This window comes from Lolium perenne, chromosome 2, assembly GCF_019359855.2.
Source record: "Lolium perenne isolate Kyuss_39 chromosome 2, Kyuss_2.0, whole genome shotgun sequence".
Taxonomy (NCBI): domain Eukaryota; kingdom Viridiplantae; phylum Streptophyta; class Magnoliopsida; order Poales; family Poaceae; genus Lolium; species Lolium perenne.
Genome location: NC_067245.2, coordinates 320,061,265 through 320,132,344, shown reverse-complemented (window position 1 = coordinate 320,132,344; position 71,080 = coordinate 320,061,265). Strand labels below are relative to the sequence as shown.

At 47.5% G+C, this 71,080-nt stretch overlaps 6 protein-coding genes and 1 long non-coding RNA gene across 7 annotated transcripts; 2 read left to right on the top strand and 5 right to left on the bottom strand.

Moving 5' to 3' along the window:
* Positions 1-1,022: 1,022 nt before the first annotated feature.
* LOC127336659 (uncharacterized) lies at positions 1,023-2,896 on the top strand. Its single transcript, XM_051363495.2, has one exon. The coding sequence runs from the start codon at positions 1,105-1,107 to the stop codon at positions 2,719-2,721; it is 1,617 nt and encodes a 538-aa protein (XP_051219455.1). The 5' UTR covers positions 1,023-1,104; the 3' UTR covers positions 2,722-2,896.
* Positions 2,897-3,116: 220 nt separating this feature from the next.
* On the bottom strand, positions 3,117-6,506 carry LOC127336660 (uncharacterized protein At5g50100, chloroplastic). Its single transcript, XM_051363496.2, has 8 exons — positions 6,310-6,506; positions 6,076-6,206; positions 5,111-5,218; positions 4,559-4,615; positions 3,961-4,026; positions 3,680-3,740; positions 3,500-3,543; positions 3,117-3,413 (listed from the first exon to the last, which is right to left on the bottom strand). Exons 1-8 carry the CDS (start codon positions 6,446-6,448, stop codon positions 3,378-3,380), a joined length of 642 nt encoding a protein of 213 aa, XP_051219456.1. The 5' UTR covers positions 6,449-6,506; the 3' UTR covers positions 3,117-3,377.
* Positions 6,507-8,851: 2,345 nt separating this feature from the next.
* Positions 8,852-9,451, bottom strand: LOC139835900 (uncharacterized mitochondrial protein AtMg00810-like). The gene has a single exon (XM_071825797.1). It carries the CDS (start codon positions 9,449-9,451, stop codon positions 8,852-8,854), a length of 600 nt encoding a protein of 199 aa, XP_071681898.1.
* Positions 9,452-37,157: 27,706 nt separating this feature from the next.
* LOC139835899 (exocyst complex component EXO70A1-like) lies at positions 37,158-38,537 on the bottom strand. The gene has a single exon (XM_071825796.1). The coding sequence runs from the start codon at positions 38,535-38,537 to the stop codon at positions 37,158-37,160; it is 1,380 nt and encodes a 459-aa protein (XP_071681897.1).
* Positions 38,538-39,638: 1,101 nt separating this feature from the next.
* LOC127336662 (uncharacterized) lies at positions 39,639-40,910 on the bottom strand. The gene is made up of 3 exons (XR_007873437.2): positions 40,798-40,910; positions 40,508-40,568; positions 39,639-40,360 (listed from the first exon to the last, which is right to left on the bottom strand). It is a non-coding gene; the product is annotated as an uncharacterized lncRNA (long non-coding RNA).
* Positions 40,911-47,506: 6,596 nt separating this feature from the next.
* LOC127329527 (phosphatidylinositol 4-kinase gamma 7-like) lies at positions 47,507-49,633 on the top strand. Its single transcript, XM_051356032.1, has one exon. The coding sequence runs from the start codon at positions 47,507-47,509 to the stop codon at positions 49,277-49,279; it is 1,773 nt and encodes a 590-aa protein (XP_051211992.1). The 3' UTR covers positions 49,280-49,633.
* A 3,005-nt stretch (positions 49,634-52,638) lies between these two features.
* On the bottom strand, positions 52,639-54,290 carry LOC127336663 (F-box/kelch-repeat protein At5g15710). Its single transcript, XM_051363498.2, has one exon. The coding sequence runs from the start codon at positions 54,221-54,223 to the stop codon at positions 53,006-53,008; it is 1,218 nt and encodes a 405-aa protein (XP_051219458.1). The 5' UTR covers positions 54,224-54,290; the 3' UTR covers positions 52,639-53,005.
* Positions 54,291-71,080: the final 16,790 nt, after the last annotated feature.

The window sequence follows — 71,080 nt, the reverse complement described above, 5'->3', positions numbered from 1 at the left end:
AATCGGTAAAGGGCCATAAGCCATTGAATTCGGATGTAGCTTTTTCTATAGATGCTTTTCATTTTTAAAAACTTTTTATCCGACATTGTATGCGAAATTCAGAACTGTTTTACCGAAACATGGTGTCATTTTGCAAAATATGTTAAAATTCATTTTTGTCATTTTTTCTAACAACCAAATGACGTAACATAACTACATCTCAAAGGATTTAAAATTTGAAATTTCTATCATTTTTTCTTTCAGAACTAAAAAGGCGATCCACTATGGGGGGATGAGGTGAGCATTTTGTTCCCCACTTACCGTCGGCGCACCAATATAATGGTACGCCGGCGGTAGAAATATACCACCGGTGTACCACTATAATGGTGCGTTGGCGGTAAGTGGGGGCACGGCTCTGACCTAACCTGGAACTGGGTGATCCTTACCCCCGGCGCACCAAATTTTGGGTGCGTCGGCGGTATTTGAGCAACATCGACGCATCGAGGAAGTGGTACGCCGTTGGTAAATAGAACTGGCATACCCAAAATTTAGCACACCGGTGGCCTATAGACCTTTTCCTAGTAGTGCTAGTGTGACTACTGGCAACCCGAGGTTGTCCGAGGACTCCTTCCCCGACGATGACTTCTTTTCCGGACGTCAACAACCTCTTTAAGAACATGGATGACAACATCAAAGTGAACGCTGCTTCTCTAGTTGCACCGTATGTGATCATGGCTTTTCTCTTTAAGATCTTGCTAGAGTTTCCAATTCCAGCAATCGCAGTACATGTGACATGTTTCTCTACTGTATTAGTTGGCATGTTTAGTTTCTTTCTGTTTTTATGATCATGCGAATATTACTGCTTATCTGAATGAAATTATATGATAATTTGCTTATATTCAACACTATACACGCTATATTTCGTGCGCGGTATATTCAGTGCATGTTAGAAAACGTCGATCTCTGTGTTGACCTGGCACCCGGGTCGTGCACCGTTTAAGTTGTCGTCACGCGGTTCCGGCAAACAAATGTTGCGTCCAGCCACAAGATAGCAGCTCATCCACAAGATAGCAGCTTTCCGGCAAACCAGTGTTGTGTCCACTCCATCCTCCACAAGGTCGCGGCATGGCGGGGCGGCTTGCTTTGATGCCGGAGTTGGGAGAATGGGACAACCGAGACCCTGATCAGTCCCCGCCGCGCAACTTCTACCTCGACTTGATCCGGAACGTCGGCGTGGCCCGACGGCGGTGCAACAGACAGCCCGTTCATACAGGATCTACATCTACCTATTCGTCGTACTCGACCGCATCAGGTGCTTCGAATCCGTACTTTTACCAGCCCAATAACTCCTACTGCTCCTCCCTCTCCTGTTCGCGCTCCGGCGCCATAGCAGACTTCGGCGCCCACGACCACGAGCTCACGAAGATCGCTCGCCGAATGGTCAGCGACGGGTACGCCCAGCGCATGGTCACCGCGTTCGGTGGTGGTCCGGACCGTGCTCGTCTGGAGACTTGGTTCATGGAGCTCGACGTCCACTGGGTTCTCCAACTCCACGAGGAGCATGGCTTACCACCAGACCTACAAGACAAGACGTCGGCCGCGTCGCACCAAGAATTGATCGAGAGGTGGATCCGAGCTCTCACCGTAATCGCTGCCAGTATAGTAGAGCTGGTCCTGATCGTCACCGTCGATGAGATGCCGGCGGTCGCACGGTTCGGCAAAGCAAGCATGGCCAAGATGCTTGTCTTTGTCGGTGCCATTATCCCTGCTCTTGAGGCGGATATGATAGGAACCCTAGTAGATATGTATGTCTGGGTCTCCAGTGCATCATACAGGTTCACGCCGCTGCTAATCTCTCGAGAAGCCCAAACCATACTCGACGAGATAGGTCGCTCATTGTCTCGCCTAAGAGAAGCCATATCTAGCACAACGGAGGCGGCGAGGACATTCATCGAGGATGAAGACTCGAACTGGGCTATCGCGATTCAGCGAGGAAGAGGCGAGGTTCACGAGTGCACTCGGTTGATGGTGGATTTCATCAGGTACCTGGTTAAGGCAGAGGGTTCGATGCGAAACACCGCACACAGCCATGATACCGCCTACCTTCGTGGCCTCATACATGATTATGTGCATTATCTAAAGGACCTTCTCTTGAGGAAATCAGATCTGTGCTTAGACCTAAGCCTCAGGTATCTGTTCCTGCTCAACAATTTCTATTTAGTAACGAATCGGTTTGAGCCATTGCCTGGAGGCCATTGGGGACTAACACCTGAATGTAAAAAGTTCATGGATAGCTATCTCGATGTTTCTTGGGGACATGTGCTCTCTCACGTACAGAAAAAAGTTTTCGTGGACACTGCTCTTGATGTTTCTTGCGGACCTGTGCTGTTCGGCATACCGAGAAAAGGTTTACATGGTTCAGGCCAACATCGTAAGAATACCTCTTCACTGGCTAAGTTCAACTCAGCATTTCATCAAATGTACCAGGCTCAAAAGTTTTGGAAGGTTCCATTTCCTCGGCTCAGACATGTGTTGCGGGAATCTATCACGGAGAAAGTTATATCAGTTTACGGCTACTACCTGGAAAAGCATCCGGACCTAGAGAAACACATTAGCTGCCATAGAGTTATCTCAGCCCCAAGTTACTGGTACTTCATGAAGAAGAATCGGGAGCTGGAGAACCTCATTAGCAGCAGTCCCGACGTGTTGAAGGAGATGCTTGCTGAGCTATTCGAAAGATGAAAACTGCTCTAGACATCAAATAGCTAGTCACCCTACTGTATATGATACCTAAATTCATGATTGTCGTTGTATTTAGAGTTTTTTTGTTTGAACTTTGAAGTGAAGTTGTATTTTAAGTTCAAGTTGTTGCTTAAGCGCCAGGAACTTTATCAAGTGGCCACAACCTCTGCATGCATGTCTGAGTTTTGATTTGGTTTCGCAATTCCATTTTCAAGTGTCTGTCCCTTTGTGCTTCTACATCAGTTTCATTTGCCATGTTTAGTTCAGATTGTACCAGACTCCGCAGGTGTTTGTTTTCATCTAGTTCAGTGAAACGGTTAAATATTTATCAAATATACAAACTTTACTTTCCAATATAGACGGTCAGACATGGACAAGATCACCATGGAAGGGTATGCAGGAACCAACAAGCTCACTGCAGAACCAAACACATCCTGGACACAACTAAAGTTGCTTAAAGTTGTTTGTCTTTCCAATAGAATCAGTGTAGAGACCATGGAATTATTTACTACCCACTACCCTCAAACACAGAACAGCATCATACCATCAATCTTGGAATCATTTGGACGTAAGACTAGCTACTTATGTATGTGTCCCTATCTAAACATATGCTGAAGTAAGAATACGTAGAGTGGACAAGATGGGCGATTTGCTGCTCACATCTTGCATGATTTATCATCTTTACATTCGCCCTGAAGAAGGAAAAAGCAGCCGGTAAGCTCAAGTAATTTATGGTCACAATTGGAAGTTCCAGGAAGAAGAGATAGGGCTGACTAACCGCTTGTCTCCGTGCTGCAAAAACTTCCTCCAGTGGAGGACGACCTGTCACGGAGAAAAACGGGCAGATTATTCCAACCCATCCACTAATACTTCATTTACAGGTGCATATCGCTACAAAAATAGACAGAGCAATGACACTGTTGAAGCGAACTATATGACAAACTCTTAGTGGCCAAACCTGTAACTTCCATGCGGTATTTGGCCCATACGCCATATACTGCATTTGCTATGGTAGCCACCTGCCAAATATCAGACTAAGATTAATGAATAGACCAAAAGTTAAATAAGCATTTGAAATTTTAGTTTAATCACATCAGAACAACAATTTGATTCCACAGTTCTTCAGTTTGATATATACAAATGTTCCCTTGTGTAGAAACTGTGCGGCTGAACAGTAACTCTCTGAAATGAATGAAACAAGCTGATCCTTGGATTTACACTCTAGAAATGTGCACTTACAGGTTCATACTTAGTAACTGCATAAACCCATCCAAGTCCCACTTCCTCGTAAAGCCGTCTAAATGCCTGCAATCATAACTTCAGTTACTAATTTCAAAAACATAAAATTACCCATTGCATTGACAAAATGTACTCTGTATCAGGTTTGTAAGAACAACTTCTTTTTTTGGTATTACACTCTTTGCCAGTTTGATAACCCATACTAATATGGACTGCTATTCAGCAGGGTCAAACTAACTCCGAGACACTTCTTTCATATATGGCTCTCATAAGGTTAAAGAAATTATTGTAACAATGTGATAATCAGCCTGTATACTACTACTTGCACGTCATCAATTAAAGGAACATTGCTATGTGTGCATACTAATCTCTCCTTTAACTTCTCCTCATTACCATTGGATGCGTGTGGTGAAACATTAGCTTATTTAATATCTTGTCTGAATGTCTAATCATGCCTTTAATTAGGTCCCAAATTATCTTCAAATTATTATCTTCTAATAACCAATAAATAACCTGCAGTAACTTCTGCATTCTGGAGAGGAAATACTAAAATTTCAGTACGAGAGGATGTGAATGACTGAATGTCACACGGTCATACCTCAACATCTGTGACGATAGTTCCATCTGAAACAATGGCATGTATCCTCCCCATGGCCTGAAAACACAGGAAGTCGGTTTATTTAGAAAAAAGATAAATGCAGGTATAATGTTCAGAAGCACCTTGATATTTAGCGAATTGGCCACAGAATATAACATCAACTTGGAGTTTAGTTGCAAAAACTACAACTAATGCAGCACCATCACCAAAGTACAAAAAAAGTTCGTTGGCAAACGGTGAATAGTCAAAACGCAGCCATGGAAGGTTCAAAATCATGTTCTTCAGGATAATAGAAAAAAAAAATATCATTTCTCCGGAGTAACTGAAATGAAGCAATCCATTAGAGCCTTGGTGCATACCAAAAATTGTTTTAGAGATGGTCTATATCGGTACCAATGGTTTGCTACTTTTGCCAAGTATCTTTTGTATGACTAGCCTCCAAGGAATCAAACAAATGATGGATATTGAGTTAATAAATTTCATGCCTTCCAGATAACCGAGTATGACACTCCATAAACAAAATGAGAATATGTACTAAAAGGTCATACGCACAGTTTCATAATCGAGACCCTGGTTGTCCTCCGGGGAGTAATCTTTCGAGCTGATGTCAACAAAATTTATAGTTCCATAGGATTTGTTCCTTTCCCTCAGCATGTTTACCTGTCAAAACACTAGAGTTAGTACAAGCAAATATAGCTGTTGCAGGATCACTACAATCAGGCCCTATTGGTTTATTCACCAAAACATTTAGTGAAGAAAATAAATTCAAGTTTAAATGGTTGCGAATCAATGAATCCACTATTCGTAAGATGAGGATGCACATAGATTTTCTAGCACGTCGAAGCCATGTGAAAGGCTCCTAAAGTGTTACGAACTTAAGGTTCACGGTGGAGAACTTTGGAGTTAAAACCGAGCGCTTCCCGAAGACAAAGTTTTTATGCTGATAGCAAATTCCGATTAAAACCAAGATGGGAGAAGTCTAAGATGACAGCAGTAAAGTTCTAGTAATGAAAACAAATTCATAGAAAACCACACATGTTTTTGAGACAGAAAATTCAAATCAACAAAGTTCATCCACATGCCAACCATTCTCAGCAGTTGATTGAGCGTCAAATAATTGAAGCCGCAAAAGGGATCATAGAATGGTATGAAAAAATATATCACTACATTACCATTGTTTTTGGATACACACTTGAGCAGTGCACAGAAATATGAAATAGATGAAGGAATTTTGTAAATGAGCCTAGGCAAAATAAGCTTGGAGAGTAAGCATCATTTAGAAATTTACCAATTAGCAGCATCAACGAACATTGCTTCATTTTCATGCATTCATATGGCCTATCATACAATCAGCCATCACTCAGTTATAGAACTAGTTGAACATGCTCGGGTAATTGTCAGCAAACAAATGTGTGTCTGTCCTTATAAAGCTGCTACATAGGATCTAGCGCACTCTAATTACGCAATTGCTGATCAATATGACAGGTCTCACCGACCAAAAGGATTGTGCAACGCACCTCACGCATACAGAGCGGGCATTCACCATCGTAGAGCATCTTGATCCTCCAGTTCTGGGACGAATTTCCCCCATCTTTCGGCTCCGCTGCAGGGGACGCCTTCACGTCCGAGTGAACCTGGCATCTCCAGGCTGAATTCCAATCCAATGTTAGCATTTGGAGCTAGTTCCGACCTAGGAAATGCGAATCGACCACTACTGCTGCAGGTGCCATGAAATCGATAGGGACGCTCACCGTATAGCGAAGCGGGGCGGGAGGCGGCGGAATCCCATCGGCCTCCCCGGGGCGGGATCCGCGCCGCAGCGACCGCCGCTGCGGCGAGCGGGCGCGCGCGGGGCAGCGCCGCTCCCAGGCGGGCCAGCGAGCTCGCCATCGATCGATCGATGCCTTTCCTTCTCCCTTCCGACGCTGCCTTTGCGTGCGGTGCGGTGCGGTGGCCTCCGTCTCCGGTTCAAATGGGGCTGGTTTACTGGTCGGATTTTGCTCCACGAGGGCAGTTTCTCTCCCTCCCTCTCCACCTCTTGTTTCCCGACATTTCAATTTTGTTCTCTGCTTCTTCTATACCTAATAATAAAGGGAGAAGCGTTTCCGTGGTTTGATCTGTCGGTTTGGTCGTCCATCATATGTTTCGTCCGTTCGTGGAAGCAGCAGTGTCCAACTCCAATCAAACACGAGCCTCTCCTCAATGCAATGCAGAGTCCTGCTCGGACAACTAATCAAGTCAAGCGTGTCCTCGATGCAGATTGCAGAGTCCGGCTCTCGCACGCAATGACTTGATTATAGGAAGCCAAGAGCTCCAGTCGGGCTCTCACGGGCGGGAGTTTTTCGTCAGGGCGAGGGCTACGCCGGCGAGATGTGGTACAAACAGCAGAAACTGCGGCCACATGTAGTGGTGCAAGACAGGACACAAGGACTGCGGTGTTGAGGGACGGAACGACGGCCAGATGTGTAGTGCATTGAGCAGCACGCAGGGACGGCGGCCAGATGCAGTGCTGACGGACAGGTTGCCGATGAGATGCGGTGCAGACGTGCAGTGGGGTGGCGTGAGACTCCGGCGTCAGCAAGGTGGCATCAGATACCGGGGATTGCAGCGAGGTGAGCTTCGTGTGCCTTTTCACGAAGACAGAGAAAGTGATTTAACTTCTCCATGTTAATGGCTTGCAATGGGCCAATGGGAGATACAGCCATGGTGCATGTGGTGTGAGCGAATCAATTAAAGGAGGAATTACATGCTGCATGACTATGGAACGGACTCTAGATTTCAGATTTTGCGTCTTCACAAACAAGCTTCTACGTAATGTAAGCACATGCATTATGCATATAGACTTGAGTAAGTAATCCCTTCTCGTTCATTGCAGCAGAAGTACGATTTTCAAATATTAAATTCTCCATGCCCTAAAAATATTAAATAAAAATCAAATTTAAACTAAAACCCTTACATTTGTATGGATCGTAGGGTTTGTTTTTTAAAGAAAAATATAGATCGATGAAATATGGTGTGAGAATTAAAGAGTCCATCAAAATCACGTAACAATTAACAAATGCATATTCTCAAATATGCAATTTAGGTGACTTGAGATTTATCTGTTAGACACCAGAAAATTAACAAAAAGATATTCTCAAATATTCTCTATGGTATTTGCATTCCCCGTAAAATGATGTATTCGCTAAAAATCAATCCGCCGCAACGCGCGGGCATATTTCCTAGTCTTATATAAGAAAAAAAGCTCCAACTTAAACGGAAATGCACATCTGATCGCGGGCACATATGCTCCCGTATTCTCTGCCGTATTTTTCGTTTTCAATTCGCAGCTCGGAGAGGAGGGTCAACACGTGCGTCCTAGGCAGTAATGGTTTGCCAGCTGACAGCCTTTACTACTGTGCAGACAAGGTCCAGACGGTGCAACACCATCCTTCTCATCTGATCATTACCTCGATGGAAAAGAACTCTCTGCATTGGTTCGTATGGCCTTTGCTGTTTTGCATGTACTGAGTTGGAGACACGTCTGACTCTGCTACTAAGCTGCACCATGCATAGGCCAACAGTACGGCATGGGACCTATCATTAATGCCATCGAGTCCGCTGAGAGGTATGATGTACTGTGTCTTGGTAGAAAATACGTTCAGCACAAATCTCCATGCCCACTCTAGCGCTACGGATAACGTGTGCATATGTGCTCGGGAGCAAAAACGCCCTCCCCCAACTTAAAAGCAGGTAAAAGTGCATAGCATTAGCGGGAAAGCTTTAAATCTGCTATAGCAACTGTATATATTGGTTAGGACATCAGTTGGTGCTGGACAAAACTAGGGTTTGTACCCAATAAGATTGGGTCGGCTGTTATACTTTTATATATCATACAGCGCTATAATACATAGTCTAACACCCTCCCTCAATTTTAACTATATGTCCTAAAACACTCAAGAGGTTAACATTGCGCCGACATCCTTCAAAAGAAGGCAAGGGCACGGGCTTAGTGAAAATGTCAGCCAGCTGATCCTTACAAGAAACAAACTTAATCCGAAGAAGTTTCTTTGCAACACGTTCCCTCACAAAGTGATAATCCACTTCAATATGTTCTGTTCGAGCGTGAAACACTGGATTTGCTGAAAGATATGTAGCACCAATGTTATCACACCAAAGGACCGACGGCTGAGCTTGAGAGATCTTCAACTCTCTAAGTAAAGACTGGATCCAGATGATCTCAGCTGTAGCATTGGCAACTGCTTTGTACTCAGCTTCAGTACTGCTCCGAGACACTGTAGCTTGCTTACGAGCTTACCATGCTATCGAGTTAGGACCAAAGAACGCTGCATATCCCCCCGTGGATCGGCGATCATCAGGACTACCAGCCCAATCTGCATCAGAAAAGGCAGAGAGCAAGCCAGAAGACGCTGGTTGTAGATGCAGACCATAAGAAGCAGTGTGACAGACATAGCGCAGAATTATTTTAACAGCTGACCAATGAGGATCACGTGGCGCATGAAGATACTGGCACACTCGATTGACAGCAAATGAGATGTATGGTCGAGTAATAAGCAAACACTGTAGACCACCAACAATGCTATGGTACTCAGTGGCATCATCAGAGGAGAGAAGATCTCCATCAAGAGCTGACAGTTTGTGTGTAACAAACATAGGAGTAGAAGCAGACTTGCATTGCAGCATGCCTGCACGACGGAAGAGGTCATGAGAATACTTCTGCTGGGTAAGAGTTAAACCACTGTCAGAATGAGTAACCTCAAGTTCCAGAAAATAATGCAGTTTACCGAGATCCTTAACAGCGAAGTCAACACCCAAGCCAGAGACCAGCCTATCAACAGCAACAACTGAAGAACTGACAAGAATGATATCATCAACATAGACCAGAATATACATGGTCACCTTAGATCGCTGAAGGATAAATAGAGACGTGTCAGCAGTAGAGGGTGCAAAACCATGCGCACGAAGAGTAGCACCAAGTCTAGCATGCCATGCACGAGGAGCCTGCTTCAGACCATAGAGTGCTTTGACAAGACGACATAGATGATGTGGCTGAGAAGGATCAAAAAAAACCTGGTGGCTGACGCATATATACCTCCTCGTCCAGAATTCCATGAAGGAAAGCATTCTGAACATCCAGCTGACGAAGCGACCAACCTCTAGTAACAGCCAATGATAAGAGAAGGCGGATAGTAGTGGGCTTCACAACCGGACTGAACGTATCTTCGTAGTCAAGACCATAACGTTGTTTGAAGCCTTTAGCAACCAATCACGTCTTGTACCTTTCAATCGAACCATCAGCATGCTTCTTGACTTTGAACACCCATTTAGAGTCAATGATATTGACATCTGCTGGTGGTGACACTAAACGCCATGTATCATTCTTCTTGAGTGCCTAAATCTCCTGCTCCATGGCTGCACGCCAGTGTGGAATACCCAAAGCAGCCTGGAAGTGTCGCGGTTCAGCAGTCGGATCAGCCTGGATATGAGCAACACACGCCGCAAGCCATGCCACAGTACCATCGGTGCGTTCTTTGGGGCGAAAGATTCCACTCTTGCTGCGAGTATGAGGACGCAGCAGAACTTGTACAGGTGTCGGAGGAGCCTGCGACACAGGAGAGGCTGTGCTAGGTGATGAGGCGGATGACAGTGACACAACCACAGGTGAGGCCATGGGCGAAGCAGCCACGGGCGAAGCAGGTACTGGCGACGGCATTGCATCTGGTGGTGTGGAGGTTGCTGGGCCAGGAGTGGAGGACGGGCCGGGCGAAGACGGTCCATGCGGGGCAGAGCATGGAGCAGGCGACACGATGGGCGCCAGGGTCACGCACTCATCCACTACAGGCGAGACCGGCACCCCCGACCGACGTGCATGGGGCATGCATGGGCGATCGACATCGACGGCGAGCGGATCCAGGAGAGCGGGAGCAGCGGGCGAGGTGAGCGGAGCCATGCCCGGAACAGCTGGTTCATCAAGAAGCTCAAGACGAGCACCTCTTCCAGTCCCTGCACCATGGTTAGGCAACAATGTAGGAGAATATGCAACATCTACAAATTGAGCAGGCAAAACAGGAAAGGAGTGTAAGGAAGTAGTGGTGGTGTCAATGGGCGGTGGTAGTGTGGAGAATGGGAAAACAGTCTCATCAAACACGACATCACGGGATATATAAACATGGTTAGATGGAATATGGAGACACTTGTATCCCTTGTGGAGAGGACTATACCCAAGAAACACACACTTTTTGGATCGATATTCAAGCTTATGATGATTGTACGGACGAAGGTGAGGCCAACATGCACAACCAAAAACTTTGAAGAAAGAGTAATCATGAGTTTCATGGAGTAAAATTTCTAGTGGAGTCTTCATATGAAGGAGTCATGTTGGAAGCCTGTTTATAAGAAAGCACGAGGTGACAAAGGCATCACTCCAGAACCGAAAAAGGTACATAGGCATGAGCAAGCAAAGTAAGCCCAGTTTCAATAATGTGACGATGCTTGCGTTCAACAACACCGTTTTGCTGATGTGTGTGAGGACAAGACACATGATGTGATATCCCAAGTTTCTGAAAGAAGGTATTAAGATTCCGATATTCACCCCCCCCCCCCCAATCAGATTGAACATGAATAATTTTGTGATTCAACAAACGCTCAACATGTGCTTGAAATTGCATGAAGACATGAAACACATCAGATTTGCGCTTAATCAAGTAAAGCCAGGTAAAGCGACTAAAAGCATCAATGAAACTGACATAATAATTGTGACCACTAACAGAAGTTTGGGCAGGCCCCCATACATCGGAAAACACAAGTTCAAGAGGAGCTTTGACAACACGACTCGAAACAGGAAAAGGTAACTGATGACTATTGCCTTGCTGACATGCATCACACACTAAGAACTCCTTATTACTCGATTCTACGGGCAGCTCATGACGATGGAGCACATGGTGCACAATAGGAGTGGCCGGGTGGCCCAAACGAGAGTGCCATTGGGATGACGAGACTCGCACACTGAAAGCTTGAGAGGTGGATGGAACATCAAGAGCATATAGACCATGATGAACTCGCCCTCTAAGAAGAACGTCCCACGTTTCCCGATCCTTAACAAAAAATGAAAAGGGTGAAACTCACAAAACACATTATTGTCGCGAGTAAATTTAGGAACGGAGAGCAAACTACGGTAACGGATGGAACACGTAGAATATCAAGGAGATGATGACTTTTAGAGGTGTGTGAAAGAAGAGATGCCTAACCAACATGCGAGATGTGCATACCTGACCCATTGGCGGTGCGAACCTGATCCAGACCAGAGTATGGCTGATGTGTGGCAAGCTTATCAAGTTGGCTCGTCAGATGGTATGTGGCGCCTGTGTCCATATACCAGGCGGGATGAACCGAATAAGAAGGAGTATACCCTGAGTCCTGCGATACCAGAGCAGCATGTTTCTCGTTTCCTTTCCCATTGTTGCCAATGCCGAGAAAATCCTGCTTGAAGCGGCGGTGGCAGCGAGACGCCAGATGTCCTTCTAGGCCACAAAGCTGACACTCAACCCCACCACCACAGGCTTGACAGGAGAGCCGCTTGCGCCCAGTTATTGGAGGAGCAGGAGCAGACAGACGGGATTGCTGGTTTGACGGTGGTGGCGGTGCAGGTTTAGAGCCACAAGGACCACCACGATGAGCCGCATTGGCAGAGGAGCCCTCAGAGTAGGATCCCACAGATTGACGAGCAGATAGACGTTGCTCCGTGTTTAGTAGACGATCATAGAGATCACGAGCACGCATTGGTGTGTCTCGCCCACTGATGTTTTGCACCAGAGAGTCATGGTCCTCATCAAGGCCATTGACAATGAATGTCTGAAACTCTTCAGCGCGGAGAGGCTGTCCAATGGAAGAGAGTGTGTCAGCCAATGCTTTAACCTTGTTGAAGAAATTCGTGACAGAGAGGTCATTCTTCTTGATATCGCCCAGCTAAGTACGAATAGCAGAAGAACGCGTCAGAGATTGCGAGGAGAAGCTAGACTCGATGGTAGCCCAAGCATCCCTCGATGTAGCGGCAAAGATAACCATGTCGGCCACAGAGGGGGTGAGAGAAGACTGAATAGCACCCAGAATTGCTTGATCTTGAGCAACCCATCGTCGGTGAGCTGGATTGGGCACCATAATCTCACCACTGGAGGCCGAAAGCATCGGAACCATGGCCGACGGACACAACAGCGTACCATCAAAATAACCTTCCAAGTAATGACTACGCATCAAGGGTAACACCTGAGCGCGCCACAACAAGTAATTATCCGCAGAGAGTTTCACCGTCACCAGATGGGCAAAGAGGAACGGTCCTTGATCAGCAGGTGGTGCGGCCGGCGCTGCTTCATACTGTGGAGGAGCACCATACGGCATCGGCACCTCGCTAGGAGGCGGGCCACGATACTGTTGCAGTTGATGATGGCCGTAGTTTGCCGGTGAGGACGCACCATATGGAGCCGATGAATACGGCGCCGTCGGAGGAGGATGCATCATATTGGACACACCATAGGGTGCATCGCAGGAGGCGCCAAGATAGGCGCCATAAGACGATGCCGAAGCTGCAACGTAGGGCGCGACCTGGGGTGCAACGTAGGGCGCAGCCGTAGGCGCGACGTAGGGCGCGGGCGCAGCCGCAGGTGCGACGTAGGGTGCGGCCGAGGGCGCGGCGTAGGGCGCGGAGCGGGGCGCGACATAGGCCGCTGGATACGGCCCGCCACGGGGCACCTGAGCCGGAGAGCTGTCGTGGGGCGGAGACAGGCAATTGGCCGCAGTTGAGGAGGACGGCACCTCCCCCTGGTGCTGACCAGATGGCGCAGGTGCAAGGTCGACAGCCGCGGCAGCGACAGGAGATCGAGCGGCAGTGTAGGCCCAAGCCAGTGGCGCGGACGGCATGAAGGGTGACGCCGTCGCAAGGGACGAGGGCGGCGGCGCAGCAGCTGTGGAGGCCGACGAGGCAGCAGCAAAGGAGGCGGAAGCGGGGCGGCGCGGATCGAACGCGTCGTCTGATACCATGTTGGACAAAACTAGGGTTTGGGGAACAGTTCTCGATACCCAATAGGGTTCAGCTGTTATGCTTTTATATATCATACAGATACAGGTACAGGAGTTTGTATACAATAAGTATAGCCTATAATACATAGTCTAACAATTGGGATCCCACACCTAAGTCTAACTTGTAGTGCATTTTGTTTTTTCTAGTGTAAATTTTAACACCAAAATTTAAACTAGAAATGGCAAAATATACTAAAAGTGAGATCCCGGTGGGATCCCACCTTGACACCATAATGTTGACGCAATAGCACGCTATTTAAAATTTTGATGTAAATCGGAATGTAGTACTTTTTTTCAAAATGTGTAACCATCTTGACTAATTAAGAATAAAGTTTTTTGGTAATTAAAAACATTTTTAAGTTGGATAAAGAAGATGATTCATTATTCCTTATGAGTCGTCCAAGCCAAAAAGGGAAATAATAACACATGAACTACTCTCTTTCTCAAAAAAAAACATGAACTACTCTCTCTTTTTTTGACCTGGACTACGGCGGGATTACGCCAGCATGAACAACTTTATAACCAAAATCAAGAGCAGACAGGGTTCATTACACAGCTTGAGAGGAGCAGAGGGGCAGAAGCTAACCTAACCTAGGCAGGGGAGGAGAGTTCAGGGGGATCATAACCATTACACCAGGAATTAAGAAAGGAGGTGGAGTAGGGAGAAGTGCATCTATAGGCCCAGAGCCTACTATCTTCAATACATCGGCGAGACACAAGAGAGACTCTCCAAAACACCATTGAAGGTCATGGCGTTCCTTCGCTTCTAGATGTTCCAGGCGATGGCAGTGTTGATGGTGGATTCCTCATAGGTGCAGTTACATCTGAGGCAGAAATTAGAGAACCCGGTATAAACGCCGGGGTCAAAGTCGCGGAGGAAGAAATCCCAGATTTCCACCGCTTTAGGGCAGAAGAGCAGGAGGTGGTCAATGTCTTCATCAAGGTTGCAGGAGAGGCATGCAGCAGAAGTAGAAAGGTGGTGTCGAAACCGCCGCTCGTTCGTGGGCAGACGCTTTTTCCGGGCAAGCCAGCAGAAAATCTTGCACTTTAAGGGGGCAACACTCCTCCAAACCGTTGGCGCCACGTCATCCATCAGCAAATGACTGAAAAATTGACATAGAAACACTTGTTTGAGAGTTTTTTGTTAGAGAGGCGAGCATCACGTAGGTCCGGAACATCGAGGCGGAGCTCCACAAGGTTCAGCTCGATAGACAAGGCTTTCGCAAGTTGAAACTAAGGTCTTTCGCACGTTGGTCGTCCATCCCGATGCCAGCGGTAGTGCCGCCCTAACATAGGGTTGAGCAATTTCCCTAGCAAGGTTGGCGGCAGTGCCGCCCTGAAGTCAGCAGCAGTGCCGCCCCAACGCCAGCGGAAGTACGTGCCGCCCTGACTTAGAGCTGAGCAACTTCCCTGGGCTAGCAGCAATGCCACTCAGGCCTAGCGGCGGCGCCGCCTGAGGGCTGCACTGCTTGAAACTTTGGCACTCTTTTTCTCCTTTTGGGGGGTTAGAAACCGACGACCGTACATGAAGGTTATATGTGCATCACTCATCACATCGTTAAATGTTCACCGGTGTTGTCGTCAAACACACAAAACTATGAAGATCATGAAATGTCCTCTCAATCTCCCCCCCCCCCCTTTTGATAATACCGGGATTTCACATAAATGATCAAAAAATCACAAAGCAACATCTTTTTGTAAGATAGAGAGGCTCCCCCCTAAATGTGTGCATATAAGTAATTTGCATTTAAATACAAATGCACACGTTAGGTTCAAATTAAGCTCCCCCAACACATAGATATAGGAAACATTTGCATACATATCAATTTGCATAACATGAGACACAATAAAATACAAGTTGAGATATAGATATCATACAAAACATAATAATAATCCCAACCATATAGAATTCCGAAATCCATGTCTCACAACCACATATAGCACAAGTAAAACATAGTTCTCGAACGGAAAGAGAAAATAGTTGTTCAAGCCAAATGACAAACGAATGGACACAAGCTCTCAAAGAATGGTACAGGCATATGCTTGTGCCCTACCCAATCAATACAAATCCCGTGACAAGTCCTAATTGACCTTCTTATCCACCTTTCACATCGAAACGCCAAAAAGAGAAAAAGAAGCAATGCTACTACGCCCCATGGAGACTCAGTCATCATCAGTCTCCTCTTCCTCTGACGACTCCTCCTCATCATCATCATCAAACTTGGAGGGCTCAACATTACTCATCTCTTCATCACTATCAGTTGGTGAGAAGGTCCATGAATCCCTAGCTGCTCAAATTCCTGCAAGTTCCCATGCTTGGAGACCCATTCTTCCTCAGGAGTGATATCCATCGCAGACCCATCTGGAGCAGGAATGTCCAACTTATGCATGATGAGCTTGGTGTTTCTCCTCTCCATCTTCCTTGCCGTATGAGCCTCATACTGGCACTTGTTCGTGTCAACCTTGAGGCAGAACATCTTAGCAACCGGTTGCAGCGTGTCAACCACGGTTGTGAATCTCTTGCCCCATCAAAGAGGGTGACGTGGGCATTACCCTTCGCGTAACTGTTATTGCCCTATCATGTACGGCCCAACTGGAGGCCCATGAAGACACCCGATGGCAAGGTGGGCCACTACGTCGGTGCCGAAGAAGGTTCCTTGAAGAACAAGACGAAGAAACGAAGAATACAAGGAAAGTCTAGAACTAGGGGCCTTTGTAACCTAGTCGTACCCGGACAGATCTCTCGAGACCTGGCTCCCTATATAAGGGTCAGGAGAGGGGCTGCCGAGGGACACACGCAATCTTAGTAACTTTAGCCACCATAAATCCAGAGCTAGGTATTCGTAGCACTTAGCCTCTCGACGAGATCACAGCCGAAACCTTCGGTACCCCATTGTAACCCAATATTTTCATAATCAAGATCAGACAGGCAGGACGTAAGGGTTTTACCTCATCGAGGGCCCCGAACCTGGGTAAATCGCTTTCCCAGCTTGTTTGATAACCGATGTCTCTTGTTAGCCTACAGGATTCCATCTACCCTAAGCCCCAAACGGAGGGCATTGCCGAGGAATACCCTCGACAATTGGCGCCGTCTGTGGGAAGCCTGTTGGCACAAGATCCGTCATCGGCAGCTCCAGCCATGTCATCGGCAGCTTCGTCGACGCCGTCAGCATCACCAAGCTTGGGGAGTTAGATCCGATTTGGCTCCAATGAGTTCACCCCGCACAGCGACTCTTCTCCCTCGACTTTTTCGGGTCTACAAGGAAACATGGATATGACATTCGGAAGCGTCCACTGCAACGTCAACGCGGAGGGAGTCCTTCATCTACTGGAACCATTCGTCCCCAGATTGGCAAGGAAATTGCCCCCACCGGCCGTGGTATCAACCGTGTCATCGCGAGTCGATCTTTCGGCTGGCCTGACAGACTCGACGAATTCGTCTCCACCATCGACTCCCCGATCGACATCTTCAATGTCGGTTGGATCCGATAACCCTGCATCATCAGAGATGACCTCGTACTACTGCCTGAATTGCGACACCAGGCATGGGTTGGGATCGAGTGACACACCGTTCATCTGCAGTGTTAGGTATTCATCGGGAGAGGAGAGTGTCGGTAGCGTTGTCAAGGAGGTCAACTGGAAAGCAGCGCGTCATCAACTCTATGCTGCCAATAACGTCGAAAACGCGGGAAACTGAGGAGGAGGAGATCACACCCCTCGCTCCAGCAGACGATACAATGGCGAAAACAGCGCCGGCAACAACAACAGCGATTACACCATCGCGAAGGAAGAATGGGCGGCAGCCCGGGCAGCAGTACTTAATAACACACCGCTTCCCGCCGGAACTTCGATTGGAACCCTCAATGCCTATCGATCTATCTTGGAGAAAAATAGGGAGCGACTATCGAACGAGCAGGCCACCCTCGAAAGACGTCTGTTAGCAGTGGATCAATCCAGTGAACGACAGAGGGGTTCACGAGGAAGCGCATCTCGAAGCAGCCAAGGTGTAGGGAGGCATCGATCAAGGCTATCCTGACTTTCGGAGGACGACGCTAGAGAAATAGCATCAAACCTATCCAAGTCCTTCATGACTACGGACACTGCGGGTATGTTAAGACCAAAAAATGTTGAAGGAGCAACCGCCAACCTTGCAGCGTACCTCATCAACCAACGACCCGAAGGTTCTATGGCTCAAGCTCATCGGAGCGCCCTGGAAAGCCTCGCAGTCTTGGGAGACAATCAGGTTCCACGAAAGGAAAAGCCCACGCTCCAAGTCAGCGGCTCGAAGCACCGTTCAAGGGACGCCCGAGACGAAATCACCCAGAGTAGAATCGACAAAGCTAGGCGACGGCGAGCCGCAAGGGAGGAGTACGATAGCGACACCTCAGAAGAAAGCCAGGAGTACGACGGCGAGATGAGGGGAGCTGATTGCTTAAGCTACAAGATTCGTGAGACAATGCCACCCAAAAGGTTCAAACCCACTCCCAGTGATGCCGCTAAGTATGATGGACAACAGGAGCCGAGATCTTGGATAGATGATTACTTACAGACTGTGATCCTACACAAAGGAAATCAGATAGCAGCAATGCAGTGCTTGCAGCTTTACCTGAAAGATTCGGCACGGGCCTGGTTGAGAGGCCTGCCGAAGGGTTCCATCAAGTCGTGGGATGACCTGCTGGACGCTTTCGTCACAAACTTCCAATCAACATACAAGAGGCCTGTTGGGATTGATGAATTACGGCACTGCCAGCAGAAGCCGAAGGAGTCAATGCGTGCGTACATCGGGAGGTTCACTAAACTCCTGAACGCCGTTGAAGATGTTTCCGTCGACAGAGCAATCGATGCCTTTAGCGACGGCATTCGACGTGAAACCTACATAGAGGACCTTGGGCGCAAGAATCTGAAGACTATAACAAAGTTAATGGAGATCGCCAACAGCTGGGCTGATGGCGAAGACAACGTACGAAGGCCTCGACAGCGTAGCGACGACGAAGACGACGATCAGCCGAGGCATGATTCGGGTGGTCGAAGGGATCGTCGTAAGAAAAGGAAAGACCGCAGTTATGATGACAGCAACTTGGTAGCCGCGGGATATTCCGATCGACGAGATGATCGGTATGATGACAGGCGAGACGATCGACAGGAAGGCAATCGGAGTAACTCTGGGAGCCGTGGCAACTACAAACCACGACCTCAGAGGACCCCCGAGTTACCTTTCGCTGAGCAGATAAACGCTCCTTGCTACTTGCACGCCTACATCGATCAAAAAGATAACAAGAAAAAGTCAAGCCACCTGCTCAGAGACTGTCGACAGTTCATCGAGATGCAGAAGCTCATCCAGCAGCAGCAGCAGCCAATCCCACCTCCACCTCCACCTCCACCTCAGCACCAGATCCAGCAAGTCCAGCCTCACAACTCTAACGAGTCCTTTCCGCCACCGCGTGGACAAATGAGTATGATTCATAGGACCGGTGTTTCGAGAAGGGAGATGAAGAAGCTCACCCAAGAAATCAACCTGGCAGAAAGCATCATGGCTAATATTCCCGAATATATCGACTGGTCATCTCAGAGTATTATGTTCAGCAGAGCGCATCACCCGATGACAAGGGCACGCTGCCTTAGTAGTTGAGGCGCAAATCGGAGGGTTTAAGATGAGCAAAGTTTTCATGGATGGTGGAAACGGATTAAACCTGATATTCCTCGACACGATCAAAAGCATGGGAATCACGATGAGGATGCTAGAAGAAACGGAGACCTGTTTCCACGGAATTCTCCCCACCTTACCGGCGTACTCTCTTGGCAAAGTTTACCTGAACGTTGTCTTTGGAAAACCCGACAACTTCAGGAAGGAAAAGATCGAGTTCGAAGTAGTAAACTGGGAATCACAGTACCACGCTATACTCGGAAGATCAGCTTATGCCAAGTTCATGGCTGTGCCGCATTACGCATACCTCAAGCTGAAAATGCCTGGGAACAATGGAACAAACATCACAGTCTATGGAAGTTTTTCACGCTCGGATAACCGTGATTGCGAGTTTCAGAGGATTGCTGCGAAGTTCGGGCTCAAATAGGAACCTGTCGACTTCCCTTCAAAATCATCAACAATCGATAGTAAGGAAGATGAACGCGTCAAGAAGACGAAGAAGAAGCCAGCCGACCCTGCCCTGGAAGCTTCGACAGTGAAAACCTCGGCAGGTGACGGCAATATCATTCTGGAAGAAAACAAAACTCCGGCAATCGCCGCAATAACTCCTGATGAAACTAGTGACGCTTCCAAAGCCACTGGCACGGCGGACAAGCTTGAAGATAAGAAGAACCCTCCTCTTGCTTCAAAGGATGGATAGCATTATATTTAGTTTTTCGCTTACTTTATCCCCCTAGTTTTTCGCTTACTTTATTAATGAAGACTCAAGTTTTGTTTCTTTGAAGAATTGCAGTAATTCGGGACACCCGAGCTACATTGTCAGGAACTTTGTTCGTATATTACAACGAACATCAGTTCGATGGAAAATACGCCCGGAGGTTGCACTCCAAAAAAGCCTCTGAAATTACGAGTGCTATGATGCAAAACCGATGGGGACCTCGCTCTTTTCCTTCGCTATAGATGCCTCAAAGAGTGCCGTAGATAGCAAGGATCATGAAACACGTACGAAAACGACCCACGCTCGATACTTTAAACTACAGAAGTATCAAAGAGCGACGGAGTCATCGGCAGATCTAGTGCCACCGATCTATTCGGGAGCTGCTGTCAAGACACGCATCGGTTGAAATAAAAGTTGCACATACAACGGGTTTAGCAAGACCCGTAACACGAGATGATCACTCAAATAATTTGCTACCGATAAACATACGTATACATCATAACATAGATGTAAAAACGAGTAATTAAGATTTACTCCTTCAAAATTTGACAACGGCATTAACATGGTAGAGGTACATGTATATACACCTGCTGATAAAATAGTTTAACCATAACCATCCGAACATTCGGATGCGGCAAGTATCGAGGCCCCCTACTTACAATAGGGGCGTATCTTTGGATTACTCCTGTGGAGACGTTTTTTCTTCGGCTGTCACTGAGGTTCCTTCAAGCCTTTCAATAACAATTGCGGCGGGAAGGTCCACCTTCGGGTAAAGCGGCCCTAATTCACCTACCGCACTGGCAATTGCCAGCAGGTCTGCTGAAGGATGACATACAATGACAAGGGTGAGCACAGCTTTAGCTCCTGCAAGAAGTTGTGCTTGAACCAAGCTTCGGATCTTCTTGGCGTCACCAAATTCTGACATTAAAGTCAACAGCGTGGGAGGGACCGCGTTCAAAGGGAACATCGTCTTCCAGATCACTCTCAATCCTTTATAGCACTTGTCGAAGAAACGGTGGACCTGCTGGACCCGATCTTGGAACTTCGCGACAGTGGACGCTTTCGAATGATCTTTCCAGAAAACCTCATCTAAAGATGATAGTTGAGCCAATGCACTTACGCGCTCATGAATCCGCTTGTTCTCCTCAGCTGGGTTCAGAGTTATAACTAGAAAAAGAAACAAAGGAAGATAAGAAGATGTCTTTCATGAAAAACAAGGAGCAAGAGGATAAAGGTGCTTACAGTTCAAACTTTATGTGGCTCTATGCAATTCAGCAAGAGCATAGCGTTCTGCGTCAACCGCAAGTTCGTTCTTCTTCCTGATAATAGCGGCCAAGGCGTAAGTACTGCGCATATCTTTTTCCATCTGAGCGATTCGATCCTTCATACGTTGGAGTCGATCACTCTCAGAGCAAGCACCCGAAGAATCATCGGTAAATGAAGGCACAGGAAAAACTTGCAAAAATTGTTAAAAGGCATGATGGATTATATGGATTCAACACTGGAATTTACTCCCATCGGGAGCGTGCAAATAAAAGTGTTACAGCAAGAAGACACTGGCAACATTGCCAGCATGGAATTTGTTACAATCATAGAAGTCTTATGACAGGACATTGTTTCAACCAAGCAAGATTACAACAATAGAATCAAGGGGCCTGGGTCTGGTTTGACAAACTTGGTCCAATGGACGATTTCTTCGCTGAGACCAGCTCAAGGAGCTGGCGAGCACACTTAAGTGCCGAGGTCTTAAAGGCACCCAAGTCAACAAATCGCCCATCTTGCTCTTATGGCAGCTCTTTGGACATCTCTTCAATATTGGCTTTGAAGCCATGACCTCATAAGCTGAAAGGCTAGGAGGGCACCATAGGTACGCGAAGTACGTGTGAATACCTCGAGGACCTCCCTCGTGTTTATGGCAAAAGCGTAGATCGGCTGCCCCAAGGTTTTGTTTTGATCAATCTTGGGGAAGATCATCGAATGCATCCTCGCCATGGCTCCCTTACCCTTCTGAAGGAGGTCCTGAACAAGCTAGTGAGACTCGAGGGTCATCGACAAAGCATTTGCCGGAGAATTGTTCGGAAGTTTATCCAGAACCTCAGCAGGGATGTCGGCAGCCTCTGTATAAAGTGAAAGAGGAGGAGCTCACTAACTAAAAATTGAATCAATAAAGCAAAAATCAGAAAGGAAGCGAAAAGGGAATTACTGAGCAAGGCCAAAGAAGACTGGCGAAGAAGATCATCCTTTTCAATCATCCGAGCTTCAGCAGCAAGCCTGGATGCCTCTTCATCCTTCAGCCTCTTCTTTAGCCCCTCGAGTTCATCCTTTAAGGAATCAACCTGCTGGCGGGCCTCGGCAGCTATTTTTATTGCACCCTCCAACTTCGAGGAAGAAGACTCGACCTCCTTTTGCAGCCGTGCCTTGTCAACTTCCAGAGAAGTATATTGGGAGGCGAAGGCCTCCAGAAAAGAGATAACAGCTCGCAAATCCTTAAGAGATAAGGAAAAAATGATTTTCAGACGAAGAACTAGTTATCAACGAACTTATAATTTGATCAAGGAAGTTGTCGCACATGAGTATATCGTTAAAACAGGAAAAGCTTACAGGTTTCCCTGGAGGAGAAGCTGTAATCGCGGCAGTCAAAGAAATCCCCTTCCCTTTGGAAAGGGAAGAAGCTGTCGATATTTGAGCCATGGGGGCTGCAGCAGGAGTCGAAGCCTCGGAGGCTGCTGGGTTCGGCATGTTGGCACCAGACTTGGCCTTCTTGGCCGGAGGCTCGATGAAGCCCTCTTCACTGCAAGAGCAAGAAACTGGCAAAGTCAAAATCGAATACAAATGGCGAAGTCAGAACCCAATCCTGGAAAAAGAAGCAAGGACTTACAAATCGTAAATATCATCTTCGTCAGCAAAGCCGTCGGATGATCTCTTTGAGGGCAGTGCCTCGGCCTTCTCCGCAGCTGCATCAACAAAGGAAACACGATCAGCGTCGTCATCATGCATTGACCCCGCTGTATCACTTATATCATCGGCAGAGAATTGAGGATTGATGGAAAAAATCTTCAGGATTCATCGGATCGTCATGTTCATCTTTCGGGCTTGCATTTCCTTCAGTATGGGACCCTACAAGGACTGAGGAATCCCTTTTCTCGGAAGAATTGTTCGACAGGTCTTGCAAACATTCAGGAGCTATAGGGATCTGTCGAAGTTGACAAGTGAGAATAATGGCAGTTAAAATAATCAAAGGAAACAGGACAATAAGTGCATGAAGGGAAAAATTTACCTCGGTTGGCGGATGATCAGCGTCAAATGGCGGTTCGGGAGATATCAGTGGGATTGAATCTTCCTGGCTAAAGAGGGTAAGTCGCCGGACTTCATCAAGCAGTTCCTTTTTGGATAACTCGGCGATGTTTACTCTAGTCTCGTCCTTGGGACCCGAATACAACCACATCGGATGGGCCCTAGACATGATCGGCTGAACTCGACGTTTTAAGAACACAGCGGCTACCTCGGTACCTATCATGGTTTGACCATCGGATTCCTTGATCCGAAGGAATCTATCAAATAACTTATCGACTGTTGGTTTCTCATCGGGTGAGAGGATATTGTTCCAAGACTTCTTGGGCTTGGCTTCTAGAACATCGGAGAATTGGGGGAGCTGGGAGCCGGCTGCTGATGAGTCTCTGATGTAAAACCACTTCAGCCTCCATCCTTGCACAGACTCTTTCATTGGGAAGTTGAAGTAGTTGACTTCTTTACGAGCAACAAAACCAACTCCACCAATGACGGAGGACCCACCGCTGCAGTTGTATCTTTTCACGAAGAAAATCTTCTTCCACAAACCAAAGTGGGGCTCAATGCCCAAAAATGCTTCGCAGAGGGTGATAAAGATGGCAAGGTGAAGGATTGAGTTGGGAGTTAACTGCCATAATTGAATCTCATACACTCGAAGGAGGTGATGAAGAAATTTGTGAGCGGGGAGCGAAAGACCTCGATACAAGAAGGATAAGAACATCACAATAAAACCGGCAGGAGGATTGGGCCATGAAATCGCACCTAGGAGAATAACGTTCCCCTTGTCAAAAGAAATTATTCCGAGGCTTTGGGCCTTCTTTTCATCACGCTTTGTGGTGGTAGAAGATGGCCAATCGCCGGGGATAGGTCCGGCCGTGGAGCTTGATGGCGCTGGCGACGCCGGAGCTGGGGGAGGATCATCTGACGCGCTTCTCCTCGGCGGGTTTGGAGGAGTCCTGGCGGCGGCACCACTGCTCACAGCGCTGGTGGCGAGAGTGGGGTTCTTCTTCTTCACCATTGTGAGATCTGAGGAAGATCTGGAAGCGGCGGCGCAGTAGTTGCGAACGAAAAGGATGAAGGAGGAAGAAAGGACGCAAGGATGAAGTGTGGGAAGCGGAGAGTTTACCCCGAGAGATTATAAAGTAAAACGAATCCTGAGGATTGAGCGGGCATGTGTTGTTGTTTCCAATTTGTTAAGGAGATTTCTTCTCATCATCGATCGCAGAAATCGAGGAGTCACCTTGGTAACTGCACGCAAGTAGTGGTCATTTCTTAAACAGAACCGCGCAGAAGTAGGATGGGCCCGTCAGGTCACGTCATGTCAGTCAGAACTACAACAGTAATTACGTCATTGTTGGAGATATGCCCAAGAGGCAATAATAAAAGTGGTTATTATATATCTTTATGTTTATGATAAATGTTTATATACCATGCTATAATTGTATTAACTGAAACATTGATACATGTGTGATATGTAAACAACAAAGAGTCCCTAGTATGCCTCTTAACTAGCTTGTTGATTAATGGATGATTAGTTTCATAATCATGAACATTGGATGTTATTAATAACAAGGTTATATCATTGTATGAATGATGTAATGGACACACCCAATTAAGTGTAGCATAAGATCTCGTCATTAAGTTATTTGCTATAAGCTTTCGATACATAGTTACCTAGTCCTTATGACCATGAGATCATGTAAATCACTTATACCGGAAAGGTACTTTGATTACATCAAACGCCACTGCGTAAATGGGTGGCTATAAAGGTGGGATTAAGTATCCGGAAAGTATGAGTTGAGGCATATGGATCAACAGTGGGATTTGTCCATCCCGATGACGGATAGATATACTCTGGGCCCTCTCGGTGAAATGTCGTCTAATGTCTTGCAAGCATATGAATGAGTTCATAAGAGACCACATACCACGGTACGAGTAAAGAGTACTTGTCAGGAGACGAGGTTGAACAAGGTATAGAGTGATACCGAAGATCAAACCTCGGACAAGTAAAATATCGCGAGACAAAGGGAATTGGTAATGTATGTGAATGGTTCATTCGATCACTAAAGTCATCGTTGAATATGTGGGAGCCATTATGGATCTCCAGATCCCGCTATTGGTTATTGGTCGGAGTGAACACTCAACCATGTCCGCATAGTTCGCGAACCGTAGGGTGACACACTTAAAGTTGGATGTTGAAATGGTAGTACTTGAATGTGGAATGAAGTTGGAATATTTGTTCGGAGTCCCGGATGAGATCCCGGACGTCACGAGGAGTTCCGGAATGGTCCGGAGAATAAGATTCATATATAGGATGTCATTTTATGTGAAATAGAATGTCGCGGAAGGTTCTATGGAAGGTTCTAGAAGGTTCTAGAAAAGTCCGGAAGAAACCACCAAGGAAGGTGGAGTCCACATGGGACTCCACCTCCATGGCCGGCCAGCCCTAGTGGGGGAGGAGTCCCAAGTGGACTCCCCCTAAGGGGGCCGGCCAACCCCCCACATGGGAGGTGGAAATCCCACCCTTTGGGTGGGAGTCCTAGTTGGGCTAGGTTTCATCTCTTTTGGAAGTTTTTGGGTTCGGGTCTTATTCGAAGACTTGGACACCAACACTTGGGATCCACCTATATAATGAGGGGCCAAGGGAGGGGGCCGGCCACCCCAAGACCACAAGTTGGCCGCCCCCCATAGAGTGGCCGGCCACCCCCTCCCAAACCCTAGCCGCCCCCTTTTCCTCCATATTGCCCGCGTAGCTTAGCGAAGCTCCGCCGGACTACTTCACTGCCACCGACACCACGCCGTCGTGCTGTCGGATTCAAGAGGAGCTACTACTTCCGCTGCCCGCTGGAACGGGGAGGTGGACGTCGTCTTCATCAACAACCGAACGTGTGACCGAGTACGGAGGTGCTGCCCGTTCGTGGCGCCGGAACCGATCGTGATCAAGATCTTCTACGCGCTTTTGCAAGCGGCAAGTGTACATCTACCGCAGCAACAAGAGCCTCATCTTGTAGGCTTTGGAATCTCTTCAAGGGTGAGACTCGATAATCCCCTCGTTGCTACCGTCTTCTAGATTGCATCTTGGCTTGGATTTCGTGTTTGCGGTAGGAAAATTTTTGTTTTCTATGCAACGTTTTCCTACAGTGGTATCAGAGCCGTGTCTATGCATAGATGGTTGCACGAGTAGAACACAATGATTTGTGGGCGTTGATGCTTTTGTTATCTTTAGTTGAGTACTTTGCATCTTTGTGGCATAGTGGGATGAAGCGGCTCGGGCTAACTTTACATGACCGCGTTCATGAGATTTGCTCCACGCTCGACATGCAACTTGTATTGCATAAGTGGCTTTGCGGGTGTCTGTCTCTCCTACTATAGTAAAGATTCAATTTACTCTTCTATCGACAACACTAGTATCACCGTTGTGGTTCATGTTCGTAGGTTGATTAGATCTCTCTCGAAAACCCTAAACCACGTAAAATATGCAAACCAAATTAGAGACGTCTAACTTGTTTTTGCAGGGTTTGGTGATGTGATATGGCCATGATATGATGATGAATATGTATGAGATGATCATTATTGTATTGTGGCAACCGGCAGGAGCCTTATGGTTGTCTTTAAAATTCATGTTGAGTAGTATTTCAAAGTAGTTGTAATAGTTGCTACATGGAGAACAATCATGAAGACGGCGCCATTGACCTTGACGCTACGCCGACGATGATGGAGATCATACCCGAAGATGATGAAGATCATGTCCGTGCTTTGGAGATAAAGATCAAAGGCGCAAAGACAAAAGGGCCATATCATATCACATATGAACTGCATGTGATGTTAATCTTTTTATGCATCTTATTTTGCTTAGATCGCGACGGTAGCATTATAAGATGATCCCTCACTAAAATCTCAAGATAATAAAGTGTTCATCCTTAGTAGCACCGTTATCAAGTCTTGTCGTTTCGAAGCATCTCGTGATGATCGGGTGTGATAGATTCTATAAGTACATAGAACGGGTGCAAGACAGTTTTGCACATGCGGATACTAAGGTGGCCTTGACGAGTCTAGCATGTACAGACATGGTCTCGGAACACGTTATACCGAAAGGTAGAGCATGAATCATATGGTTGATATGATGAACACTTTGAGTGTTCGCCATTGAAATCACACCTTTTCTCGTGATGATCGGGTTTGGGTGCGGTGGATTTGGTTCGTGTGATCACTAAGACAATACGAGGGATATTGTTTTGAGTGGGAGTTCACTTAGATTTTTAATTATGTTGAATTAAAATTTGAACTCATTTTGTCATAAACTTAGTCTAAACTATTGCAAATATATGTTGTAGAGATGGCGTCCTCAATCAATTTTAATCAGTTCCTAGAGAAAGAGAAACTTAAGAGCAACGGTAGCAACTTCACCGACTGGTTCCGTCATGTGAGGATTTTCCTCTCTGGCGGAAATCTGCAATATGTGCTTGATGCACCGCTAGGTGACCCTCCAGCAGAAACAGAAACCGATGAAGTAAAGAATGTTTACGCGACTCGGAAAACTCGGTACTCTCAAGTTCGAGTGTGCCATCCTATGCGATGCAGAATCCGATCTTCAAAAACGTTTTGAGCACCACGATCCTCATGAGTTGATAAAAGAGTTGAAGACTATTTTTGAAACTCATGCGGCTGTGGAATGCTATGAAGCATCGAAACAATTTTTCAGCTGCATGATGGAAGAAGGTAGCTCCGTTAGTGAGCACATGCTCGCCATGACCGGGCATGCGAAGAAACTCAGTGACTTGGAAATAGTTATTCCTAACGATCGGGGATTAATCGTATCCTTCAATCACTGCCACCTAGTTACAAGAACTTTGTGATGAACTACAATATGCAGAACATGAACAAAGAGTTACCTGAACTCTTCGCCATGCTTAAAGCTGCTGAGATTGAGATCAAGAAAGAGCACCAAGTGTTGATGGTCAACAAGACCACCAGTTTCAAGAAACAGGGCAAGTCTAAGGGAAAATTCAAGAAGGGTGGCAAGAAAGCTGCCACGCCTCCTATGAAACCTAAGAACGGCCCTAAGCCTGATGCTGAGTGCTATTCTTTGCAAGGAGAAGGGACACTGGAAGCGTAATTGCTCCAAGTATCTGGCTGATCTGAAGAGCGGCCTTGTCAAGAAGAAGAAAGAAGGTATATCTGATATACATGTTATAGATGTTCATTTCACTGGTTCTCGTTCTAATACCTGGGTATTTGATACTGGTTCGGTTGCTCATATTTGTAACTCGAAACAGGAACTAAAGAATAAACGACAACTGCTGAAAGATGAAGTGACGATGCGCGTTGGAAACGGATCCAAGGTCAATGTGATCGCAGTCGGCACACTTCCTCTACATCTACCTTCGGGATTAGTTTTAAGCCTAAATAATTGCTATTATGTACCTGCGTTGAGCATGAACATTATATCTGGATCTTGTTTAATGCAAGACGGTTATTCATTCAAGTCTGAGAATAATGGTTGTTCTATTTTTATGAATAATATCTTTTATGGTCAAGCACCACAAAAGAATGGCTTATTTCTATTAGATCTCGATAGTAGTGATACGCATATACATAACATTGATGCTAAGCGAATTAAATTGAATGATAATTCTACTTATATGTGGCAATCGCTGCCTTGGTCATATTGGAGTGAAACGCATGAAGAAACTCCATACTGATGGATTACTTGAATCACTTGACTTTGAGTCACTTGATAGATGCGAAGCATGTCTAATGGGAAAAATGACTAAGACTCCATTTTCTGGTATGATGGAGCGAGCTACTGACTTATTAGAAATCATACATACCGATGTGTGTGGACCAATGAGCGTAGCATCGCGCGGTGGTTATCGTTATGTTCTAACCTTCACAGATGATCTGAGTAGATATGGGTATATCTATTTCATGAAACATAAATCCGAAACTTTCGAGAAGTTTAAGGAATTCCAAAGTGAAGTAGAAAATCAACGTAACAAGAAGATCAAATTTCTACGATCTGATCGCGGAGGTGAATATCTGAGTTATGAGTTTGGCATGCATTTAAAGAAATGCGGAATACTTTCACAATTGACTCCGCCGGGAACACCTCAACGAAACGGTGTGTCCGAACGTCGTAATCGAACTCTCTTAGATATGGTTCGTTCTATGATGTCTCTTACTGATTCGCCGTTATCATTTTGGAGTTATGCATTAGAGACAGCCGCATTCACTTTAAATAGAGCACCATCAAAATCCGTTGAAACGACACCGTATGAATTATGGTTTAATAAGAAACCTAAGCTGTCGTTCCTAAAAGTTTGGGGTTGCGAAGCCTATGTAAAGAAGTTACAACCGGACAAGCTAGAACCCAAAGCGGAGAAATGCGTCTTCATAGGATACCCTAAGGAAACTATAGGGTACACTTTCTATCACAGATCCGAAGGCAAAATCTTTGTTGCTAAGAACGGAACCTTTCTTGAGAAAGAATTTCTCACTAAAGAAGTGACTGGAAGAAAAGTAGAACTCGATGAGATTGATGAATCTATACTCGTTGATCGAGTAGCGCATCTGGGAAGTTGTACCTGTACCGCCTACACCAGCAACAGAGGAAGCAAATGATAATGATCATGAAACTTCGAACGAGGAAACTACTGAACCTCGCAGATCGACAAGGGAACGTGCCACTCCTGATTGGTATGATCCTTGTCTAAATGTCATGATTGTAGATAACAATGATGAGGACCCTGCGACGTATGAAGAAGCGATGATGAGCCCAGATTCCAACAAATGGCAAGAAGCCATGAAATCCGAAATGGGATCCATGTATGATAACAAAGTATGGACTTTGGTAGACTTACACGATAGCCGAAAGGCTGTCGAGAATAAATGGATCTTCAAGAGAAAAACAGATGCTGATGGTAATATTACTGTCTATAAAGCTCGACTTGTCGCAAAGGGTTTCCGACAAATTCAAGGAGTTGACTACGATGAGACTTTCGCACCTGTAGCGAAGCTAAAATCTGTGAGGATTTTGTTAGCAATAGCTGCATTTTTCGATTATGAGATTTGGCAGATGGATGTCAAAACAGCGTTCCTTAATGGAGACATTGAGGAAGAGTTGTATATGGTACAACCCAAAGGTTTTGTCGATCCTAAAAATGCTGACAAAGTATGCAAACTTCAGCGTTCAATCTATGGACTGAAGCAAGCATCAAGAAGTTGGAACCGACGTTTTGATAAGGTGATCAAAGACTTCGGGTTTATACAGTGTCATGGAGAGGCCTGTATTTACAAGAAAGTGAGTGGGAGCTCTGTAGCATTCCCGATATTATATGTAGATGACATATTATTGATCGGGAATGATATAGAACTATTAAGCGATGTTAAAGGTTATTTGAATAATAGTTTTTCAATGAAAGACCTTGGTGAAGCATCGTATATATTAGGCATCAAGATTTATAGAGATAGATCAAGACGCCTAATAGGGCTATCACAGAGTACATACCTGGACAAGATTCTAAAGAAGTTTAGAATGGACGAAAGTAAGAAAGGATTCTTACCTATGTTACCAGGCAAAGTCTTGAGTAAGACTCAAGGTCCGGCTACGAGAGAAGAAAGAGAAAGGATGAGTCGGATCCCCTATGCCTCGGCGATGGGCTCTATCATGTATGCCATGCTATGTACTAGACCGGATATAGCACATGCTGTTAGTTTGACTAGCAGATATCAAAGTGATCCAGAATGGAACATCGGACAGCGGTCAAGAATATCCTGAAGTACTTGAAAAGAACTAAGGATATGTTTCTTTGTTATGGAGGTGACCAAGAGCTCGTTGTAACAAGTTACACCGATGCAAGTTGGAACACCGATCCCGATGACTCTAAGTCACGGTCACAGGTACGTGTTTATATTGAATGGTGCTGCAGTAAGCTGGGCAAGCTCAAAGCGGTGCACGGTGGCGAAGTCTTCAACGGAATCGAGTACATAGCGGCTTCGGAGGCTTCATCGGAAGCGGTATGGATGAAGAGGTTCATTGTAGAGCTCGGTGTGGTTCCTAGTGCATTGGACCCATTAATCATTTTACTTGTGATAACATGGGTGCCATCGCCAATGCACAAGAACCAAGGTCACACAAGAGGCTGAAGCATATCAAGCTGCGTTACCACTCGATTCGCGAGTACATCGAAGATGGAGAAGTAAAGATTTGCAAAGTACACACTGATCTGAATGTAGCAGATCCGTTGACTAAAGCTCTCCCTAGGGCAAAGCATGACCAACAGAATGCCATGGGTGTTAGGTACCTTACAATGTAATCTAGATTATTGACTCTAGTGCAAGTGGGAGACTGTTGGAGATATGCCCAAGAGGCAATAATAAAAGTGGTTATTATATATCTTTATGTTTATGATAAATGTTTATATACCATGCTATAATTGTATTAACTGAAACATTGATACATGTGTGATATGTAAACAACAAAGAGTCCCTAGTATGCCTCTTAACTAGCTTGTTGATTAATGGATGATTAGTTTCATAATCATGAACATTGGATGTTATTAATAACAAGGTTATATCATTGTATGAATGATGTAATGGACACACCCAATTAAGCGTAGCATAAGATCTCGTCATTAAGTTATTTGCTATAAGCTTTCGATACATAGTTACCTAGTCCTTATGACCATGAGATCATGTAAATCACTTATACCGGAAAGGTACTTTGATTACATCAAACGCCACTGCGTAAATGGGTGGCTATAAAGGTGGGATTAAGTATCCGGAAAGTATGAGTTGAGGCATATGGATCAACAGTGGGATTTGTCCATCCCGATGACGGATAGATATACTCTGGGCCCTCTCGGTGAAATGTCGTCTAATGTCTTGCAAGCATATGAATGAGTTCATAAGAGACCACATACCACGGTACGAGTAAAGAGTACTTGTCAGGAGACGAGGTTGAACAAGGTATAGAGTGATACCGAAGATCAAACCTCGGACAAGTAAAATATCGCGAGACAAAGGGAATTGGTAATGTATGTGAATGGTTCATTCGATCACTAAAGTCATCGTTGAATATGTGGGAGCCATTATGGATCTCCAGATCCCGCTATTGGTTATTGGTCGGAGTGAACACTCAACCATGTCCGCATAGTTCGCGAACCGTAGGGTGACACACTTAAAGTTGGATGTTGAAATGGTAGTACTTGAATGTGGAATGAAGTTGGAATATTTGTTCGGAGTCCCGGATGAGATCCCGGACGTCACGAGGAGTTCCGGAATGGTCCGGAGAATAAGATTCATATATAGGATGTCATTTTATGTGAAATAGAATGTCGCAGAAGGTTCTATGGAAGGTTCTAGAAGGTTCTAGAAAAGTCCGGAAGAAACCACCAAGGAAGGTGGAGTCCACATGGGACTCCACCTCCATGGCCGGCCAGCCCTAGTGGGGGAGGAGTCCCAAGTGGACTCCCCCTAAGGGGGCCGGCCAACCCCCCACATGGGAGGTGGAAATCCCACCCTTTGGGTGGGAGTCCTAGTTGGGCTAGGTTTCATCTCTTTTGGAAGTTTTTGGGTTCGGGTCTTATTCGAAGACTTGGACACCAACACTTGGGATCCACCTATATAATGAGGGGCCAAGGGAGGGGGCCGGCCACCCCAAGACCACAAGTTGGCCGCCCCCCATAGAGTGGCCGGCCACCCCCTCCCAAACCCTAGCCGCCCCCTTCTCCTCCATATTGCCCGCGTAGCTTAGCGAAGCTCCGCCGGACTACTTCACCGCCACCGACACCACGCCGTCGTGCTGTCGGATTCAAGAGGAGCTACTACTTCCGCTGCCCGCTGGAACGGGGAGGTGGACGTCGTCTTCATCAACAACCGAACGTGTGACCGAGTACGGAGGTGCTGCCCGTTCGTGGCGCCGGAACCGATCGTGATCAAGATCTTCTACGCGCTTTTGCAAGCGGCAAGTGTACATCTACCGCAGCAACAAGAGCCTCATCTTGTAGGCTTTGGAATCTCTTCAAGGGTGAGACTCGATAATCCCCTCGTTGCTACCGTCTTCTAGATTGCATCTTGGCTTGGATTTCGTGTTTGCGGTAGGAAATTTTTTGTTTTCTATGCAACGTTTTCCTACAGTCATCAGTGACGTCGTGAAGTCCGCTTGAAGTATCCGAAGAAAAGTCAAAACTATCGGATGGGCTGGTTCCAGTCTACCCGCGATTGCAAGCATCCGCCCCTAGACTCGGAGGCTACTCCCATCGGGAGCGCTGGACGCGCACCCGATAAATTTGGACTCGAAGACTTTCTTGCAAAGAAGGGCGTGAAAAGAATATCTGAAGAAAAGGTTGGAACGTTCGTATCGTTTGGCTCGAGTCTACATCCGGCTGCAAGCACCCGTGCCCAGACTCGGGGGCTACTCCCATCGGGAGCGCCGATTGCGCACCCGACGAACTTTTTTTGCACTCCAGGATCATGCCCGGGATTCTGTGTAGAGTAGCGTTGTTTTGCCATCGGCAGTTAACCAGCAAAAGCTGGGCACGCTACTCAATATCCTTTACGCATTAAACCTTACTTGAAAAATTAAAGCCCCGGTGCAAATGTATCGGATGATCTATGAAGACCTGCAGAAAGCTTCGGCAGAAGAAGACATTCGAGTGGCACAACTTGAGTCTACGCACGGATTGCAAGCATCCGTACCTAGACTCGGGGGCTACTCCCATCGGGAGCGCTGGAGGCGCACCCAATAGAAGGAGATGATGCTATTACAAGGAGGCTGATACGTCTCCAACGTATCGATAATTTCTTATGTTCCATGTTTGTTTTATGATGATACACACATGTTTTATACATACTTTATGTCATATTTATGCATTTTCCGGCACTAACCTATTGACGAGATGCCGAAGAGCCAGTTGCTGTTTTCTGCTGTTTTTGGTTTCAGAAATCCTAGTAAGGAAATATTCTCGGAATTGGACGAAATCAACGCCCAGGGGCCTATTTTTCCACGAAGCTTCCAGAACACCGAAAGGGAACCGAAGTGGGGCGACGAGGCGCCGCCACACTAGGACGGCGCGGCCCTAGCGTGTGGGGCCCTCGTCAGCCCTCCGACTCCGCCCTTCCGCCTACTTAAAGCCTTCGTCGCGAATACCCCAGTACCGAGAGCCACGATACGGAAAACCTTCCAGAGACGTCGCCGCCGCCAATCCCATCTTGGGGGATTCAGGAGATCGCCTCCGGCACCCTGCCGGAGAGGGGAATCATCTCCCGGAGGACTCTACATCGCCATGATCGCCTCCGGATTGATGTGTGAGTAGTTCACCCCTGGACTATGGGTCCATAGCAGTAGCTAGATGGTCGTCTTCTCCTCATTGTGCTATCATTGTTGGATCTTGTGAGCTGCCTAACATGATCAAGATCATCTATCTGTAATGCTACATGTTGCGTTTGTTGGGATCCGATGAATATGGAATACTATGTTATGTTGATTATCAATCTATCATATATGTGTTGTTTATGATCTTGCATGCTCTCCGTTGCTAGTAGAGGCTCTGGCCAAGTTGATACTTGTAACTCCAAGAGGGAGTATTTATGCTCGATAGTGGGTTCATGCCTCCATTAAATCTGGGACAGTGACAGAAAGTTCTAAGGTTGTGGATGTGATGTTGCCACTAGGGATAAAACATCAATGCTATGTCTAAGGATGTATTTATTGATTACATTACGCACCATACTTAATGCAATTGTCTGTTGTTTGCAACTTAGTACTGGAAGGGGTTCGGATGATAACCTGAAGGTGGACTTTTTAGGCATAGATGCATGCTGGATAGCGGTCTATGTACTTTGTCGTAATGCCCAATTGAATTTCACACTACTCATCATGATATGTATGTGCATTGTTATACCCTCTTTATTTGTCAATTGCCCAACTGTAATTTGTTCACCCAACATGCTAATTCTTATCGGAGAGACACCACTAGTGAACTGTGGACCCCGGTCCATTCTTTTTCATCGAATACAATCTACTACAATACTTGTTCCTACTGTTTTTTGCATACATCATCTTCCACACTATACATCTAATCCTTTGTTACAACAAGCCGGTGAGATTGACAACCTCACTGTTAAGTTGGGGCAAAGTACTTGGATTGTGTTGTGCAGGTTCCACGTTGGCGCCGGAATCCCTGGTGTTGCGCCGCACTACACTCCGCCACCATCAACCTTCAACGTGCTTCTTGGCTCCTACTGGTTCGATAACCTTGGTTTCTTACTGAGGGAAAACTTGCTGCTGTACGCATCACACCTTCCTCTTGGGGTTTCCAACGGACGCGTGCTGTACGCGTATCAAGCTCTTTTTCTGGCGCCGTTGCCGGGGAACGAAGAAAAGTTACACCACAAAGATTTTCAACTCCCACGTCAACAGAGGACAAGAATTATCAAGAGAGAAGAACATTCAGTGGAGGCATGCTTTAGTCTCTACCCGAAATATCTTCGGCTAGACACTCGGGGGCTACTGACGTGGGCATTACCCTTCGGGTAACTGTTATTGCCTTATCCTATACGGCCCAACTGGAGGCCCATGAAGACACCCGATGGCAAGGTGGGCCACTACATCGGTGCCGAAGAAGGTTCTTTGAAGAACAAGACGAAGAAACGAAGAATACAAGGAAAGTCTAGAACTAGGGGCCTTTGTAACCTAGTCGTACCCAGATAGATCTCTTGAGACCCGGCTCCCTATATAAGGGTCAGGAGAGGGGCCCCGAGGGACACACGCTATCTTATTAACTTTAGCAACCATAAATCCAGAGCTAGGTATTCGTAGCACTTAGCCTCTCGACGAGATCATAGCCGAAACCTTCGGCACCCCATTGTAACCCAATATTTTTATAATCAAGATCAGACAGGCAGGACATAAGGGTTTTACCTCATCGAGGGTCCCGAACCTGGGTAAATCGCTTTCCCAGCTTGTTTGATAACCGATGTCTCGTGTCAGTCTACAGGATTCCATCTACCCTAAGCCCCAAACGGAGGGCATTGCCAAGGAATACCCTCGACAGAGGGGGAAATCGACCTTGTAGAGGTGCGGTGCACAATCCAAAGGGTCCGACAAGGTGGTCATGGCCCCAGTGTTGGATGTAGTCGGTGGGGGCTAAATGAGTCCCAACCAGCCAAGTCACTGCGTGTCGCCCTGCTCGATCCGTATTAGGGCTAGATTTTGTGCGTGTTGTTGCTGCGACGTATCGACGAGCTGGCCTTGGAGCTTTTGGAGCGTCTCGGCGATTGTCTTGAGGGTGGCGTGGTCCTTGGTGCGTTCGGCTTGAGCGGTTTGGTTTCATCGGAGAGGCTGGTGAGGGAAGCGACCACGGCCTCATGGTCCTTGTTGCTTGACGGCAAATTCTTCTAGGGTTTGTGGAAGGGGCGGCGGAGTGTGGCCATGGTGTCCGTCGGAATCAAGGATGAATCTGATACCAAGTTGTCACGGGGTGGGGGTGGATTTGATCGGAGGTTGTAGTCATGATATGTTTGTGGCCGTGGGTGGTACTCACGGTGACCTATGGATCGAGAAGGAGGTGAGGAGGGGCGCCGAGGCGTAGGAGCATGAGGTGAGAGATAGATTATTTTTCTGCTTGCCTTCATTGATACGTAGGGGTGGCTAAATATAGCGTATTACAATTGATGTAGAAGACTCAAACTTCAATTGGGTGTTGGCAGGGTAACCTTCTTCGGGACTAAACCTTTCCAACTTAAGACCCAGACACTTTATCTAACTCTCCTTAGACTCCACAAGAATTAGACTAGGATAAGAACTAAGGTGCAGGGAACATGAACTCTGGAATCTTATTTGTTGGGTGACTCTTGTTTGATGCCTCAAGCAGTTTTCAGCCTTCGAATATCCCTCCCAGCATCTTCTCCAGATCGCCAGGGCTGCTGTTTCCGTTGCTAGCTTGTTTCCCTAGCTCTGGATGGTCCTTCAAGTAGTCACGGTAACCTGAAATGACTCTATTGGTGATCTTTTCCCGCAGCAAGGATCGGAGACGAGAGTCTGGAACCTTCCAGAACCTCTGAGACAGGTACGTTTCATGAAACTCTGACTGGAATTTGTCGAGTGTAGAGGTTTTCTTCCAAAGTTTTGGTTCTCGAGAAGAATTCGATTTCGGTATGTAGGAAAGCGCGCGTCCCCAGGAAACATCCAGATAGGTATTCATGTACTTCTTACATTCAGGTGTAAGTTCAGGTTCCCGGCGTCCGGGCCTGAGGTATGTCGATGGTTCAGACACTTCCTGCGCTAGGAAATAGGAATTGTTGAGCAAGAACAAGCACCCGAGGTTCGGATCCGAGCACAACTTCGATTTTGTCCGGAGCAGATCCCTTGTATAACCGATCATGTCAGTTATCAGTCCACGAAGGTTTTCTGTGTTGTGGCTCTGCGCGGAGTTTTGCCTTGCTTTCTTCATCAACAAAATGCAATCCACCAACATCTGAGTTTTGCTGTTAACCTCTCCTTTTCCTAGCGAAATCTCGGTACCCCACGAGTTGTCGCAATCCATGAGTGCCCTCATATTCCGCATCCTGCTGGATATGGCCTGAGTTAGCCTGTCCTCCTCTCTTTCCAAAGAGGGGCCTATCTCGTTGAAAATGCTCCCACGCAGGTCGTGTGATGCTCCGGAGACACAGATATGCATGTGTAGCACGACCTGTAGATTCTCCACCTTGAGAACATCGAGGATGGCCGCGACAACGACGAGCATCGCTGAGATGCTCGCACTTCCAAACCGTGCGGCCTCTAAAGTATCGTGGCCGCCGGCGACTAGCTCTCTGACACCGACGGCAGTTATGGTGAGGGCTCGGATCCACCCGTGCACCAACCCTTCAAGCCACCACGCAGACTTGCCTTGGAGCTGGAACTGCTGCTGTAGAGTATGGCCCTCGCGACATTGGAGAACCCACTTGACGTCGAGCTCGATGAACCAAGTCTCCAGCTTGGCACTGTATTTGAAAGCTTCGATCATGCGCTGGGTGTAACCGTCCCTGACCATTCTGTGAGCGATCCTCGAGAGCTCGCTGGCACCAAAATCCCCTGCTGTGCGGGAGGAGCAGCCAGAGTTCTTGGACATGTCAGAACTGGAGGCACCAGAGTACTTGGATCCGCTCCGACTGGACAGGGAGGAGATAGTCCACATGATGCGGCTGTCGCTCCTGTTGACACGCCGGATCGACTCACGGTAGGAGTAGGGGATGGGAGCAGTGGTGCTCGACATGGAAGCATGGTTCACTAGGCTGCTAGGACGACGACGACGAGGAGGAGGAGGAGGAGGAGGAGGAGGAGGAGGAGGAGGAGGAGGAGGAGGAGGAGGAGGAGCTCTTGGTGGATGGATGGATGTTCGCCTTTGGTGGAGCTCGTTGGCCCCATGGTCAGCTGTGTGGGTGGACGCCGAGCCCGAGCCGGAGGAGTAGCTGGAGTACCCCTGACCGGACGGGGAGGAAAAAGACGATCTTCGGTTCAACCCGGCGTGGGAATTGCGTGGCGGGTGGGGAGCTGTGCTGCTCTCCCCCGTCATGGAAGAAAGCTGTTGCACCATTCTTCTTGTGGTTGGATGGACACCATTGGCCGAGCTTGTCGACGCTGTTGTCGGCTGCGCTGGTGGACGCCGTGCCCAAGGGGTAGGAACGAGAGATGGTGAAGTAGCTGGATTCGCCCTGACCGAACTGAGAGCCTGCGAGGCCAGAGCTGGTCTGCTGCGCAATTGGGACCTCGCATTGGCAATGCTCTGAGCGAAGGCGGCATCTCTATCCTCTTTCGCCGAACCAAGCTGCTTCGCCATGCTGCTACTTTGTGGATGGAAGCTCGTTGAGGTGACAAGAGCAGGGCCAGGTCACCGGAATATATAGTGATTGGGTCGTCGCGGGAGCCGCGTGTGAACAATTGACAAGTTGAGAACCCGGTTGCGGCCTAAGTCTCCAGCCGCGACCGGAACCGTGTGATGAAAACGGCCAAACCAGCAGCTGTTAGAGGCATCGAAATTTCCACCAGCTGATCCAGTGAACACATTGGTCAAGTGCTTCCATGAATGGTCAACGCTTTGGTGTAGAGAGTGCACAAGCCTGCGGAGATCACCCGCTGTCGGTAGGTCTTCATCCTTTCTCCATCGCGTGGACAACACTGGCAGCGGCTGCCGGCTGATTCGAAATGCGCTAGAGAAACTGGGAGTTTGGGGAGGTGAGAAGACCAGCAAACGAGAGGTTCAACCGTTCAAGATAACATATAGAGCTCGTTGGTTCCTTATCATCCTTCCATGGGGTAATCTTTCCGTTCACGGGGAATCCTAAGCTGCTTGTCTTTCGTATGGAAAGAGTGTACAGGTCATGGATTATTTACTACTCTCCGACACCGAACAGCATCATATCATCAATCTCGAAACCAGTTGGAGTTAAGACTAGCTATGTATATTATGCACCTATCTTAAACATACACTATGTAGAAGTGAAAATGTGCAGAGTGGCGAAGACTAGCACTTTGCTGTTCACATCTTGCATGCTTTATCATCTTTACATTCACCCTAGCAAAGGAAAAAAACAGTCAACAAACTCAAGTTAGTGGGATGATCAAAGAGTGGATTGGTATGGACTATTTTAACACCAACGATTGGTCGGTGGAGATCTCCATTGACACTTGGTGTGCCAGTATGTCAAGAAAAAAACACCCCCAACCGCAAGGCCATGGCAACCCTCACAATGCTCACTAGTTGGACAATTTGGAACAAAAGAAACGCGAGTCTTCCATAATAAATCCGCCCCAACGACGATTCTACTAAAGACAATCAAACATGAAGCAAAGATTTGGGTCACCACGGGCGCGAAACATTCAAGTGTTTTAATATTGAGAGAGTAGTTACCATGTGCTCTTTTTTGGTTTTTGTATTTGTCTGAACTATTATCCTTAATTAATTAATGGAGGAAAAATACTTTTGCCTCCCTTCCAAAAAAAAAAGTCTTGCCCGCTACTGGAAGTTGCAGAAGAAGAGATAAAGCCGAATAACCGCTTGTCTTCGAGCTGCAAAAATCTCCTCCAATGGAGGTCGACCTGTCATAGGGAGAGAATGGGCAGATCATTCAAACCACACAGTATACTTCATTTGAAGGTGCATAGTGTTAAAATAGTTTGATATGACTAGAAAAGTAAATGGAGCAATAACACCGTTGGTATACAACGAACTCTTAGTGGACGAACCTGTAACTTCCATGCGGTATTTGGCCCATACACCATATACTGCATTTGCTATGGTACCTACCTGCAGGATATCAAAGTAAGATTAATGATGGGCCGAACATTAAAATTCGAATCTAGTACTGTAGTATTTAATTTGATCACGCCAGAAGAATAATTTGAATTCCACTGTGCAAAGCAGTTTGATGTAGCAAATGTTCTGCTATATAGACAGTGTACAGCCGAACGGTAAATCTCTGAAATGAGCTAAGCAAGATGATCACTGGATATGCTCCCTGCAAATGTGCACTTACAGGTTCGTATTTAGTAACAGCAGAAACCCATCCAAGTCCCACTTCCTCGTAAAGCCTTCTAAATGCCTGCAATCATAACTTCTGTTACTAGCTTCAAAAACCTAAAATTACCCATTGCATAGACAAAATGTATCATGGTTCTGCATAGGTTTGTAGGAACGTCGTATTTTTCTTGGTATTATACTGTCTGTCAGCTTGGCAGTTGGTACTAGTATGGACTGGTTATTCAGTAAGGTCAAATTAACTCCATAGACATTCAGTGGCGGACGCAGGAAAAAATTAGAGGGGGGGCACACCTCTAAAAAAATTTTTGAGCCCCTCCAATTGTAAAAAACCGTTCACCAAATAAACAATATATAAGACAAATGATTGCCAATATATATCAAATTTGCACGATTGTAATATAAATAGTTCAAAACATGAATTGAATCATAGACACTGGACAGAAATATGCTAATATCATTTTAACATAATTAATTTAACACCACTTAACCACTACAAAACCACTACAAATAATGGACATATACAGACCATGGAGAAATTTCTACCGCACCTGCAAGTGCAATCGATTGACAGACCATGGACAAAATGATTTGACATAATCGGTAACAGTACCTGCTGGAGTTGGACTACTCCATGTGCTCGGTAAGATTATGTTGGATTTCGGTTGCAAAAATACAAATAATTAAGCACCATCAACAAATTACGAACATAAATAGCAGGAGGCACAGCAAAACTTGTATAGTAGAAAAATTGCAGCCATGGAAGATCCAAAATCATGTTCGTAAGGAAAATAATAATAGTTCATTTTTGGGAGTAAGCGCTCGAGGGGTAACGTTTGCAGCTTTGGTGCATGCAAAAAATTGCTATAAAAGAAAGTCTACATGTGTATCAGTAGTAGTACTCCGTTTCTTTGTAGGAGTAGGCTCTAAGAAATCAAATGGATGATGTGGAATCTAAACACTGAGTTAGTAAATAAATCTAGATAAATGACCAGTTTCATTCCTTCCAAATAACCAAGTGTGAGACTACAAAATAAAAATGACAATCCGTGCTAAAAAGTTACGCACAGTTTCATAATCGAGACCCTGATTTTCCTCTGCATAGTAATCTTTCGAGCTGATGTCAACAAAATTTATAGCTCCATAGGATTTGTTTCTTTCCCTCAACATGTTTACCTGTCAAAACATGATAGTTAGTACGAGCAAACTTAGCTGCTGCACTACAGCCAGCCTCTATTGTTTTGTTCACTGACACTATTAGTCAAGAAAACACATTCAAATTTCAGTGATTACGATTTAAAAGGTTCCTTCTTTTATAAGATGGTGATGCTCCTCGAGTTTGTCGTATGTGTAACCCACGTGACAGGGTCCTGAAGTATTGTGGACGTTAAGTTCGTGACGGAGTCAAAACCAAGTGTTTCATGGAGACAAATTTTTATGCTGATGGAAAATTCTATGGAAAGAAATTAAGCATCACGGGAGAAGTATAAGATGATGGAAGAACCGATGAACACAAATTCGTAGAAAATAAACATATCTTTTAGACAAAAAACTCAGATCAACAAAGTTCATCCAGATGATCATATGGTTCATAATCGCGGAAACAATTATCTATCAATTTTTACGATAAAAGGTGCTTTATTCAACTCAATTATTATAGCCAACCATTCACGGTGGTTGATTAGTCTTCAAAAATAATCGTAACTGGAAAAGGGTTCAATACAATGATACAGACAAAAATGAGGGAAAAACATTGTCACTACATTTAGACTGTTTTTAGATGGAAAACTGAGTAGTAACCTGGGATACGAAATAAATACATGGAGTTTCTGTTTCTGCAACTAAGACAAGGAAAAATCAGCTTGCAGATTCAGGATCATTTAGCAGCATCGCGGAAAGTTAGCATACTCTCGGATCAAATGGCTGTTCATCTACCTTTATCCTTAGAAGCTCAGGCGGAAGCCCATTTACTTATGTTTTCTCATATGAATCTCTTATCTCCCGCTATCGGAGATCCTATTTGCATACCAACCCAAGACATGCTTATCGGGCTTTATGTATTAACGATTGGAAACCGCCAAGGTATTTGTGCAAATAGATATAATAGTTACGTAAACTATCCAAATAAAAAAGTTAATTACAATATGAAAGATAAAGACCCCCACTTGTGTAGTTCTTATGATGCACTGGGAGCTTATAGACAAACTCATCAGTTTAGACACATTCGTACTGCCTAGTATCATGCAATAAGCAAGCCCATCTTTCAGTTACGTGTCACTAGCTGACCATGCTCAAGTAGTAATTGGCAGCAAACAAATTTGGATGCCTTTTATTAGAGCAAGTATAATAAGTCCTAATCAGCTGACTACAAGGATTAAAATAATATATTTGTGTCTAGTTGGAGGAGAGAGAAGAGGAGAGAGAATGTAAGTGGGCTCTTATACAAGAGCTAGCTCTAGCACGTGCTCCTAGGCAAGTTGTGTCAATGAAAGGTGGGCCATTCATTGAGAAAGTGATACATTCTTATAGCTAACTATTGTACTTGTTGGCTACAAATTAGCTATAGATGACATGACATCGTGTTAATAGCCAACAACCGGCTATACTCTTGGAATTGCTCTCAAGCTGCTACATACGCTCTAGGGGTACACCAGTTATGCAACTGCTGAGTATACCAATAACAGGTCCCAGCAAGCAACAACAGATTATGCAACGCACCTCACGCATACAGAGCGGGCATTCACCATCGTACAGCATCTTGATCCTCCAATTCTGGGACGAACTTGTTGGATTATTAGGCAATTTCCGTGTGAGTTTAATTACCGAAAGCAACATTACAGATGCACAAGCATACTTAACCATACACATCAGACTAAGCACATGCATCAGATCTGAACATGGAACAAGTAGCAGTGCAAGGTAGGAGAGGAAAAACACGTACATCGCGACCGGGAAGGTCGCACCAGCAGTAGCACCACCACCACCATGGGAGTTGTTGATGTCGCCCATGGTGTAGTCGAAGTCGTCGATGAAGCAGACGAAGGCGAAGATGAACACGAACAGCAGCGATCAGTCGCGCCGAGACGCTCCCCAAAAACCTTATCGCCCATCTCCCGGTGCAGGATCTCAACGGACGGAGTTTCGGAGACCTGCTCTCCCGGACGGCTGTGCACGCAGTCGTCGGGATGGGGAAGACTAGAGAGTAGCACAGCAAAAGAAACTTCGCGAGAGAGATCTAAAAGCACTGTTTTCAGATCTGATCGTCTCCTTGTATAGCCTGGGAGGAAGCTGACCCGCCCGCGTTGACACGCGTAGGAAGCCAGGAACACGCGGCGAGCATGCACATGCAGGCCGACACGTACCCAACACAGTTGGTGCACCAAGCAAAAAATTTAGGCTTTCTTAGTGGGCCTAAACTTTATCCCCCAATGTTGTCCCAAACTGCCAACGTGATGGGCCTTGAGATTTCAGGAATTGTAGATCACATGGGCTGATTTAGTGGGTTGCATGCAGCCAATCTACATTCAACAGAACTTCCCCCATCCTTCAGCTCCGCTGCAGGGGACGCCTTCACGTCCAAGTGAACTTGGCATCTCCAGGCTGAACTTCGATCCAGTATTGACGTTAGGAGCTAGTTCCGAGCTAGGAAATGCCGATCGACCACGGGTGCCATGAAATCGTACTCACCGTACAGCGAAGCGGGGCGGGCCGCGGCGGAGTCCCATCGGCCTCCCCGTGGCGGGATCCGCGCCGCGGCGGCAGCGAGCGGGCGCGCGCGGGGAAGCGCCGCTCCCAGGCGGGACAGCGAGCTCGCCATCACTCGATCGATCCCTTTCCGTCTCCCTCGCGAGTTCGCGACGCTGCCTGTGCGTGTGGTGTGGTCGGCGAGGAGGCCTCGGGGCGCAGCGGTGGCCTCCTGTTCAAATGGAACCAAATGGGATTTGTTTGCTGGTCGAATTTTGCTCCACGGGGGCGGTTTTCCTCCCTCCCTCTCTCCACCGCTAGTTTCCCCGCATTTCAATTTTGTTCTCCGTTTCTTAGGGAAAAAATCTAGCTCGCGAAAATAAGCGTATATAAGCATATTTTTAGTGTACCTTTGTTCCAAATTATAATATGTTTTAGACATTTCAATGTGAACTACATACAAACTGAAATGAGTGAATTGGCTTAAAGTATGTTCAAATAAATTCGAATTTAGAAAAATCTATAACATCTTATAATTCTTCAAAACAAATTAACACTTAATTTTTCTTAAAATGTGCAAATACTTACCATGTTGATTAATTAAGAAGACGGATTTTAAAGATGAATTGAAAAGAAGGACCGTTACAAGTCGTCCAAGCGAAAAAAAAAGGGAAAGAATAACACAAAAACTACTCTCCGGAAAGGATGCTTTCCAAATACTCCGAGAAGGGTCCTATTCGCAAACGGATCTTTCATTCTATGCGTCACGATCGTAGTAGGAGTGTAGGACATAACACAAGACATATGACTAGTAGTCGTTCGAATAGTCTATGTGTCGGTATTTGTCTTTCAATCGAAAACCTTGACTAGTCAAGTCGTATCTTCTCACGCACCTAGTCCATGAGTTGGTACCCTTGAGACTCTGACATAAATATTGCCCGCTCCTCGCGAACAATATACTTCAAGAAAGAAAAAAAAAAGGTGTTGCAAGATGAACAAGATATATATAATCAAACACAAAATAGAGATGAAAGGATTAAGTCGAAACTGATGTGTATCTTCCTCGTGTAGGTTGTGATTAGATGGCCTAAATGAGGCCTTTCAAGCGGACTAAACAGGTGCAAGAGCCCACTGCCCATTAGGGTTAGGACTAAGGTCATTTTGGACTTTGCACATGAGGGGAGGGAGATGATAAGCCTCCAATCTAGCCACCGCTAGTATAATGAAGAAAATCGAATAGCCTCCATTGGAGAAGAAAACCAAAAGAGAAAGGGAAGAGAGAAACTTAAAAGAAGAAGCTAAATCACACACTCGGCCTTGCCCACAAGGTTGTGAAGATCAGATATGCATCTGTGTCTCCTTCAAGCTGTTGTTTCGCCATATTTGGTGAGATTTCTCCAATCCCCACCTCTTGTAGTTGGCATCGAAGATCTGCTTGTATCTTGATGTATGAGATCCTCTAGTGCTCTCTAGAGTTGTATCCCAATTTGATAATAGTGAAAAAGGATTTGTGTGGCTTCGGCCCCTGGTTTTTCCTCTCAAGTTGAGAGCTTTTCCACGTAAAAGAATTAGTGTCCATGTGTGTCATTTGCTACCGCAGTTCCCACTTCTGAAATCCTAAGCACTAGATCAGACATTGGCTCAAGGAGCGTCTTGTCAAGTGCTTAGACTATTTCATCCATATATGTTGTTGCATATGTTTCCGTCCGACAAGAGCAACGATCCGCGAGTTAGTACACCCTGGTGCCGAGGTTTACATTGACCCCGCTACTTATTTTTTAGATCACGTTTAAGTTGCGCTAATCTTTAATCAACGGTAAACGGTATCCTGCTAGTTTTCTCGACAAAAATGACAGACAAGATTATGCTAGTACCATCTTGAAATTTAGAATATATTTCTTTAAAACAAGCTTCCGTCCCGCTTTATAAATAAAGCCACAGACGACCAAACCGATACATGGTGATGAGAAAAATTAGCACACACAGATGCATCCCCTAAATCACGAGTGGCCACAAGATAAATCAGAAAACGTTAAACACGTTGGTCCCTTTAGAAACGAGGGGCCAAATTATGCTAATATATCATCCTGAAATATAGAAAGTTAGCATGAACATACGCATTCCTCTAAGCCACGAGCTGCACCCACAAGATAGAACTATACAGCTTGTACTTTCAACACGTTGATCCTCTATAAAAACAAGTTGGACATGGTAGGTAGTCTAATCTAAATAATCTAAACAAAAAAAATAAACAAAGACAAAAGGATGGACGAAGGGAACAATCGCAAGGAGCCGCAAGACCTTTCTCCATCCGCAAGAAAACGGCCGAGACGCCAATCAAAACCGCCTCGGAAACAGCAGCGCCCGCGAATATACGCTCCACGGGACCCATCCTCCACGTCACCCGGCCCTGGCCAATCGGTCTTATCCACATCGCCCTCGCGCCCGTCCGGCCATCCGACGGCTGGCGATCGCTCCCTATCCGCCATCGGACGGCTCACGCGGCTCCTTCCAGACCTTTCCGCGCGCGGTAACCGCGGCTCACGCCGTCACCTGGTCCGTGACGGGCGCCTACGTGGCGCGCACGGATTGCCCACGTCCGGTCTCGCGGCACGTCCGTACAGAACTCATTTTCGTAGAGACCCCTGTGATTTCCCGTATTCACGTTCTCGTCTGTAGAAGACATCGCTTGGTCCCGCGGTCAGTGTCTCATCCGGATTCTGCAGAGGGTATATGTTCAAATATTTCGTAGTTTGGAGGGTTACGTGGTAAGATGCAATTCCCGTCACGGATCAGGTAGAGAAGGCCGAGCGGAATTCGATGGGCGAGCGGGTTGGTGATGCGGGCGCAGCAGCAGTAGCAGATTGACAGGCCAATGGAGCGATAGGTTGGTACGACGGCATGACCACCACTCCGGATCTGCTCCGCCGCTAGCCTGCTTCCCCACCGCCCCGGCCGGCGCCCTCGCCGCCGGCCGATCCGCTCCCTATCCTCACGCGCCTCGCCACTCCCTCCATGGTAAGATGGAATCAATCCCCGTCCTGTCTGTCCTCACGCGGCCGGCGGGGAGGCGGCGGGTGTTCGTGCAGACGGAGACCGGGTGCGTGCTGGGCATGGACCTGGACCGCGGCGACAACGCGCACACCGTCAAGCGCCGGCTGCAGCTGGCGCTCAACGTGCCCACGGGCGGGACCTCGCTCACCTTCGGCGACCGCGTCCTGGAGAACGACCTCTCCTCCATCCGCCGCGACTCGCCGCTGCTGCTCACGCGCGACAGCATCCACCGCAGCTGCTCCACGCCCTGCCTCTGCCCGGCCTCCGCGGACTTCGAGCACAAGGACAGCAGCGGGCTGGTCGAGATACTCGGGTCCTCCAGCACCAGCGTGAGGCGGCTCGTCGACGACGTGGCCACCGGCATACGGGGCGGGCTGGATCCCGTGCCCATTGACAGCGGCCTCGGCGGCTCCTACTACTTCAGGGACCTTGGCGGCGACAGGGTCGCCATCGTGAAGCCCACAGATGAGGAGCCGTTCGCGCCCAACAACCCCAAGGGGTTCGCCGGGAGGGCGCTCGGCCAGCCGGGGCTGAAGAAGTCTGTCCGGGTAGGGGAGACGGGGTTTAGGGAGGTCGCCGCGTACCTGCTGGACCATGAAAATTTCGCGAATGTTCCCGCAACGGCGCTGGTCAAGATAACGCACTCGGTCTTCAACATCAACCGTCCGATGAACAACGGCGGCGCTCCGGCTCATGACCACCAAACTACCAGTAAGATCGCTTCGTTCCAGCAGTTCATCGCGCACGACTTCGACGCCAGTGACCACGGCACTTCGAGCTTCCCGGTGGCTGCTGTTCACCGGATCGGCATATTGGACATCAGGATTTTCAACACCGACAGGCATGGCGGTAATGTGCTGGTGAGGAAACTTGATGGTGGCACCGGCCGCTTTGGTTGCCAGACGGAGCTCTTCCCTATTGATCATGGCCTGTGCCTGCCGGAGAACTTGGAGGACCCTTATTTCGAGTGGATACACTGGGCGCAGGCGTCGATCCCGTTCTCCGAGGAAGAGCTTGAGTACGTCAGGAATCTTGATCCGGTAAGGGATGCTGCAATGCTGCGGAGAGAACTGCCCATGATACGCGAGGCTTGCCTCCGGGTCCTGATCCTGTGCACCATCTTCCTCAAAGAGGCTGCAACTTTCGGGCTTTGCTTGGCAGAGATAGGCGAGATGATGACTAGGGAGTTCAGAGGGATGGAGGAGGAGCCCAGCAAATTGGAGCTTGTCTGCATGGAAGCTAGAAAGAAGGTGGATGAATGGGAACCATTCTCTCCTGACGTTGAACAAGGGGAGGACATGGGTTTCCAGTTCTCCATGGATGTGTTAGGAGGCTACAGTGATGCGATTCGATCGCCAAGATTCCATTGCTCAGGCATGAAGGGTTCTAGCTTCAGAAATCCTCTGACCAAGCTTGTGGAGAGCATGAATGAGGACAATGATGATGATGAAGATCGAAAGGAGTTCTCCATGCCTTCATCTCATCATCGGATCCCATCTGCTGAGTTGAATCCTCCTAGTGTGTACAGAACTACTAGTTTGAATGGCAGTGCCGTGAACAGGAGCGCCGACGAACAGCTCCCATCAAGTATGTGCTTTGTCAGGTTGTCGGACATGAGTGCAGAGGAGTGGCACGTCTTCGTTGAGAAGTTTCAGGAGCTGCTGAAAGAAGTGCTGGACGAATGCAAGGCGGCTGGAGCGCAGCGGATGAAGCAACGGTTGGGCACTTCCTGCAAATTTTGACTAGTACAATAGAGCAGGAGAGAAGATATGATCATATGTACAACTTCGGCCCGAACGTTGTGGTGTGTAACTGTCTAAAGTTTGTTCATCAGGTAGACGATACCAAAGGCTGGTGATGGATGTGGTGGGGAACTGCTACGCATGTTTATTACTTATTACGTTAAGACAAGTGCTGCATAATAAATGCTTACCAGCTTGTGTATATTGCTTTAGTAGATGCTAAACACTAAGAATGCTATTCGTTGGCTGTTGCTGAACATTCTTTGTGTTGTGTGTGAGCAGTGTAAATATGCACCTCTGATGTAAATGCTTACCTTGTGTTGAACATCTTCAATGAACACTTGTCTTGCGGTCGCTCTGATATCCAAATTTCTTGACAATCCAGATCTGAGAAAATTATAATGTTGTCTGGAGTAGATGGGTCAATTGTCAACTCAAAAAGATCAGTGGAAGAATGTAAAAGACTAAGAATGAGCTATTTTCTAACAGCGGTTTCCTTGAATAATTGCACAGACAGGGAACAAACTATCTTACTCAAGAGTTTCATTATGCCTTCTGTTAGCAATAATAAAGGCTGACAGCAGCATCCTAGCGAATTTAAGCTGTAAGGCTGGTCTGTACAGTGTACTGTACTAAAAATTGTGAAGAAGCCATCCATATACCTTGGGTTGCTCCTGCTCTACCAAGCAAAACAAGAAGGATTTAACAAGAAAAATAGTAAGATTTCTTCTGCTGTAACAACATAAATAGTTAGGTGCAGTGGTGAAGTTTTTTAGAATAACACCCTGGTTCCATTGATAGATCAACAAAACCTGATGAAGCAGGTCTGGTGGCATAAACCCTCGCGTCCAAGGCGCAAACTGAGTTCTGAAGCAAAAGCTTACAAAGCCACACAGCTAAGATCGGAACTACAGCAGCACCACACCCTCATAACCATGCAAGCTCTTAAAGTTACACAAAAGTAGAGAGGCAGGCATCAGGCGAGGAGAATGCAAGGGCCAGGGTCGATGTTGGGGTAGCCCAGGTTCCACGCTGCGCCACCTTCTTGGCATCTGGACAGCGATCAGCAGCATCCTGTCCCAGCATCCCAGGCAGATCAGCATGAAGGTTAAGCTTGACGACAGCGTCATCTCACATCCATAAGCAGCAGCTCCCTCAGCAAGAGAGATCTAGGTGGAGAACTGGTCGATAGCCTCCAGCATCTGGTCCTAGAAGATCAGTTTCCATCTCTTCAAAGTTACCAGGACCAGTCTCCACACCTGCAAGATATTAATCCATGGATGGCCGTTGAAAACATTGCATTTCTAATTTTCCACAAGCTCAACACAACAGAATGCAGAACAGCATGCTTTTCATTAGCAATCCAAAATTAGCTGTCTCTAATGTTTACATTAAAGAAATCAGAAACTACTAGCCAGATTTGTTTTGCTACGATGCACTGAAAAAATAGACAATGAATAGATTCATTTTCAGTGCAGAACATGCAATCTTCTGGTTTATTCAAGTTTTTTTTTTCCAAATTATAGTCATAAGCTTGTTATGTGCAAGGAGCCAAAGGAAAATGTGTAATCTGGGAGACACATGCAACTGCCAAAATAGGGGTAACTCCTCCATAATTAGTGATAGTAGAAAGATGAAGTGGAGTTTTCTCCCATTCTCGAACTGCCAAATGGGAATATCTGTGTCAGAAGTGTAGGTAATGCTTGAAGAAATTTCCTCAAACTCATACCATTTCTGCACCAGAGAAAGAGAAAAATTCCTCCTAAAAGCGAGTTTTAATTGGGAATCATCCCAGACCTGCTTGATAGTTTTACTTTGTTCATTACAAATAACATAGAGGTCAAAAAACTGAATAGCAAGAGGCTTGATAGTGCAGTGGTGAAGTCAAACCGCATGATGAGTGTTAGACCATACTACTCATTTTTTATTAGTCGCAATCAAAGCAAATAAGAGGGAACAAAAGTAGATCTTGCAATAAATTGAATTGCTCCAGTCGTGCAATCATTATGGTGGAAGTGTTGAAGATATATAGTATTATTATCAAGCAACCCTCAATCAAGCATAGTGTCCATACCAACTCCATTTGCCAACACACAACTTGACGGCTGTCAAAATTCCCTGCAGGAGTTGTTGAGAAGAGTGTGCTATACCAAAATAGTGAATGATAACACAAACCAAGTATGGAATATATTCCAGTACATATGCAAGATGACTAAATAATAATGTGATATGTAGAATGGCACCAGGTTGACAATCTTATCTGAGAGCTGGCTGCCAGACTCCAAGAAATTACATAACGCTGCCTATCTTTCCATATGCAATTATTTACTACTTTGTCTTCATTATCATTTCGGTATCACAAAACAGCAAGCCAGTAACCAAATGTATTTTGGTACTACCTCCGTTCCAAAATAAGTGTTGTAACTTTGTCTAGATACAGGTTGCAACACTTATTTTGGATGGAACTGCCTGCATTATTCAAAAGCCTTCAATACAAGATCTTCCTAAGTGGAATACATATCGTCCAATACAGAAACAATAACACAAAAGATTGACAAAGGTCATGTCAGAAGAAATTTGTCTCCTAGAGGCTAGAGTGCGTTATCCACATGTGTTTTTGGCCATGTCACTCTCACGACAAGAAACAGCTTATAAGAGCGTAATATATCAGTAGGTATTAAGTGATCAAGTAGAACAGTTACAGTGGCTATAGATTACACGGGCAGGCATTCTGCATGGATATGATTATTATTTTTCTATCAAGAAATTATAATGCATTATAGTTGTATTGTAGTTTTGCATGAGCAAACTGCAGAATCAACTTCAGTTAACACTTCAACACTACGAAAATTGGAAAATGTGCTTTGGACTTTGGAGTGATGATCCTAGTGAACCTAAAATCTGCAACCTGTATACTTCAGCAGAATATTCACTTTCAAGGGTTGATCTGTGGGTGGACAAAACTTGTGAACATCTCATAGTGGTCAGCTGATTACTTGTTAAAATGCATAGCTGATTAATGAGACCCCGTCTATAATGCCTTGATGGAACCACTGCCAAACAATTAAACTTCAAGTGAGCTCAAATAAAAATCTATTCAGGACAACTCAGTTCAGCATGCATTCATCTATACAAAACTGGTATGCATATCGAACCTGAGAGGATAAAAGTGCCCCACCCCCATGTATAAAAAGGCCCTTAAAGCTGTTGTTTAGATATCAGAACAAACCATATGGTTGATATCCAAATTAAACCACTCGGGCATAAGATGCAGTGCTGAATTATTTGGGGAACTAAAATCGAAGATCAGTTGAACTCATGTTTTTAAGCATAGAAATTACAAATCAAAACTATCGGAATAAAACAGCAGAAGATCCTTTTCATTTCAGAAATGGAAATGAAATCATTTACAAGTCACTGTTTGCTAAGAAAATGGAATGAGAACAGCGGACCTCCATTTGTGACAACACTTCTAACTGTGAAAGATCTCCGATGGCATGACTTGAGAAAATTGGTGGCTCAAGTCAAATACTAGAAATGCTCTAAATTGTAAGCTCAAAGAAGGCGCATACAAATTCACCTAGCACTTGATAGTATTCGTGCTCAAATCTTCACAATGCATCTGGATATACTGAACTCCAGGTATGCTCCAATAGGACATCACATAGGCATCTGGAACCTCAAGTATTTGAGCTCAAATCTTCACAATGCAGTTTGTTGCCGCCATCAAAAGACCGATGTATCAAACCTTGGCTCATAAAAGCAGAACTGTGTATTGCACAACTGGCTCGCGCAGCCAGCAATCCAGGACCAAGCCTTCTTGTCGACATCGTAGAGAAGACCTTTGCCCTGGTTCCACGAGGTGAAACAGATCAAGTTGTCCTGCCCAAAGCACTCAAACCTCTCAGCAGACAACCTCAGGAGTGCCCTGAAGTACTTGGGCGGCATCCGGCTTATCTCGACCCAGATAGTCTTGCCATGATCCAGCTCCCAGATCCTCATGCTCTGCAGCGTGCTGTACAGCCCGATCCTCCCGACGAGGAAGAGCCGTCTGCGAGCCCCGGCAACGAGGTACCCATCCAGCAGCGAGCGCGGGAACTTGGCTGGTATGTGCTCCCAATGGGCCGCGTCCACCTTGTACATCATCAGCCCGAGCGGCGACAGCGTCTCGAGGTAGAGCCGGGAGTCGCAGAAGGCCATCTTGGAGGAGCAGAGGTTGGCGGCGGGCATCATCTGGTGGACGGACCATTTATCCTCCCTGGAGTCATAGACCTCGGTGGGGAGGGTCTTGTCGTCGCTAGCGGCGGCGATGAGCTTGTAGCAGCGGAGTTTGCGGTCGACGGCGAGCACGAGCTGGCGCGGGTGGTTGTGGTGCATGCCCGGGAGCACCCGCCAGGCCTGCGTGAGCGGGTTGCAGATGATGGTGCGGAATGCGGCGCCGTCGGAGCCGGCGAGGCAGACGAGGCCCCCCGAGGAGCCGACCAGGCAGAGGTCCCAGGCGGGGAGGAAGGTGAGCGGGAGGCGGTACCGCGCGCGGAGCGGCAGGCTGAGCGCGCCGCAGTGGGGCGGGGTGCCCCGGGTGAAGGCGAGCAGGCACGGCCCGTGGGAGGGCGCCGCGGCGTGCGCGGCCAGGAAGGATGGGTCGCCGCCCCGCAGGACGGTGCCCCAGCGGCGCGAGACGGCGCGCAGGCGGGAGAGGAGGAAGGGCGGGACGCGGGCGAGGACCTCGATGAGGAGGTCGTCCGGGAGCGCCGCCCAGACGCGCGGGTCCATGGCGTCGGCCGGCGAGGCGGCGGCGGAGGTGGTGGCGGCGGAGGGCGCCCGGTTGGGCGTCGCCGCGCAGGTCTCCTCGTCGAGCCCCCGCGGCTTGGTGCGCGGCCGCGAGGGGCTCGTGGGCCGGGCGGCAGCCGCGCGCGCGGTCGCCGCCGCCGCCGTTGAGTCCATCGGCGGGATCGGGGTGCGGGATGCGGAGGGGAAATCTCGAATCCTTGGGAGTCGCTGCTCTCTGTATTTTTGTTCTTTTTTTTTCTGTCCTCTTTTTGGACGGAGTCGGCGGGCTCCACTGGCAGCTGCGAAATGGAAATGGGGGAGCACGACGCGACGTCGGGGAGCGGATGGATTCCGTTACTTTTTGGACGTTTTCGGAACGGAGGGGTTGGTCGCCGTCACTTGGCTTTGGCCGGCTGGATTTAAATTTGACACGGCCAAAAAAAAAAACAGAAATATACTACTGTACCAAGGATTCTCAAGCTCCATGGACATCTCACATTTTATTTGCTGATAATTGCCTTGTGTTCATGAAAGCTGATGTTCAAAGAGCTCGGCGCTTTCAGCCCAAACTCTTCGGACCCCCTGATGAAGGAGGTTTAGATTGGCAGTGAGGCTTTGTCTGAAAAGTATATGGGCCTTCCAACGGTTTCGAGTAGGCTCATGAATAATGTTCTTTTATCATATAGTGGAAAATTTGAGGTCTAAGGCTCAAGGGTGGTGCGAGAAGATGATGTCTTTTACTGCGAGGGAGGTGCTAATTAAGTCGGTGCTTCAATCTTTATCAACCTAATCTATGAGTTGCTTCAAACTCACAAAAGATTTATGCTCCAAATTGATGGTGATTTTGTCCAAGTATTGGTCGAGTGGATCACTTAACCGAAGAGGAGAAGATGTCCTCCTGAGGAGGTCTTGGCTTCAGGGACCTACAAAAACTTAATGATGCCATGCTAGGAAAACAAGCATGGAGATTATTTTTGAATCCTACCAGCATGTGTGCAAGGGTATTGAAGCGTAGATACTTCCTAAAATTCAAAAATGGCCAGACTTACCAGTGGCGCACCACTGGTAAGTCTGGGGAGGGGTGGACCAAGTAGAAAGTTAGCAGTGGCGCACTACTAGACAGGTGGGTGCGCCACTACTAACATGCCTACCAGTGGAGCACCATTTTTTGGTGCGCCACGCTATATAGCAGTGGCACGCTTGTGTAGTGGTGTGCCATTGCTGGCAATCCTACGGTTAGGCCTTTTTCTAGTAGTGTGAAGTGCATCTAAAGTTTGGAAGGCGGTTATATGTGGCAGAGAGGCGCTCAAGAAATGCCTTGTTCGACGAGTTGGGAATGGTTTGGATACCCTGATTCGGGAGGATCAATGGCTTGATGGGGTACCGGGGTGAAGACCTCTAGTGTACAAGCAGACTCAGATATGAAGTTTGTAGCTGAACTGGTTGATTGGGCTACGGGGAAGTCGAATGAGGGTTTAGTGATTGAAACTCTCAATCCTCTTGACGCGGAATCGGCTCCCCGTCTAGCTCGCCCATGGAATGGTGGTGTTGGTTTCTAGGATTGGAATGAGGAGAAGAAAGGTATAAACTTAGTGAGGTTTGCTTACCATATGTAAGTACAAGAAATTGTTGATGTTCCCGAGTCGCCAAACTCAACTCAAGTTTGGAAGAAATTATGGCAGCTTAGGGTGGTACCCAAGGGATTCTTTAAAGGGATTCCTTCCGTGCTACTACTTCTGTTTCAAGAAATAAGACGCTTTCGTTTTTCGTGATTTTTGTTTGACCAAGAATTATTTCAAATATATAAAGATTGTTTGTATGAAATTAGCATCATCGGAAAGTGCTTTTCAATACGAATCCAACGATACTAATTACATATAATATAATCAAGATTTTATTGCTCAATTTTTATGGTCAAAGTTCGTCTTGAAATATGTGTGCGCCTTATTCCTTGAAACGGAGGTAGTAGTTGCTACGGTGAACTAGCCAGGAGACATATTATGGACCGTGGAATATGCAAACTTTGTGGGCATGAAGAAGAATCATTGTGCAATGTGTCCATGAAAGCAGTTCTGGACTGTGACGTTTGATCATTTCGGTTTCACCATTCCACGACTACATCCTATTTATTGGATGCAAGACTTAATGATGGGCTCCTTTATAACAGTTGATTAGATACCGATTGCTATGATTGTTCTATGTCGCATTTGAACTAGTAGGAACAAAAGTATGTGCATGGAGAGGAACAATACGACCTGTTAAGCGGGAGTGGTGTTTTGGAACATGGGAGCATATGCTCCCTCTATTTTGAATTTCATCTTACACATATTTTGAATTTCAAAAAAATTGTAACGAAAAATTCGCACGTACATCTTCACGTGCTACGCACTCACAAAGTTGTTTCATAAAAAATGGACTTGCCATGTGACGTGTGTAAAAAAGAGAAAACTCAGTCCTAAAAATAATGCTTTTTACAAGATAAAATTTCTCTTTTTTTACATAGACCACAAAAAATATTAATTTTTCGTGAAACTTGATGAATGCACATATATTATGTAGATGTACATGTAGAATTTTTTGTCCAAATTTTTCGACAACTCGAAATATAATTTTTTGGTATAGGGAGCATACGCACCCGGGAGCCGAATTGAATTTCCGCTGTTAAGCAACTCTCTCTGATCGAGCTTCCTTCACCCCTCGTGGTAGGTCAAAAACGGAGTGTAAGAGCATGTCTAATAAACCTCTTATATTTCTGCCCTTTAAAACACGAGTAGCGGGTCCTGTATTCAGTTTTCACCGGTCGAAAACTCGCCCGAGCTAGCAGACCCCGTATCCCCACCCCGTAAAACAGAATGGATACAGGGTCTGCTAGCTCGGATCACTTGCCAAGCCCGTAAAACAGGGTTTTAGACAACAATTTCACAACAATTTCAGATCAAACATAGCACATCCAAAATATGTGATGCATAATTCATAGTTTATTTACATCACAACCGATCAACGCGATCATAGCCAATGTTCAAGCCACAGAAGTTCCCAAATGTGATCAACCATCAACGAGTCTATCGCCAGCGGCGCCACAACTCTCCGGAGACTCACCTCGAGGAGTCGACGAACCAAGAGCACTTGCAGCACGAGCTTCACGCGCAACCTTCTTCCTCGCAATGATGTCCGCCTTGGTCTCCTTCCACCACGCCAGCTGATCCTCGTCCATGCCGTCGGTGCGCATCATCATGATTTCCCTCTCCTCGGCCAAGAGCTCCTTCATGGCCTTGGCTTCTTTGATTGCGATCATCTTCAAGTCCAACTCGGCCTTCACCTTGGCATCTTCCCGCCTTGCTTCCACCTTGGCAAGCTTCACCTCCTTCTTCTTCTCGGTGATAAGGAGCTTGGTCTCCAATGTCTTCATCGTCAATGCCTCCTTGGACTTCATGAGTTGATCCAACTTCTCCCGGAAGCTAGATGCTTCACCTTCTACCTTCATCCTCTCCTTGGCTTTCTTGTTGCCCTCGGGCTTGTCGGTGTTTCTTGCACTCATGTCTTCCGCTTCATCATCCATGGTGAGCAGTGCTTCCTTCTTGCACTTTGGTTCAAACACCTTGTCTACGTCCATGGCGGGTGGCGGCGGCGCGAGCGTCGCCGCGGCCGGAACGGACGGAGGAGGGGTCGTGGCCTTGGACGACGGTAGAGGCGCGAGGCCGATGCGGCTGACCGCCTTTGTCTTCACCTTGGACTGCGGGGCACCCCTCGGCCCGGCCGCCTTCGTCTTCATCCTGCCTCCCTTCTTGGCAACAGGTGGAGCTGCGGCCGGCGGAGCTGTTGCCGGCGGAGCTGCGGCCGCCGAAGGGGCTTCGAAGAATTGCTTCAGGAACCTCTTCCTCTTTGACGGGATGGTGGCGTAGATCATGGCCAACACGTCGCCGGCGTTTGGCGGACCTCCGACGGGGACATCAACCACCGCGACCGAAGGTACTGGACCGCCGTCAGTCGGCGGGCCTTGCGGAGGGTCCATGGCAGCGAGATCTGGCCGCGTCGTTGCCGGGAAGGGCGGGGCGGATGAGATCGGGCGGCGGCGGCGGTTGGATTCCGCTGAAACCCTTCGCGCGCAGTGGATGGGAGGATACTGGTTTTGTCCTCTATTCCCGCTCCCACCCCGCACAAGTAGGGGGCGAAGAGCCGCCCCGTAATCGAAACCAGCAAAAATCGACGAGAGGGCCATTTTTACGGGGCTGCTAGACGGTCGGGTAGAGCCCAAACCTGTATTTCGGCGGTTATTATACAGATTTGGCCCTTTTAAGGGGTCTATTAGACATGCTCTAAGTGATCTAGCCCACTCACGGGCTGGCATATATATGATTAACACTGATGGCTCTGTTAACTGCAAACAAATGGAGCTGGCCCTGGCTATGTCATCCCCAATGATTCTGCAATATTTATAGATGCGGGATGTCACAAACCTTGTATATGCTGGGATCCTTTCATGATCGAGTTGTTAGCCTGCCGTGAAGGTCTTGAGACGGCAACGAGGCTGTGGATTCCTAAAATGGACTATAGTTCGGTAGTGGAGTTGTGGAAGGATGAGAAGGAACAGATAATTACAAGGGAACATATTCGCAATGAGATGCAAGATATGTGCAAAAGTTTCCAGGGAGTCAAGCTTCTATACATAGGACAACGGGATGCAAATAATGCAGCACGTAGATGTGAAAAAGAAGTTTTCATCCTAGTTAATTTTATTTGCTTTGATGTAATACCTGGATTTCTGACTGATGTAGTTCAGTCTGAGTGTAACCATTGTCCCGTTAATAAACCGATAAATTATGATAAGAAAGATTCAAAAATATTTAAAATTCTACATATACTCGAGAAAACAATATAAAAGCAATTATTCCTAGATAATTCTTACTCCACTTTAATTAGTGGAGATTTCAATTTGGTTAGGTTTAGTAAAGATAAAAGCAATGGATTTGTCAATCAAAAATAGTGTGAAAACTTCAATGCGTGGATCGAGCTTTGGGGTTTGATGGAGGTGAGATTGTTAATAAATCTCATTATGTCAGTGATACGTGCATTTTATTTCATCAATACTGTGACTTATATGGTTAGTTTTCATTGATATTTGCCATCATACATCATTATTGATGCATTTTAGTTGATTTTCGAGACTTTTCTATGAAGTCCCTTTATTTTTGTTTTAACCCCTGTGTGGCAGAAATAACTTCTATTCATGGTTTTGACATTACATGAGCTACGAGACTTCAAGAAGGGCAAGGTCAGAGGCCACGCTTCACAATTTCGAGTCGCATCCACCATGTCAAAGAAGGACTAGAGGGCCCCAACAGGATGGAAAAGAGAGCATGTGGCGCACCCTCCCCCTATGGTCGCGCCACCAGGGCTCTTTCGGCCCTCGAGCACCGCCTCCCCTCCTCCCTTCCCGTGGTGCCTTATATACCCTAAAACCTAACCCTCCAGAAGCATGAAGTGTTTCGCAAAAAAGAGCACCGCCAAGACTATGATCTTCGTTTCGGGGGTCCGATTGATCCTGCTCTCCACCCTAGAGAGAGGGATTTCGAGGGCTTCATCATCATCACCGCCACCAACGTCATCACCAACAACCATGGGCTCACTCTCCATCACTATGAGTGAGTAGTTATCTATAGGCTTAAGAGGTGGATGTGGTTTGGATGAGATTGATCACGTAATCATCCATGGGCGGTAGCGACATTGAGGTTGAGGCAGGCGAAGTGAGAGAACAGGTGACATAGGCATCCCCAATGGGCCTGCCAAAGATAGTACCCGGGGTTTGATGAAGGCCCACTACCCGCAGAATAAGAAGACTCGGAAGCCCAAAGATATTATTAAGGAAAGTTAGAGTTGTACTAGGAAGGGTTGTTTGTAATCTTACGGGATGAGTTAAGAACCTTCCCGGACTCTGTAACGTGTACAATATGAATCCCTCGGCTCCGCCTCATATATAAGGGGGGGTCGAGGGACGAAAGGATCATCGAATCATTGTTGAACAAACCCTAGCTTTATTTCGTCGAGCACTTTTCGGCTGAAACCTTCGAGATCTACTTGCCCTCTACATCCAACGAAACCCTAGTCTACTACTTGTAGGCATTGACAAGTTAATACCTTGTCAATTGGCGCCGTCTGTGGGATTTAGAGGCGACAAGGAGCTGATCTCGATGGCACGCTCAGAATCATCGACTTCATCGGCAGCAAGCAACATCATGGATAGAGGTAAACAGATCGAAACTGGTCTCGTTGATTTTGTACCTCACCCGCCCTCCCGTTTGGATGCATATACATATCCGGAGGAGCCCATGGAGATGACGTTCGGGAGGTTCCACTTTCGCGTCGGGAAGGAAGGAAGTTATCGTCTCGAAATTCCGACCTTCCCGAGGTTTCCTGTGGAGCATACCGAATCTTCAAGCTCGGCATCATCGGTCGAGTCAGGCGATGAAGAAATCTCTTCGCCACGCTTCGTCAGCACCAAGGCAAGCGAAAAACTCGCCAAGATCTTCAGCGACATGTCTTTCGAGTCGTCTGCGGACTCCTATATAAGCAGCGATTCCGAGAGCGTCGACAGCTTCGACTTCATCGACAAATCTACCACCATTGGAAAGGTCTTCACCAATCTCTATGATGGTGTCACCGAATCCAGCAAGGCGCAGAATTCTAAATATCATCAAATCTACGTCATCGGAGAAGCAAGTCGTGATCAGGATGAAACGTCGGAGGCTTTCGACGATCTGGGAAATCCATACGTCGATCCCTCTGACTTAAGGCGAGGATTGGGCAACAAATACGCTGGGCCTGCACCACGTATGAGAGTTCAGTTGCCACAAGCAGCATGGGATAGAGCCGCAAGAGCTATGGATGGTTCAGAACCAATGGCGACAACCGCCACGGTCGAGGAATTGCAGGCATACCAATATAGACTCGCTCGAGCTGGAAGGGAACTGGAAAAATAAACAGAGGTTCTGAACAAAAGAAGGGAGGCAGCTTCCGCGTCAAGCAGGCGAAGGGCAGACCTCAGTCGACATTCAGGAACTTCGGGAGATAGTCACAGAGAAGCTCGGAACAGGGCAAGGTCAAGGTTGCAAAACATACCTAAAGCAGAAAGAGAGAATCTAGTCCAAAACCTCGACATGTCTTTTATGTCGATAGACACGAGAGGAAACATTATTCCCAAAACACCGGAAGCTGGGTACATGGCGACACAAGCCTTTATCCTCGCATCTAGACCACCTCCTGGAGATCCAAGGGAAGCATTGTATAATATGGCCATGGCAGGCGTTGGAGCCATGGGAACAGCGTTCGCATCGACGCCTCCCGAAGGATCAGCAAGGCAAAATAGTCCACGACCCGCAGTTGCAGCAGCAGCTCCCGAAAGAACAGGCGAAGCAAGGGACGCAGAAACCCAGGCAAGGGTAGACAGGGCACGACAACATAGAAGGGAACATCGACATTCTCCAGACTTAGCCGAAGAGGATATGTGCGGGCTACCATGTTTTACGAGGAGGGTCCGAAAAACTAGGGTGCCCTCAGGGTTTAAGCTACCCGATAATTTCAAAAAATTCGACGGATTGCAGGATCCTGAGGATTGGCTGGTAGATTACCTCGAGACAGTGAAATTAATTGGCGGCACAAGGGCAACGGCAATGCAGAGCATTCAGGTGCACTTGAGTGGAGCCGCAAGATCTTGGATAAAGAAGCTTCCAGTAAGTTCCATCGACAGCTGGACTGATTTTGAGGACATATTCATCAAAAAATTTCGGTCCACTTGCAAAAAGCCTGCGACACTCGAGGAGTTGAGATCATGTCGACAGAAACATGATGAATCAATGAGGAAGTATATCCAAAGGTGGAACATCATCAAGAACTCGGCAGAAAACATATCTGCCGAGAGAGCCATAGATGCATTTGTGGCAGGAGTCCGACGAGGAGATTTCGTGGAAGATCTGGGGAGAACTAACCCAAAAACAGTATCAGCATTAATGGAGATAGCAAACAAATGGGCAGATGGCGAAGATGATGTGCACAACAAGCGACACAGGTCACCAGAGGAGGACCGCAGTCGAAATTACCAGGGCAGACGACGATTCTCTCGATTTTCGAGTTATGATCCACCTGGCCAAATTTCGGCTGGGTTTCGATCAGGCGCTGGAGGAAACAACAGAGATAACTATCAACGCAGCAGCGAGCAGCGAAGTGACAACAGAGACGACTCGCGAAATAACAGGCCAAACAACGGTCCTAGGTTTCAGAGGCCCTTTGTGACCCCTGAGGATATGATGAACGGTCCATGCCAGATGCACTTTTTTGTCGACAACAATGGGGTAAGGCAGTCAGGACATCTACAGAAGGATTGTCGGAACTTTCAAGCAATGATGAGGGTTGCCGCGCATGCGCACGCCCAGGCAGCAAGTCGAAATCCCCAAGGACCTAGGAGCGAGATCCACCTACCACCTCCTCCCGCAATTACGGAAGAAAATCGACACCAGCTCAGGATAGCGGCAGCACCAGCACCACCACCATACGTCGATCCCAACTCCCATGGAGCAGTCTCGATGATTCAGAAAGGAAGACCATCCAATAGAGCTCAGAAAGTAATCTCGCGGCAGGTGTTCATGGCAGAAAAGATGCCTCCACCAACAGTCGAGTATCTCAATTGGTCGGGTGTTATCACCAGATTTTGGCCAAATCAGGAAGTGGGCCGCAAGAGAGATGGGCTTGGAAGATCACATGTGGAAGATCTCTGAAGCGGCCTTGCGCGAAGAGTTTGGGCTAGACTGCCCGTGTATCTTTAGTTATAGTAGATTGTATCTTAGATTAAAAGTTAGAGTTTGTATCATGCACGGTGGGGATTATTCCCACGTTAGAAAGTCCCCTGGACTATAAATATGTATCTAGGGTTTATGGAATAAACAACAACCAACGTTCAACCAACCAAATCAATCTCGGCGCATCGCCAACTCCTTCGTCTCGAGGGTTTCTACCGGTAGGCAACATGCTGCCTAGATCGCATCTTGCGATCTAGGCAGCACAAGCTCCACGTTGTTCATGCGTTGCTCGTACTGAAGCCTTTTTGATGGCGAGCAACGTAGTTATCATAGATGTGTTAGGGTTAGCATAGTTCTTCGTGTAACATGCTATCGTAGTGCAACCCTCGCATGTCTAGCCGCCCTTACACCTATCTTAGGTGTAGGGGCGGCACCCCGCTTGATCATTATTTATTAGATCCGATCCGTTACGGTTGCTCCTTGTTCATCAAGGATTAGTTTAATATCTGCAATAGTTAGGCCTTACAAAGGGCTGGAGGATCCAGCGGCACGTAGGGTGTCGTTTGCTAGTCCTAGATAGGATGTTCCGGGGATCAACCTCGTGTTGGTTTTTAGGCCTTGTCTAGGATCGGCTTACGATCACCGTGCGTGGCCGCGAGGCCCAATCCTGAGTAGGATGATCCGATTATGCGGTGAAAACCCTAAATCGTCGTAGATCTCATTAGATTTATCTTGATCAAGCAGGACCACCATATATTCGTGCACCCCGTACGAATCATGGGTGGATCGGCTCCTTGAGCCGATTCACAGGATAACCTGAGAGCCGATCGAGGCTCGTATTTAATGTTTACATGTATGCCATGCAGGAAACTAAGCGAGGGATGATTGCTGATGGCAAGGCAGCCTGGACCCACGCTCTGTTTACTGAAACAGTCATCTTGGGTGCATGGAATATTTGGAAGATCAGAAACAGGAAGTTATTTGAGGGGGTCCGGCCAGAAATCATCAATTGGAAAAGGCAGCTTCGTCAGGACTTTGAGGTGCTTGGACACAGGATCAAAGAGGAACATAAAAGCCATCTTCAGTCTCTAGTTACTTTAATCACATAAAATGTAATAGGGTGGCCGCCACCCGACTCCCCCCCCCCCTTCCCCTCTCTTCTGTTTAGTCCTGTTTTCTAGGCTAGCTTTGGAGTACTCCTTGTGCTCCATGTAAAAACATTGTGACTGCCCCCTCCTTTTACCTTAATAAAATGCTGCAACAGTAGGAGTTTCTCCTGCTGTAATTCTTTCTAAAAAAAACTAAGCGAGGCATCTCCATCACCTTCCTGGCCAGGTATAGGTCAGGTGGCACGCCCTTGCAATTAGCATCGGACGTGTGACCAGAAGGCTTTGCGGGCCGTCGCTCGGAGGGACCTCGGCCAGCCGCAGCCCTAGGTTGTTCCCGACTCTACGGTGTTGCCCGTCGCTGCCCGCCGGTGGGTTTCGGACGTCAACACATTCTGGCACGCCCGGTGGGACAAGCTTCTACATCAACCACATCGCCATCTACATCTGAGATGGCGGACGGCACGCCAGTCACATACGAGGATCTGACCGACGAGCTCAAGAAGAAATATGACGAGATCAAAGTCATCCTCGAAGCCGACCTCATCGGCTCTTTCCACAGGACCCGTTCACATGGCATCAGGTGGAAGGGGTTCTCACCCAATGGTGCACTAGATGGGATAGACCTCTCTGCCCCGTCGGAAGAACGCACCAGGTCCCTGCGGCAGGAGATCAACTACTTGGTGGCTCACTCGCTACACCGCCACTCTGAGAACCTGGTCAACACGTTGGACCGTGTTGCTCTTCGCGTAATCCAGGAGATCATGAGGCACCAGTACTCGCCGTCAGGACCAGCTCTCGGGACGCATCAAGGAGAGTTGCCACTCCAGTCCCGTCCACCGCTGCCATATGCGTTGGCAGCACCAGAAGTGCCGGCTTCACCGGCATTCGTCGTCTACAAGATCGGCGGTGACCCTAGTGACTACCAGCTCTTGCCTGAGGCGCCGAAGGAGATCCCTCACGGGTACACGTGCACGTATGTGCCAGATTGTGGTAACTGGGCACTCACAAACCAGGCCACAACATCAGGGACTTCTGGGAAAATAGGAGGGACGTCAACAACAGAGCTTGAGAAGCAGACGTGGCTAACTAAATATGCCACCCCGACGAACCTCCAGAGCTCAGCTCCTGCAGTTGGCTCAGAGCTGGAAAAGCAAACATGGCTGGCTAAGTACGCCACCCCGGCGAATCTTCAGAGTTCAACTCCTGCAGCCAGCACAGCGGATCAGATCAGCAACATACTGAGAGACCAGTTCGGCATGGTGCCGAAACGGAGGGCAATCGGCTATTCCAAGCCGTACCCCGACGACTACGAGATGATCCCGCTCCCACCTAAATATCGGCTCCCTGACTTCTCCAAATTCAGTGGATCAGATGGTTCCAGCTCCATCGAGCACGTGGGCCGATATTTGGCACAACTAGGACCGGCCTCAGTGTCGGATCAACTACGCGTGAGGCTCTTCTCACAGTCCCTCACGGGATCGGCTTTCGGATGGTACACCTCGTTGCCACCAGACTCCATCCGGACTTGGAAGCAGTTGGAAGAGCAGTTCCATATGCAGTACCATTCAGAGGCTTCCGAGTCCGGCATTGCCGATCTAGCACAACTACGTCAGAAGCGTGGAGAAACTGTGACAGAATACATCCAGCGCTTCAGGGTTCTTAGGAACCGATGTTATTCGGTTCGTATAACTGAAAAGGAAGCAGTCGAGTTGGCAGTAGCGGGCCTCGCAACACCGCTCAAGGACATGGCCTCCCAAGCAGACTATCCCTCACTGGCGCACATGGTTCAGAAACTTTCAGCATATGAACAGCGCCACCGGACTGTGCCGAGGACAAATTCAAGCGTGCAGTAGTCCTGGTCGATGCAGAGGAAGACGAAGTTCCTGCGGGAGATCAAGAGGTAGCAGTGGCTGAATGGACTCGGGGAGGAACCCCCGTGTCCTGCAAATGGGTAAAGCCACCAGGCCCGCCCCGGGGGTTTGATTTTGACGTGACCAAAACTGAGCAAATCTTCGACCTCCTGCTCAAGGAGAAGCAGTTGATGATTCCTGAAGGTCTCAAATTCCCCACGGCGCAAGAGCTGAACGGAAAGCCATACTGCAAATGGCATAACTCGCTCTCCCATGCCACCAACGACTGCAGGGTATGGCGTCAGCACATCCAAGCGGCGATAGAAAAAGGGCGTCTGATTTTCAACCAGTACGCCATGAAGGTCGACACCCAGCCCTTCCCCGCCGTTAACATGGTAGAATGCACTTACCCTGAAGGTTGCCAGCCAGGATCCTCGTTTAGCATCAACATGGTAGGACCTGGGCACCACTCTGGCAAAGATGGAGACGAGGGCAGCTGCTCTCGTAGCAAGGACACAGAGGAGGCCACTCCACGCGATCGGCTCCATTATGATGGCAAGCGCTACGTCACAGAGGGAGAAGTGAAGAACATAAGATATCAGCGACCCCTCTCTGATCACCTCCTCAACAAGTATGTAAGTCAGTATGACCAACGCCGACGGTCCAGCTATGATGATGAAAGAGATCGTCTGGCTAGAGAAGCCAGAAGACATCGTCGGCATGATCGCGATGAGGAGGAGCACGAGCACCGTGCCAAAGGAGAATCAAGGGAGCAAGATGACAACGACAGGCATTGGGACTGCCCCTTCTTCAGACACTGCTGGGATTCAGGAATGAGCCGATTGCCCACAATCGGCAATTGCCCAGAATGCAACCAGAAGAAGAAGGAGGCAGCCAACGTATCTGTGTTCAGGCGCTTAGGGCCTCTCCCACCACAAAGCAAACGCGCTGAGTCCCCTCGGTGGGCGGATCTCGAGGATTCAGAAGACGAGGGACAAGAAGAAGAAAACAGGTACCACCGTCCAAGGTGGTGCCCTGATGGACTCAGCCGTTCACAAAAGCGCAGGGTTCAGCGATTACGCGGCCTGGAGGAAGCCGAAAGGTTATACTTACATACGTTAAGGAAGGCACGACCTGATCTGGCTGCGAAAGTTCAGCGAACCCTGGACGAAGAGGGTCGTCCACGGAAAATGGAGTGGCGTCCCAAGCAAAGGAAAGCCGATGATGAGACATCGGCTGGTACAAACATGGTGTTCATCCTCCCTTCGGAGTTCAGTGCTCCAGGATTAGACGAGGCACCTGTGGCACAACTTGACTGCGGCCCACAGCCGGTTATCTTTGAGAAGCCACGAGAAAGAAGCTACAGACATCTGAGGGCCCTGTACTTGCGAGGTTATATCGATGGGAGGCCTGTAAATAAGATGCTGGTAGACACCGGAGCGGCAGTCAACATCATGTCGTACTCTATGCTACGTCGGTTGGGACGCTCTAGCTCAGATCTAATCAAGACCAACGTGACATTGAGCGATTTCAATGGCCAAGCGTCGGACGCACAAGGTGTTCTGAACGTGGATCTGACCGTAGGAAGGAAAACTATCCCTACAACGTTCTTCATCGTCGATAGCACGAGCACTTATGCTGTTCTGCTAGGAAGAGATTGGATCCACGCCAACTGTTGCATTCCCTCCACGATGCACCAATGCATAATTCAGTGGGATGGAGATGAGGTAGAGGTCGTCCAGGCCGATGACTCAGCCGAAATTTCAACGGCTGGCATGAACGCATGGGAAGCAGCAGGCCAAGAACCCCTCTCAGGGGTCAATGTGGACGACTGCGAGCGCATCGACGTGACGAAGGGAAGGGTTAAGCTGGTTTTATCCACTGGCCTGACCATGTAGCTGAAGCAAAAGCGATGAGCAAATAGGGCGAGGCTGATCCTTGTGATCGGCCCCAAAAATTATGAAGGAGCATTACAGAACCTTCAGTCAGCGCTTCAATGGATATGGAGGCCGATTCCAGCAATCAGCCAAAATTATCTTCACCACATGTTCTGCTTGTGTTCAGCATCGATCTACTGGGCAGCGGCCACGTCGGCAGATGAAAGTCAGCACGAATCCTTGCGGAGCCGACGTGCAAGTGCAGTGCCCTGGCTAACCATAAAAGCCGATATCTGCAGTCACCTGGCAGATTCGGCTCGGGGGGCATATAGTCAGATGAACATGTGCAGTAAACATGTGTACAATGAAACATTGGGGGCCGATGGGAAAAATTGGCCGGTAAAAAAAAAAATTTCATAACAGACAGCCGATGCAAGGGCATCGACTTTAGAATTGAGAAGCAGCCGATACGCAGCCATCGACTCTAGTACAATTACACAAGACCAAGACCCACTGGCTATGTGCTCGAAGTTCACATCAACATCGACGTTCAGTGGTATAAAGCTGATCAACGATCTGTGCATCCTCGCTGGCATTCTCGCCTTGATTAAGGCTCGGGGGGCAGCTAATTTGGTAGATGTTCTGTTTTGGGAGCCGATTGGAGTCGCATCGATTGACCCTGCATCGTGATCTTCTCTGAAAGCAGTTCAGGGGTTGCAAAGGAAAACTGCTAAAGCTACGGAGAGGAACCGGAAAAGGAGGCCGTCGGCTTTACAGGTTTTGGACCGTCCTGTCGCTGCAAGAAAAGGAAAGGGACTGGAGTCTCAAAATAGCCGATGAGTAGTCATCGGCTAAGGGATTGCGAAAGATTATGGTCGGATATCAAATCGCAGCCTGAATTTGAGAAGTGCTCGACTGACGGGCTAATCGACATGTGAGTCCGGCTTCGCGGGCGTCCAAACGAAAAGGAATCCGATACGTTGCTATCGGTTATTGGCATGACAGGCGGGAGGAATGAAATTGGATTAATTGAAAGATGAATTGAAATAACGATTTTCATTAATTCAAAGGAGCGGCTTTACAGGAAAGTGCCGATGGCTCTCAAAAGAGGGATCTGGTGCCTAGTGCACTGCTACTACTAGTCCTATTCTACTAGTCGTCGCTGTCCTCGTCATCACCGCCGTCGATGTCGTCGGCGCTGCTCCCAGGAAGCTCCTCGTCGCTGCTGCCCCAGCCCTTGGCCGGAGCCTCGTCTTCCTCGTCATCATCATCATCCTCGCTGTCCGCCCAGGAGCGGAAGCGCTTGGTCGGCGGATACCCGATGGAGGAGGAGGATTCATCCTCCTCCTCTTCCTCCTCGTCATCATCATCGTCTTCGCTGTCCGCCCAAGCGCGGAATCGCTTGGCCGGCAGAAGCTTAGCGGGGGAAGAGGGGCCGCCCTCCTCTTTTTCTTCTTCTTCCTTTACTTCTTCCCCCTTCCCGTTGGGGGAGGTGGGGTCCGCCCAGGGATGGAGGTCGTCTTCACTTTCGCTTATCAGCTCCCCATCGATGAGGAACTTGAGGTCCTCTTCCCCGTCGGTCAGAGGCATGTCGCCCTCTGGCGCGTGATCAGAGTTCCACTCCGGCTCGCTCGAAGAGAAGGATTGGAGGGAGAGGCCAGAGGGGACAGAGGAAGAGGAAGACATCGCTACAGGGGAAGAGGGTTTTTTGGTGCCGATAGCTGGAACAGAGGAAGGGGATGAAGAGGACTAATCAATCGGCACGGTTAAATAATGAGAAGCCTGGTGGAAATTTAATACCATGGCAGTTTCCGAGGAAGTGATGCCAAAGCTATCGAATTTTGCAGAGAAGCTGAAAAAGACAGGGCATCATGATGAAGAATACTGCGACAGGTCTGCTCTGCCACGACATGACCCTTCGAAGGAAAAACAGAGTGGTTTTGAAATTATCATTGCCAAAACCAGCGGGGCATGTGTTATCACCAGATTTTGGCCAAATCAGGAAGTGGGCCGCAAGAGAGATGGGCTTGGAAGATCACATGTGGAAGATCTCTGAAGCGGCCTTGCGCGAAGAGTTTGGGCTAGACTGCCCGTGTATCTTTAGTTATAGTAGATTGTATCTTAGATTAAAAGTTAGAGTTTGTATCATGCACGGTGGGGATTATTCCCACGTTAGAAAGTCCCCTGGACTATAAATATGTATCTAGGGTTTATGGAATAAACAACAACCAACGTTCAACCAACCAAATCAATCTCGGCGCATCGCCAACTCCTTCGTCTCGAGGGTTTCTACCGGTAGGCAACATGCTGCCTAGATCGCATCTTGCGATCTAGGCAGCACAAGCTCCACGTTGTTCATGCGTTGCTCGTACTGAAGCCTTTTTGATGGCGAGCAACGTAGTTATCATAGATGTGTTAGGGTTAGCATAGTTCTTCGTGTAACATGCTATCGTAGTGCAACCCTCGCATGTCTAGCCGCCCTTACACCTATCTTAGGTGTAGGGGCGGCACCCCGCTTGATCATTATTTAGTAGATCCGATCCGTTACGGTTGCTCCTTGTTCATCAAGGATTAGTTTAATATCTGCAATAGTTAGGCCTTACAAAGGGCTGGAGGATCCAGCGGCACGTAGGGTGTCGTTTGCTAGTCCTAGACAGGATGTTCCGGGGATCAACCTCGTGTTGGTTTTTAGGCCTTGTCTAGGATCGGCTTACGATCACCGTGCGTGGCCGCGAGGCCCAATCCTGAGTAGGATGATCCGATTATGCGGTGAAAACCCTAAATCGTCGTAGATCTCATTAGCTTTATCTTGATCAAGCAGGACCACCATATATTCGTGCACCCCGTACGAATCATGGGTGGATCGGCTCCTTGAGCCGATTCACAGGATAACCTGAGAGCCGATCGAGGCTCGTATTTAATGTTTACATGTATGCCATGCAGGAAACTAAGCGAGGCATCTCCATCACCTTCCTGGCCAGGTATAGGTCAGGTGGCACGCCCTTGCAATTAGCATCGGACGTGTGACCAGAAGGCTTTGCGGGCCGTCGCTCGGAGGGACCTCGGCCAGCCGCAGCCCTAGGTTGTTCCCGGCTCTACGGTGTTGCCCGTCGCTGCCCGCCGGTGGGTTTCGGACGTCAACATCGGGACAAGACATTGGTTTCACAATTGCGGATCACTCGCAGCAAGTTCCTCGACCAGGGCAATCAGCACTTATTTTGCCCGCAGTAATTGCAGGATTCGACGTGTCTCGAGTTTTCATCGACGGGGGAAGCAGTCTAAACCTTATGTATGCAGATACACTAAGGAAAATGAACATATCCTTGGCAAACCTCAAACCAACGGATACGCGATTTCATGGCATCACACCAGATAAACCAAGTTACCCACTGGGAAGGATTAATCT

What these genes read in the sequence shown, in the direction of transcription:
- LOC127336659 (XM_051363495.2), top strand. Translation starts at nt 1,105, where the DNA reads ATGGCGGGGCGGCTTGCTTTGATGCCGGAGTTGGGAGAATGGGACAAC.
- LOC127336660 (XM_051363496.2), bottom strand. Translation starts at nt 6,448, where the DNA reads ATGGCGAGCTCGCTGGCCCGCCTGGGAGCGGCGCTGCCCCGCGCGCGC. An exon ending in CAGTTACTAAGTATGAACCT is followed by an intron (nt 3,741 to 3,960) that starts GTAAGTGCACAT and finishes GATATTTGGCAG; the next exon opens with GTGGCTACCATAGCAAATGC. An exon ending in ATACCGCATGGAAGTTACAG is followed by an intron (nt 3,544 to 3,679) that starts GTTTGGCCACTA and finishes TCTCCGTGACAG; the next exon opens with GTCGTCCTCCACTGGAGGAA.
- LOC139835900 (XM_071825797.1), bottom strand. Translation starts at nt 9,451, where the DNA reads ATGTATATTCTGGTCTATGTTGATGATATCATTCTTGTCAGTTCTTCA.
- LOC139835899 (XM_071825796.1), bottom strand. Translation starts at nt 38,537, where the DNA reads ATGTCGAGCACCACTGCTCCCATCCCCTACTCCTACCGTGAGTCGATC.
- LOC127329527 (XM_051356032.1), top strand. Translation starts at nt 47,507, where the DNA reads ATGGAATCAATCCCCGTCCTGTCTGTCCTCACGCGGCCGGCGGGGAGG.
- LOC127336663 (XM_051363498.2), bottom strand. Translation starts at nt 54,223, where the DNA reads ATGGACTCAACGGCGGCGGCGGCGACCGCGCGCGCGGCTGCCGCCCGG.